Source organism: Lichenostomus cassidix, chromosome 2 (genome assembly GCF_008360975.1).
Source record: "Lichenostomus cassidix isolate B80296 chromosome 2, HeHo_3.0, whole genome shotgun sequence".
Taxonomy (NCBI): domain Eukaryota; kingdom Metazoa; phylum Chordata; class Aves; order Passeriformes; family Meliphagidae; genus Lichenostomus; species Lichenostomus cassidix.
This window is the reverse complement of record NC_139482.1, coordinates 124,993,296-125,065,384: the sequence shown is the minus strand read 5'-3', so window position 1 is coordinate 125,065,384 and position 72,089 is coordinate 124,993,296. Positions and strand designations below refer to the sequence as shown.

The 72,089-nt window shown below is 38.6% G+C and overlaps 2 protein-coding genes and 1 long non-coding RNA gene across 6 annotated transcripts in view; 1 reads left to right on the top strand and 2 right to left on the bottom strand.

Annotated features, from left to right (window-relative positions):
- The window catches only part of LOC146442191 (carbonic anhydrase 3-like), a 15,009-nt gene extending 93 nt beyond the window's left edge, over positions 1-14,916 (bottom strand). The window contains exons 1-7 of the mRNA XM_085053128.1: positions 14,738-14,916; positions 13,645-13,842; positions 7,059-7,177; positions 6,141-6,233; positions 5,147-5,212; positions 4,108-4,263; positions 1-1,097 (exon numbers count right to left, since the gene is read on the bottom strand). The exon at positions 1-1,097 is cut by the window's left edge and continues 93 nt beyond it. Of these exons, the coding sequence (XP_084909254.1) occupies positions 978-1,097; positions 4,108-4,263; positions 5,147-5,212; positions 6,141-6,233; positions 7,059-7,177; positions 13,645-13,842; positions 14,738-14,783 (798 nt within the window). The 5' untranslated portion in view covers positions 14,784-14,916 and the 3' untranslated portion in view covers positions 1-977. The remainder of the gene's footprint in view (positions 1,098-4,107; positions 4,264-5,146; positions 5,213-6,140; positions 6,234-7,058; positions 7,178-13,644; positions 13,843-14,737) is intronic.
- Positions 14,917-29,146: 14,230 nt separating this feature from the next.
- LOC146442190 (carbonic anhydrase 3-like) lies at positions 29,147-42,729 on the bottom strand. Of its 2 annotated transcripts, none has more exons than XM_085053126.1 (7): positions 42,507-42,709; positions 42,217-42,414; positions 38,749-38,867; positions 36,791-36,883; positions 35,074-35,139; positions 32,634-32,789; positions 29,147-31,412 (listed from the first exon to the last, which is right to left on the bottom strand). In XM_085053126.1, the coding sequence occupies exons 1-7, from the start codon at positions 42,541-42,543 to the stop codon at positions 31,293-31,295; spliced, it is 789 nt and encodes a 262-aa protein (XP_084909252.1). In that variant the 5' UTR covers positions 42,544-42,709; the 3' UTR covers positions 29,147-31,292. The 2 variants fall into 2 exon arrangements, with proteins under 2 accessions (XP_084909252.1, XP_084909253.1); XM_085053127.1 differs by lacking the exon at positions 29,147-31,412 and adding an exon at positions 32,322-32,526 and having other exon boundaries at positions 42,507-42,729.
- Positions 42,730-61,575: 18,846 nt separating this feature from the next.
- On the top strand, positions 61,576-71,252 carry LOC146442189 (uncharacterized). Of its 3 annotated transcripts, none has more exons than XR_014849567.1 (3): positions 61,576-61,698; positions 65,174-65,292; positions 70,489-71,252. It is a non-coding gene; the product is annotated as an uncharacterized LOC146442189 (long non-coding RNA). The 3 variants fall into 3 exon arrangements; XR_014849566.1 differs by lacking the exon at positions 61,576-61,698 and adding an exon at positions 63,464-63,610 and having other exon boundaries at positions 70,489-71,251; XR_014849568.1 differs by lacking the exon at positions 61,576-61,698 and adding an exon at positions 63,920-64,006.
- The last annotated feature ends 837 nt before the right edge of the window (positions 71,253-72,089 follow it).

Below are 72,089 nucleotides of genomic sequence, written 5' to 3'. Positions count from 1 at the left end.
TACCAAAATAAGAGACAAGAACAAACTCACTGGTCAATTGTATTTTGATTGAGTCAAACTGTGGTTTCAGATGTTTATGCAAAAATTTCAATGATCACAGGATTGATTACATTTGTACATGAAATGACAATTTGTCTCAAAAAAAATTAAAAATATTAGGGACTCTTCTTATTTTAACACGCTTTTACACAGAAAAGCCTTTTGCATACACGAAGAAAATATATACGAAGGATACAAAGACCAACTTCACAAAATTCATGTCACCTTGACTGCTACAACATTAAAATGGAAATTAGTCTTTTAATAAAGGCAACCAGTTGTGACACAAACAGAAATAGCTCCTCCCCCTTCCCACAGTTTTAACTACATATAACTTGGTGAATGCAGTTTTCAGAACAGATCTCTGTTTCACCTATCCCTTGTTTTAAGAAAGTAAAAGTTTAGCTCTTTATCAGTGATTATAACAAAATTTTCTATCCTTTCATATTTTATGTATCAAAGACCAAAACATTTTATAATTTCCAAGAATGCCTTTTGGATTAACTGGTGCAGCTCAGAGCTGGATATGGGTAATGCTGAAAACAATTACTGAAAAATGTCTTTAATGGTGAAAATAATTACTTCTCATAACTGAAACCTCTTTAGCATGCAATCAGACAAGCATCAAGAGATATGCACAATAAGAAATTTTCTTGCAATTGTTAGTAGCATCTTCTTTCTTCCTTTGTACTATTAACAAAAGCTAATGTTAAAGCAGTAATGAAGAGCCAGACAGGTTCTCTACCTCCATTTTAACAACAGAATTGGCCTAAATAAATGTTAATCCTCTGAAAGTGAAATTCTCATTTCACAACTCAAGTTTCAGCCTCCAGACCTACAGCTGGAGTTCTGTGTAAATGCAGCAAAGGAGACAAAACAAAACCACCTCTTAGTTCTAGAGGCTGCTTTACTCAGAGGCACCCAACAGGAGCCAGGTCCTAGAGGAATGATGCGCTCACCATCCTGAAATACCGCGGCTGAGTCGGGCGCCAGTTGTCAACCAAGGGGTGATCAGGTTCATTCTCAGCATTCTTGGAGAGGCTGCGGAGCTTCGCCATCTGCAGAAGAGCAAAAATTGAAATGTCCTAATGGAAATCCTTTGGGATCAAATCCACAGCCCAACCATTAAACTAAGGAGGTTGGTCCAGCTGCGGAAAAAGTCTCCTTCAAAGTTGTGAAGATGTCCTTCACCCCACCACCACCAGGACTGTACTCATGTTCTTTTCCTAGCAGTGCTACTCTTAGGAGTAGCAGTGTCATTTAGGTACTGTCTAGGGAGCTGTGTACAGCCACAGAAACTGCGTGAAGTACTCAGAAAATGCGGATACAGTAGTGTGTACTCTAACAAACTTCTCCTACTCTAACCCTGTCTTAGTACCTGATTGCTAAGAATCCTTTAGAATTGCAAGGTTTTAAAATAAATAAATTTTTGAATTATAAACTAATTGTTCATTTCCATGATAGGTCCATAGCAGAAGATATGTTCTGTTGCAGTGACACAAGAAGTTCATTATTAATAACAGGAATATAAATCTGGATAAAGACTTGGTCAATGTTTCAAATGGCTTGTAAACAAGGTCTGCAGCTTGACTCTGCTTGGCCTTTTCTTTTAACCAAGGTATGTTGGTTTTTTTGAGGGATGCTATAAGAAGAATTCTGCCCATACTCTTCAAAACTGTCTAACAATCTTCTTTCTACTGCTTTGTGATTTTCAAAGGATGTAACACATAACAGATACCCTATATTCATCTGCTGTCACTACCATGCTCAACACTAGACCCAAAGCACATCAGCTGCAATTCAGACACTTGAACCTGTACTTGTTTGAATGTCTTACCATGAAAAGCACACACACATTTCCCCTGTAAACCTGAAAATGTAGCCCCATGCAGGGCACATCACCTTCATTTGCCAGGAGCTTCAATACACTGATGTTTCTACTTTTCAGTACAGACTTCAAGGCCAATGCAAGCAGAACTTTGGTCTGGATTGTAAAACCTCAGTTCACCGTGATTAAACTAGTTCCAGTTTATGGACTGAGCTACATCAGGCATGTCAACATTGCTCTTCACAGAACAGCTCAGAAACGCCAGCCATCTCAGTTTGCCTGAACAATGATGAGGCCACATTTTTAACCAGCATAATATACATCCAATGGATTATTAGTCTGAAATTAAATTTCACATTTCAGATGAGGAATAATTTGTATGGGAAGAGATGAAAACAGTTCATCAGTTTTGTTAATACTGATAAATTACTGTTGGAGAAGAATGCTGAGGTTTATTATTATTTGTGGAAGATCTGCTCTACTCAGTAAAAAACCAACATGTATTCAGGCTATGAATACATAAAGATGAAAAAATTAGTCTTCAATTAGACAGTCATTCCACAGTTAAATTTCTGTTCTTTCATTAAAAGTAATCTGAGCAGCTAGGCCACCCACACTCTATCTCGCTGGGATTTCTGGTGAATTGATTTTTCCTGCAGAGCACTGATTTGCAGTGACTGCACTTCTCCTTGTGGCTAATATACAGTTACCATCTGGCTGCAAAAGCATCCAAGAAATCCACCGCAAATGCACACACACTTAAAATAATCACTATTAATGAGGCTGCCATGGTAGTACACTGTCTAGGATTAGAAATAATTGGCAACACAATCCTCTTATGAATACATTATTTAGAGTGCAGGCACTCTGGCGTGAGGGAAGTATTTATATTGTATTTCTATACAATAACTCACATGCTGCCAATTCTGCCTGAAAAGCAGTTACTTCAGGATAAGAGCCAATTTCTTATCTTTATGTAGTAATTTCATCTTTACCTTAAATGCTCCAGTTTTTCTACAGGAGGGATAGTTAAAGAACAGTCTGTATGTTTCCGAAAACTCACTAATTTTAGAACAGCTGAGAAAAAGACCATGACCCCAACACAAGAGTAATCAAAAATTTTTTTTCATGAAGCTGGATCAATGATGTGATTAGTTATTTCTTACAAAATGCATTTTAAATCAGAAATGCTCAATAATGACAGCACTTTTCCCAATAAAATCTGTAGTTGATCTTCTGTAATATAAACATCTAAGATGATTGATTTTGTGGAAACCAGTCAGACCATTTTTCACACTAGTACCCACTTCAAAATAGCCCCCATATTTTAATTTTCAGATGGGCAAGGAATCAGGAGGCAGAGCAATTCAGTAAGGTCTGAAAATTAAGCTGTAAGTTATAGGAATAAATTACTACATTTCATCTATTTCCACATAATGTTCTCATCATACCTGAGCTGTATTACTTAAAAGATAAAGAGTCACATAATTACAAAGTACTAGAAAATAAAAGTGTTTTCTTTTTGTGGTAAAACGCACATCAATCAATTCACTAAACACCTTATCATCTTGAAAAACTAAAATGTAAAGTTATGTGTCTAAATATAGCATCTACATAATATGTCAGTCCCTTGATTAAAATTCACGTGCTTGCGGCCTTGAAATTTCTGATATCATATCTTACAGTCTGTTGACTAGAGGAATAGCCTCAGATGACAAAACTGACTTGAGTGGTAAGAAATGTGCTGAGAGCAGGCATTCAAACTCCTTTGAGCAGACTGGGGGGAAATTAGGATTAACAAGAAATACTTCTTTACAGTAAGTGACCAAAGAAGTTTTTAACATTAACAGCAAAATCTCTTTGTCCGATGTTGCTCCAGTTTGTGAAAATTTAGCTGATCTGCCTTCCAGAAACACAGGTATCAAACATGTGATTCAATGTTTCCAACTTCCACTCCCAACTGCAATACAGGGCAGATAGAATCACCAATACCATTACATTTGTATTCCGATAAATTATGGTTTTGAAAGAAAACTTTATCATCTACACTGTCTTATGTTTTTACAGATTTAAAAAGCTCTCTGATCTCTGTGGACTTGAACTACCATGGTGTCAGATGTGGGCAAGTTCTCCACTCCCCTTTTAATTGTTTAATCACTCACAAATCCAATGAGTGTTTTCCTTGTCGAAAGAATAAAATCAGGTTATAGCATGTAAGTAAAAAGAAGTGGGAAGTTTACCTGGTCAGAACTGACTATGATAGGCTCTCTAAGAATAATCCAGGTGACACACTCTTCACAAGGTGGAGTAGTGATAGATCCATGGTATGTCCAGTAGTCATGAGATTTAGGGAAAAGAATTGAAGGATCGAAGTTTGGAAAAGGAGCGTTTTTCCCCTTTAAAATAAACACAAAAACACAACAAAACCAAACAGAAAACTCTTCAACAAATCTAGTCAAGATTAGTTTGCAGCTCTGTTATTTTAAGAAACAGGGAGTGACAGATACTTCAAATATATGAACTAGGAAAGTAAGCACAGATCTGCATGAGACATAATGATGCAGTGTGAAGATAAGTGGACTGAATGACCCTCACAGATGGGCCCAGAGAAGCATGACACAACACAAACTCCAAGATGCTACTTCCTGTACCTGAACTAACTCATGTGAAGCAGTGTCCAGTACCAATGTGTTTCACCCATTTCTGTGCAGAAATACTCCTCCTCTTGGCCTCCTTTCTTATGGAAATTCTTTCTATCTATTAAATATTGGATCAGGTCACCTAATAACAAACTGAGACAGGTTATACTTTTATAATATTTGTGCTAATAACAAGCAAGACAGGCTATGGAATGTGAGATTTATCACATAATGTTACCTAAGACACAAATATCTAGTCAGTGGCATTTTCAGAGATCCATTAGGGAGGCTACATTAAGATTAAATGGACCAATTTCCAAAGACGACTTTTATTTGGCACTGCTTTCTGAGGAAATAATATTCCATGCCTAGTTTTTAGGTGAGTAAAGATTGGGGAAATTATTAATTTTCCTAAATGCATAAGCACCACAAAAGCCAAAGAAGGGTCATATGTAAATGGAAGAAAGTACTTTTCATGTTAAGGAAAGTCTTATTAGTTTTCCAGTGGTTTTATTCCCAAATGAAATCTGGAAATGTTGCAGAGCAGAATCTGAAAACTAGAAAGTCAGACACCATGGGGTTTTTTTATGTCCTGAGACTTTGAGCAATCTTCCTATAATCAAAAGCCCAGTATCATTACCTTTGTTTTGATAGCATTTATTTCTTCAAGAATTCTCTTCATCTCTGGTTTGGGAGTTTCCCCTACCTGTAAAGAAGAAAGTAAGGAGTTCTGCTTGACCTGCTTTCTTCTTTCTCCTATTTTTCTATATGAGCACCTAAATGTATATCAACAATAAAATTATAATGCATTAATCTATTCATTATAATGCCAACCTATCACCCCTACCAGCTTGGTAAGCTATGTATTGTTACCTCTTTCTGTACCCCAACAGATATTATGATACAAAGGGGGAAATTTTATCAGTATAGAAATTTAGCATAACAAGTAATTTCACAACACAGTTATTCCTGTTGACATTAAATTTTAGCCTAACAAAGATGACACCTCTTCAGACTCATGAGAAGAATTTGGAAAAAAAATTTTATTCTAGTTTAAAAAGTAGACTTCAAGGTCAGATCCATTGTTTGCAATTGCTGACCTCAAAAAAGACATCCAGCTTTCTATCTCTAGTGAACATGAATTAAACAAGAGAGCAACAGCTAATATTTCAGGCAAAGGCTGCATGCCCCAAAAGGATTTAAAAAAAAAAAAAATTAGTAATATGTATTGTCTGTGAGGTAGTTTTTTTTTTGGAGAAAGTTCATGAAAAGCGTAGAAGAGATGTGTCCTTGAAATCTGTTTTTTGCTAAGGACAAATCTGCTAAATTTGTCTTTAGCAAAAAAGACAGCTGACTGCTGTTGGTCAGAGGGCCACTTCTGACATGTGCCCCCATTCCATGAGCCACATAGTGACACAATAGCTGCAGGGACAAGTGTGTGTAGTATTGGATACCACTTGAGGTAATATGAGTCATGGTCTATAACTTGAAAAGGATACATTACTGAAAGTCAACCCCTTCAATGTGGTAGGGTCCCTAGAAAATATACTCAGAGGGTTTTTCTTTTTTCTAACACACTAAGAATAGAAACTCCATATTAATAGTGCAAAGAAGGGTTGCATGCTTCTACTTACTTGCAAAAATATGGCCAAAACAGCTATCCCATCAGTTCTTCTCTTAGCATCAAGGTAATTACTGTATTTGGGATTCCAGTGTATCAAATGTAGCTTGAAACAAAGAAAAACATGTAAAAAAACCCCATTATTCAACCGCAAGCCATCACAGGCTGAATTTACAGTTCTTCATATAACTGTGTGAGTTTGAGGCAACAAAGAATGATAATAAGGCCTTCCAAAGAAAGAGAAAAAAAAAGGGACAGCAAATTCATATATTAGTTATATCTGTCATACATTATTAATTATACTACTAATTGCTTTAAAATAAACTATACATATCTTAATAAGAAATAGAAAAAAATTAACTGAAATCTCATCTTAAAGCTGAAGAAAAGCGGTGTAAGTAAGCAGGTAGAACATGCAGTTAATACATCATCTACTGCTATGTGTTTCATTTCCATTTGGCATTCAAATTACAGTAATTCTAGCATAGAATCCATATGCATGTCATTCAAGTATATTAGTCTAATTTCTCATTTTCTTTACAATCCTAAAGTGGCAAAGGTAACACATTCTTCCCCCTTTCTATCACTGCAATTTTGCACTTTTACTATATTTCTGTATTTTTAGAATATTGTTTTAGTAAGTTTGGATTCCTTCTGAGTAATTCAGTCTTGCTGTGCTGTTTCACACCACATTGGTTTGAGAACATGGAAACCTTTGTTTCACACAGTATTTTTCTTTTCTCATGCTGTGAGAATTACTTCAACCTGATTCACATTTTTAAGAATCAATGGGAGTAAGAATAAAAAAGAACAGATAAAAAAATAGAAAGAACTCACTGAAAAACATAAATGACAAATTTTGTCCCACCAGAACAATAGTGACAAATTTTATTTTACACCCCATTTCAGAGTAAAAAGTGGTGAGTCTTACCTCTCCTGCATACCTCACTCCATTCACAACATGCTCCGAGCCGTGGTCATCAGAGGAGCCCCAGTGAAAGTGCAGCTGCCGTAGCCTGAAGACTCCTGGGAGTGGCCCACCTCTCAGCACTGCAAGTGATAATCTGCAACAGCATCAGACTCAAGGATCTCCCAATTCTTTCAAATTAAATACATGTGTATGTACAATATTTACACACATATTTACTGAGCAGATGCTCTATGTTCTGAAATTCTGCACTGATTTTAGCCACACTTCAGGCGACCATCTTCAGCTATACTCACAGGCAGATGAGAACTTTTGCATCTAGACTTCCACTACAGTCACTACAGATCACTGATTTAATTCAGCTGCATAAATGTGCACCTAGTACTTTCTGGAAAATCCTCCTGAACTGAAATAGTATCTATAATCCAGTACCTATACAACAGCACACAAACATAACCGTGATTAAAATCCACTACTGAAGTGTTGGACGATAAACAAATTCCCACAAAATGCTACAGAATTGTGTATCTTACTGCAGGCTATGACTTATTTGTTTAAAAAGTAATGAAATTACTGATGTTGCTTCTGCTCTAATGGCTGCTTCCTCTGGTTATGGAAGAGGAAAAAGCAGAAAATAAACCAGAAAAGCAATCACTAAGAATGCAAGCTATTTTCCTACAAAAAAGTTCAATCTGTGATGAATGATATCTAGTATTCTAAACAATATTACAATTGTTAAATAATATTGTAAACAAAGGTGGTCTATTTGAAAGGATCACTGAAACAGAAAGAACATCTTTACATTCACCAATACTAAAAAATACTCAATTCTCATTCACTTTTTTTGAGGATAGAAGTTACAGCATTTAGCAGTTCTCAAGAACAGGTCTTTAAGTGCCAGTGAAAAATATCCTTCCATCTGAAAAGAAAATAATTAAATCCATTATCATCTCAAGAAATACAGCCCTAAAAGTAGAGCAAGCTGTTATTCTCAACAAATTCATTTTACTTCTTCCAACAGACATTCAGAATAGTGGTCAACACAGACAGGGTAACAGTAGTAGCTGACAAGCCCATCAATTCTCCATTAAAATAGATCCGTAAGGCCAAATAATCCTCTTTAAGGTAAAAACTTGTCATTATTTCCACTGCTGGGCCATCAGCAGACATTTTTGTTTGGGCGTTAGGTGAAGCTCTGCATCGTCTCCTGCCAACACTTCCAGCTTCACTCCTCTATAAATAGACAGTTAGTTTTACCTAGCACAATTTAAGCAGACAGAATGATGCAAACAACATCTTCTAAAGGACAAAAAGGTGTTTCCTTTCTTTTAATTACAAGTGTGAAGTATTAAACATATTAATACGTGAAATGGCAATATAAGTAAATGGAATTTTCCTGCATTTAAAAAAGGGGAAGTAAACAAAACCATTACAAGAATTAAGTTCTCCAGTATTTAAAACATAAAAAATCCCAAACTATGTCTGCATAGCTCAAAATAGTAAGATAAGTATTTTTTTTTAATAAGCATGTGCTTTGGAACCTAAATTCTAAACATATCTTTATCCTCTTGGGCTTTTGTTTTTGATACTACACAAATAAAAATCTTTACATTATCTTTCAGCAATGTTAGTATATAATATTTACATGTAACAGGGAATTTTTCTGACAATTACTACATAGAAAATGTTCACCTTAAATATCTGAGAGTCACAGGAGAATTACCAAAATGTAACTCCCTTAAACCTGCTGCCATTAAAGTAACATGGCCCAGGTGGAGGAACATACAATCCAGCTCAGGAACACAAGGGAGGAAAGTATTCACTCCTTTTTGGTGCCTAATTGTTGCAAACTCTCATCCCATTGCTCAGTGACTGACTCTAAATGGGTTTGCACATCACCCTCAGTGACCCATCAGTGCCTGATACCAGACATAAAAATGTCATGTACGTCTTGCCCAAATCCTCTCCTCCCCACATCCACGTTGAGGAATAATCTCTTACAGAACAATCCTGCATGGACATCTGGAAAAAAGCTCACCTTTTATTTGATCTGTCATCAGCTGAGCAGCATGAGATGAAACATGCTAATAAAAGAATGGGCTTTTTTTTCCCTTTCAATGTAATTTCTAGGGCAAGTGTTTCACAGAAAGATGTAGCTAAGGCAAGAAAACCCTCTGTCTCTCACTCTGTGACAGCAAAATAAAAGTGTGATGCAGCTGAGTGGAGATGGCTGTTCCAGTCACTTTATCTTAGCTAGCTGGGTGTCCTTGAGAACAGAAAAGTGACAAGAAGCTTTTTAAATATGTACATCCACTTGCTGAGCAGCTTCAGCAGGGCTCTGGTTGTTAATCTGTGCTAGTGTCAATTGTCATTTGCCCTCACTAAGGTAAAACTGGCAAGGTTATGCCTACACAAATGCCTTCCCTGTTTGCTGTAAAGGCATATCATGAAAGCCAGATGGAAAAACCCAAGGAGAATAAAACAGACTCATGAGATGAGCTGTGCTTATAAACATGAGAAGAAATGACTGTTCTAGGAAGATTTATGATCCCGCATCCTGCCAAATCCATAAAATGAACTGGTAAACCACAATGAAATTAAATTAGTAATGTACTGCTGTGTGACAATTGAAAAGACACATTACCTTTGTTACGCTGCTCTATAATAGAATCTAACAGTGCAGTACAGAAACCACAGATGTTTCACATCAGTGTCACATTTTAAAAGTCAGAAAAATGCCTCTGCTCAGAAGAGGATCTCTGTGCTGAAACTGTCTGGCTAACTGCTGGGATAAAATGTGTTTCCTAAAAGCTTCTGAAACTCAAATTTAAGTTCTCACTGAATTTTTCTTTAAGCAAGCAGCACACAGACATGCAGAAGGATTATTTTTGTTTCTAGTTGAACTCTGTACTCTTATAAGGACAGACTGGGAAAGAAAAGTGTCAGACAGAAGCCTGTCAGCCTGCCACCCACCCTCACCTACACTCTAACACATCTTTGCCAGTTTTGTGACCCTTGATCACAGCCTGTTCATCTGTGAGCTCCCAAATCATCTTTCTTTGTGATCTACATAGGGCTGAATAGGTGGTTGCCCCATTCCAGGGGCAGAAAACAGACAGTGCTCTGTGTAACTATAGCCTCAGCAGGTCCTTGACTGTTCAAGCACTTTTAATTCTAACATTGGAAATTTAAAGTTAACAGAAACTCAAATCCTAAATTCCCTGTACCCAAGAACAGGAGAGATCAATGCCTTCATGCAGACACTACAAATGACAGATGTATTGTCACATTGAAGGAAGAATTTAACTTTGCTGCCTTTTGCCTTATGCAGTAGTGCCATTGAGTGGTATGCATGTACCACAGCCACAAAAGTACTGGGATTTAGTGGTGCTATTCTTGTAACAGCTACTGGTTTTCTCCAGAGTAAATTCAGCAGACAAAATAAGTAATATTTTGTAGGAATCAACCAAAACTGGAATGTCTATGGACAGACTTCCCCCTGACTTAATTAAAGTTACTGCGGTTTTTCCTCATGCTATGATAACCAGTCAACAAATGAATGTTTTATTCACCAGAAGATATTAATCAAAATTTCATTTGCAAAAATAAATGAGGTTTCCCACAAAGTAGTATTTGAGGAAATGCTGGCCACAAGCCCTTGTCATGCTAAAAGAGTTGATTAGCAACAAGCTCTGGCTTCTTATAGCAACTATCTCTAATTTTTTTTCCTTGCATAATCCACTTTCAAAGCCACGCATTTCTTTGATAGGAAAGATTCTGAAAAAAGCATCAAGATAACCCTATAAGAATGTGTGTCTACACTGTAGCACTCCAAGCCCTTAAATGACATCCATCTGAAAGCCAGTAAAAAAAGAAGTAGGAATCTGGTTGATGAACTCCCCTAGAAAGCGCCAACAAAAACAACAGACAAAGAGAGAAGATGAAAGAAGGCATCCATTTGACATAGCCTTAGTGTATCTCTCCTCACCTGCTCTGTCTGGGTTCCATTACCAGACTTTTGTATCTTTACTCCTTCTCAAACAATCTAACACCTTGGTGTAACCATCTAACCAAGGCATTACAACGAAAGCCAAAGAGTCATTAATTGTAAGGAAGTTAAAAATCTCACACAGCATCATGACTATAGTCCACTCAGTTAGAAGCTCTCAGGAGCTCTTTGGCATGAATATTTTTGGAATTTTAGAAATAAATGGATTCTGCTAGTGGAAATAGATTTCAGCCCTAATTCAAACCAAAATTGGGTCACTGCTCGGTCTAAAAGGATATCTCAGTTGCCAGTCATGCCAAAAAATACAGCAGTGGTAGGCTGCCAAAGTAGCCAAGTTCTGTTGTGTGTTTTACTGGGCCCAGCCACCTAGGAGGTTTGATTTCAGCCCCCAGGTCTTTCCTGAATTTTGATACTCCAGCCTCCACCTGCAATCATTTTACAGTGCATAAGGTCCTCCTACATTGGTGTGGTAGGACAGGAAAGTGAGTCAATAAGAATCCATTAACTTGTATGGACAGTCAGCAGAGGCATAATACTGCTCCTACTGCTCTCAGCAAAGTCAGAAAAGCTTTCAATTGCATAGCAGATTCTCAAAGTCAACCAGACTTTATAAATAGTTGGAAATAAATTCTCAAATTCCTTCCACTACACTAACTCCAAAAATAACAGTAATAAGGCTTTTTTCAACATAATACCTGAATTACATTGGATGGCACTCTGTCTAATTGTTTGAATTTAAGAAACTGTTCCCAATTGTGAATACTCCAAGTGTTCTTGGCAGAAGACACTACGGATGTAAAACTTGGAGACATTTAAAGTAATTAATTTTATCACTCACCTTGGCAATTTATGCAGCAATCTATTTTATCTAAACTAATGAAAATCTAGACAGAAGTACAGATATGGGTATGACCACTGTAACTAAAAAAAGTTAGGAAAATAAATGAAGCTCTTAATTTTCTGGTTAACTCAGAAATAATTCAGATAGACAGAGTGATAGACACATAGACAGACAAAGACAAAATTAATGTCTTTGTTGCAAAGGAATAAAAGCTTCATTCCCATATGATTGCTATTGCATATGTATATTTTGTGCAGCTGGTGGTCCTTTGACGTAAAAAATAAGCCAGTGCACATATTTAAAGCTAAAAAGCTTTAAATGTGTTCAAGTCAGTAGGAGTATGCACAGTGGAATTCGTCCTGCAATTAGCATTATATTAGAGAAGGAACACCACCTACAGACTCTGCAGGCAATGGTATAACAAAGGAGACATAACAACAAACACTGAATGTTTCTTGACTTCAAAGAGTTGAGATATACACCTACTTTTTTTTTTTTTTTGCAGTGAGTCACTTTTTATTTCTGAAATCAAAACACAACAGTTACTGAGCACTTCATCAGAAAAATACTCAGAACATTCCAAAACTTTCTGCTCTTTGTGGCAAGTGTTGTATCCATGCTGTAGATTGCTGTGCCTGCATACTCTATCCCATTCAAAATCTGAGTTGTTGTAACAATAATGATTTTTATTTTTATGCAGAAGATGAAACCATTGGCATATCTGATGCTGTTCTACCAAATACAACAGATGGATGGTAAAAAATCATAAGTAATAGTCATGGAGACCTCATAGGGCAGAGCTGCATCTCTTTACTTGTCTATCATTTTATCTAATATTAATATTTTTCTTAAAATAGCATTCAAGATTCATACTTTGCTAGAAAAGTAACAAAAATCTTGACTGCATAATAATTAGTGAGTTTTGATAGGATATTAACTAGTCCAGTTTACAGACATTCTGATACCCAGTTTTCATGAAACCCAAGTAATTTGTTAAAATTCCATTAAACTAAATCCATGTCCACATATACTTAACATGAAACAATCTATTAGCAGAATTTCTTCTAGTATTCACAGCTTTCAATTCTAGTTGTAATAGAAAGTAGAACTTTTAATGCAGGTAAGAAATAAGTCTGTACACTGTATGCTCTCACAGCTGTATGCAAGAGGATTAAAGATTTTGGACATTAAATCTGAAACACTGAAATTTATCAGCTCTATAATCTTCATTAAGACAAAACCTCATGAATGCCAAAAAGAGTTTTAACTGATTAAATACTGTGACATTGTGGCAACATCTGGTTCATTACTTCACTTATCTGAAATTACATGGATAGAGTTTTTAAAGATTGTAACTTAAGATGTTCTGCTGGGCATCTCAAATCACTAAAATGGAATTCAGTTCTCACAGATAAATCCTGAACTCCTTAGTCCTGGAAAGCAACCACAACTGCAATGGCTTTTTGAAACCCCAGAAATTTATCTTACACCTTAATTCATCCTGTACCAAGTTTCTTTGCAGCTCTTTCCATTCCCTAGGATTTTTACTTATGAACTTTAAAAGGAATCTCAGGTCTTTCCCAGCAGTAGCACAGGGTACCAGAGTCACAGAAACCTGTACATCACACACAGGCACTACACTGAGACCTTCTCACAGCCTGAACATTCATAGCAGGTTCTTCCATGCAAATTGAGAAACAGTCACTTATATATGAGTTAGAGATGAAAACAAAACCGACCTGATCTATCGAATGAATCATCAAATACAACTCTGCACGTTTTCCCATTATTGAGGATGGTCTTAGCTGAACCAGGATCATAGCTAGCAAACCATGGTAGCAGAGAACTATCATAATGAACCTCTTTATTATTGATTTCAATCGGTGACTGATGGCGTCCATTCGCAAAAGGGTAATTTTTGTGCCACTGATCTGGTCCTAGAAAAAGTAGAGAAGTATCATTAAAACCTTTTCCAGACAGGCGTGACTTACACTTGTTACAATTAACACAAGCTTGGCTTTGCTTAAGTATAGAACATCAATTAAGTGCATTAACAAGCAGGTTACTAATTGCCTGGTTGTTATTCATGCCGTATCAAGAGTTTCACTGTATAAAAAGCAATCAGATGGATTTCTAGCTGGAAAACTGGATACTTCAAGTCATTTAACTGAACCTAAACTGTCATAGCAACTTCAAGACTTATCAGCAGACTGACTACTAAGACACTGATGATATGCCAAAGAAGAAAACTAGAGGTGTATACTTCAAGTCCAGCAGTGGCTAGAAATATGTTGAGATATGCCTAAACGACTCAAACAGGGCACCATGTACCCATCTGGAACGAGAAAAGGCCACTGATCCCTGCACATGTCAGATATTTGAACCATGGATTTAATTATCATCGTGGTTTTACCAAGAAGTTCACGTGGAAAAAGCCTGACCAACACTGAGCTGGTTTTCCACAGCAGAGGAGAGAGCAGAAACAAGGAACCACCAATATCCCCAACCTCTGCAGGCAGAAATTACCTAAAGCCCAGCACGGCTCTTCCTGCATTAGGGCCAGCCTAAAGCCGGATTTTAACGCTACGTCGAATTTTAATTTACACTAGCAGTAGGAAAACTGATTTTATTTAACTTAGAGACCCCCTGCCATTGACCTCTCCTCGCACCAGCTTCGCCTCTTCCGCGCCTGCGAGCGCCAAGCGAGCGGCCTCGGCCACGGCACCCTCAGAGCGAGCCCCGGGCCGCACGGAGCCGCACCCCGGCCGTGCTCCCTCAGCAAGCCAGGCTCGTTCCGCCCGGCTCTCGGGCCGGCAGGAGCCCCGCGCTCACCGTTGTCGCTGTCGTAGCCCCAGGGGTAGTAGTTGGGGTTGATCATGGTGCGGTGCCGCGCCGCGCCCCAGCCTCTGCCCGCGGCTCTGGCAGGACGGCGGCCTCGCCTCACGGCGGCTTTTTATAGACTCCCGCCAAATCCGTGCCCGTCCCGCCGCCCGTGGGCCGGGAGGGCTCGGGAGGGCTCGGGAGGGCCCGGGGAGCCGGGGGCGGGGAGAGCCGCAATGCTCGCACCGCCCGCCCGGCTCCCGCTGTCCCCCCAGGGAATGCGGGAAGGAGCCGGCCCGGGACAGTGCCGGGATTGCCCAGCCAGGGCACAGGGAATGCGGGAAGGAGCCGGCCCGGGACAGTGCCGGGATTGCCCAGCCAGGGCACAGGGATGCCACCGCCTGCCCAGCGCCCAGGAGGTGGGAATATAGCAAAGCACGCTTGTCCAGCGCTAGACACAGGCAGTGTGGCAATAGTTTTCAAATTCAAGTGAGATATGTACGCACACATGCGCGGACACACGGGCACATCAACCAGGGCTGGGTCCCTCCCCAGCAGACCGCGTTGGAGAGGTTTCCGTGCTGGGTGTGAGGCACAGCCCTGATCCAGGGGCCAGCAGGGGTGACAGGATGAGTCCAACAGCTTGTGTGTGCAAATGGCTCTCACAGGTTCACACCCTTCCCCATGGAATTCCCGTGTATTCGCTTGGGTTCCAGCGCTGCTCCCTGCTGTGCGGGCTCTCGTTGCCTTCATAAACAGCTTCCCTGCAAAAATTCAGAGGCATTAATTGCTCGAGCCTGTAAAAAGGCGCCGCTTCCTCTACTACAAGGTTTCTTGGAAAGTGGAAATCATTAAACTCGTTAAAGATCCAGTTCGTGCCAGCTCCAGATAAAATCTTTATTATCAAATTAAACAGGATTTGTTTGTTTTGCTTCGGCTCTAATTCCCCTTTCATTTAGCAGGGTGTTATGCATCAGATTGCACTTAAAATTGTAAGCATACTTGCTAGCAGGCATGTGTTCCTTATGTGACACGCAGAAATCAAATGACTTCTAAAAATATTTGTTATTCTGACACATAGGGAATTGCCAGATGAGTTACAGAAGACGAAGGTTAGCACTAGTGGTGTAAAGTGGATGAGGGACTGATTAAGCAGAAGACAAGACACTGGATTGAAAGGTGAATTAGTAGTATTAAAATTTTCGAAGACTTTCTGTATAAGAAGGAGCGAACTTATTTTACTTGCTAGCAATGAAGTAGGGGAGAAAAGTACAAGTTGGTTGAAGAAAAATGCAAATGGCACAGGATAGAAAAAGTTCAGTACCCCTGAAAGTTGTGTAAACTACAGTGGGTGAAATTTAGTAGCAGAAAGTGCAACACAGTGGCCTTGAATCATAGTCCTGGCTAATAGATTTTTTTCTGATATGAAGGGGAATTCAAAGAGAAGGAAGAAGAGTGGGTCTGTTGGTGGTAACATGTCAGTAAGCATTACCAGGCAGGAACTGCTCCAGAAAAACCCAGGAACAAACCAAGGACATGTCACTGGAGCTGGAGAGACCCTGGTATGACCTCCTCTGAGACAGGTCTGTTGGCCTCATGAAGCTGAATTACGATGAATTGCAACAGGTGCAGGGGAGACAAGGCCATTAAAGAGCCTCTTTTATAAGATGAGACTATAAAAGCTTAGTGTGCTTTGCATAACAAACAAATGGTAAGAGGGTAAGTGACAGCTGTCTTTATATACACTTCATCAGAGATGTAAACAGCAACAAACTGTAAGAGTTACTGAAGCTAAAGAGCAGCATTAGCCAATGTTCAATTACGTATACCTTTGTCATGAATGATTTGAGGCAAGATCAAGGTTTGGAACCACCCAAGGTATTCCAGTGACTTTGCAATATTAAAAGTGGAGCCATGTACAAGGTACACAGGAGCTTTGTATTTATGCCTGACAGAGCACATACTGTTTCCCACCTCTTCCTCAATTTTCGCTTCCATTTCCCAGTGTCATCTCAGTACCATGACCCACAGACAAATCTCCAGATCCTGAGCATGTGAGATAAAAGCACTGTGTCTTTTTAAACCTACTGTATTGCACAAATTTGAGGTTGCATTTTACTGCCTGGATAGAAAGACTCAGTATCATGAATCATCCCATAGACAAAAATCCTTAGACTTCCCTTGAATTTCAACAAGTTTTGTTGTTCTTTTTTATTGATGAGATACAGGAAGTTTTTTTGGGGCATACCACAGGTCACAATTTGGTGGGTCCCTTCTCTGTGTTGTAACTAATAGATCTACTGCTGCTTTAGATAATGTTAAAGTCAGATTTATCAAAAGAAAAGTAAGACAGTCTTGGTGTCTAATTTAAAATTGATTTAAAGGATAGTAGCTGAGTTCAGAGATGAAAAACATTCAAGAAGTGAGATTATAGTTCACCAGACAGCATCTATCCATGGAAAAATAGACAGGCATATTCAATACACAGAATCCTAGGAACTTTCTAGTTAGTTAATCATTATAGTGTTGCTGTCAGCATTACCCAGATGGCATATATGCTGAAATGTAAGCCTCTGTTTAAGAGTGGATCAATCTGCTTGTGTGTGCTCTGGCGCTGAGGTTTAGAACAGTAAGAACAATGTCATCACTTCATAAAACCAAAGTCTGCATGTCTGCTGTGAAAATCCCACAATTTGGTTGCTTTTGTTCACCTAGGTATAGTTTATATAAATTTGCGTTGAGTTTAAACTGTAAGTCAGAAGTGAAAAGGACTAGTCCAATGTTAAACAGGTGATTAAGTTAACCAGGATAATTTTCTAAAGCTTATATAAACCATTTATTCTCAATCTTTGGTAGTAACTGATGTGATAGAATTCTTAGTCTTAAGATCCAAACACACATAAGGAAGGTATGGAAGAGAAACCCACAGTCTTTATAAACTGAAACAGCAGTCCTACTTCCCAGTCTAAAATGCCCCAGCTCTTGCTCTTCCTCTGACCATGTTCACTGTAGCATGTCTTTATCAGGAGATGTTTATGGTTCAAATGCCTTTAAATATTCCATGAAATGGCTTAGATGTAAGGAGAACCTACGCACTTTTAGATTATAGTCCAAATCCTGCACCTTACCTACCTTTATAGAAGGGATGAAATATATCAGAACTTAAATAGTCCTGCAGTATAGCTAATGAGAGGCAAAGTCCTAGGACAGAAAGTGCAGCATGAATCCACATTCCTTACATGTAATGGAGAAGCACTCACAAAAGCTTCTTCTGTCTCAGCAAACTAAAAACTCTGAGGAACATGGTGGGAGGGTAGATCTGCAATTGTGAGGCTCCATCAGCCAAAGCCTTGATACTACTGAAGGTTCTGGGGACAAAGATACAAAAACTGCTTCCAGAAATAGATGAAGAGGTTGTGTTTGCTCATGTTTCATAACTCACTTCCAGAGAGTGGAGGAGGTTGCTATTTCTAGCAATCCTGACATAGCGATTCCTCCCAAATGACTTTATTTAGGCTTTGCTCAAGGGACCAGGAATTAGTGCAAGATCCTTGACTGATTAACAGACTATCACCTCTTTATATTGTTTGCATCCCTCATGACTATTCCCTTCTCCTTTCAGATGCATAAGACAAAAGATCATTAACCCAAAAGCCTGTAGTCTCATTTAGAACAAGTACAAGGATAATTCCTGTTCAAAGAGGCAAAGGCACATAGTTGGCCAAGAGATTTAGGCTGGGCAGTTATATTTACTTCTCAGACATATGCTTGGACTTTACACTTCAGATAGATATTTTTCCACATAATACTAATCACCTTTAAAACTAGGGATTTGTCAGTGGGGATGGAGAAATGTTTTGAAGCTTTTTCTGAATTTAGGTACCAGGCATAGACAAATGTTTTAATAAAAGGCTGTTCATTCAAATCAGATTGATACATTCATCAAAGAATGACTGTATTTCTCTGTAGTGTAATTATGTCATCATTCCTGGATTTAGACATGTGCAATTCCAAAACTCATCAGATCAGAATATATAAATTTTTCATTTATTATAAATATAAACGTAAATTTATTCTTTCAAGTTATGTCTGTATCTCCCAGAGATCCGAGCAACTATGATGCTTTCCACATACTATAATTTTGCTGAGAAAATGAGAAAGAAGTTACAAAGCCCTGGCACAAGCCAGAGGCAACACAGAGGGTCAAGTTGTTGAGTCAGTGAAAAGACTTTTCATGTCTAACCATAGAAGTGAATGCAATTGCCAGCCACCTTCTTGCATAACAAAAGAGTAAAGTTTAGGAAAGTTCTGTGGTACTTTTGTAATTTCTGTTATGAGGTCTAGAAAGAATCATCCCCTGCTGCACTAAGTTATTACAGGATTCTCATCCAAAGAATTTTGTTCCTTCTGTGTTTTTTGTTTAGAACTAAGAGAAGAAATACAGTGATTGAGAAAGTCCACTATTAAAACAGAAAAATTCCGTATTCCATCACAAGGCAGATCAATAGCAATTGCAAGTAAGATCAGACTTATTTTTCATCACATGCTGCCACTTATGTAGCATTTCCCAACCCCAGTTTTGGCTTATGCATAAAAACAGTGATACAAACTGTGTCATTAATTCAAGCATTTTCTCCCAGACAGTATTTTTTTCCTTTTTTCTTTGCCTCTTCCTCCTCATCCTACATTGTTTGACAAGGGAGAACAGGGCAATGGAAAAGCATTGATCTCAGGAGCTGAGCCTTCACTAAAAGGCTGTGCTTACTAGGGCCATGATTCTACAGAGTTATTTCTGCAAAAAACAGAGAATGCCAACTCACCCTTTTATATCTGCTTTACTCTCAAAATATGCTTTTCATACAGTATTTACAAAATGGAACACAGAGTAGAAGGAACAGAGAAGAGATCTGTGGGAAAATTATCCAACCTATCTGTGGTTCCTAAATTGCAAGTAATGAGGCTACAGCAGGTATTTCACACTATCTTCAGAGATTGCATCCAGAGCTCTTAAATGTTACATTTGATGATGAATATACATAACAGCTTAAGTAGAGGGAATTTGCAAGCCGAAAGTCCTCTGGATATTTTGTGAATCACCAGGAGAGAGCAATAAAGTCATACTTAATGTATCATCAGGAGAGAGTAATAAAGTCATATTTCACAAGAATGGCTATCAGCTGCTTCTAAAGGAAGCTGCCAAAGTTATCTATAGTTTTACCTGAAGAAAGGAATATGCAGAAATACTTCAGTTGTTTGACCATTATTGAATATAAACACACAAAATTTAAAAAAAGCCAGAAGAGCAATTGGCTTACAGTATTAAGCAATCATTTGTCATTTCCTTCTTATGAATCAACACCGTGGAACATTGCTGCTGACAATGACATGATCTTTTAAGGAAATGAATGAAACACCGCTTTTCAAAAGGATGTACTCAGAAAGTGACATTTTAGTCTTGTATCTGTATGTGAAAGACAACCAATTGGAATAAAATCCTAGTATTGTTAGTTCTTACTGAACTGGTGGTCAGTTGCAGTGCTACAGTAGGTATGCTACTCAATCTGAAAAACATGCATGCAATAGAATAAAAATACAAGGGAAATGTTGTGCTGACAAATGAGAGGTATTTTAGAACATGTGATATATATATAAGCTTGCTTAAAACTAACCTAGAAAGATCCAACCTCAGAACCGCGGCATATTTCAAAAATGTGTTGGGATCAGCATCACAAATGGTATGACATCATGTTGATGACATTTCTCTCTGCTTGGAAGTAACGTGATAATAATGGAATGGACAGCACCACAGCACTCCGGTAGCCTAAATAACTCTGCAGTTTTCTGCAGATCAAATAAACAGCCAGCTGGTCACAGTAGTTAATATTGTTCTGCTCAGCTATAAACTGAGTGTCTTCCCTATTCATCTTCCCAATCAGGCATATTTACTGATAAATCACAGAGTGATTTATTGGCCAAGCAGCAAAACAGAAGGAAATAAAGGGAAGAAGAGGGATATGAAGCCTCTATTGTGTCATAAGGAGAATAGCCTGGACTAGGGACATATGGAGCTCTTGCTGTAAGGAGAATGGGAACTAAGCATAGTAAATGGATTACTGGGGCTGGTATAAATCCTTGGGGCAGGCAGAAAAGAGAAAGGGAGCCAAGTGGTAAGGAGCAGCAGTTAAGAAAGAAAATAGAAAAAGATTTGTGGTACAAGAATTATTTGCATGATAGAAGACAGACTGGTTGCCAAGAGTCCATAAAACAGAGAAGAGAAAAAGAAGGCAGATTACAATGTTTGTGAGTGGAGAAGTCAAGAAATACAGCAAGGTCAAGAAATATGTCCTGCAAAAGCAGTGATGCACTGGTAAAATGATCCAGTATACACAGAGTCCCCATCCTTGAAATTTTGTACACCTATGATGCAAAAGAGACCAGTCAAAGAGATAATGATAATTTAGATTAACTTTTTTCAGATATGATGAACAATATTTCAGAGTATCCATTATTGTTCTGGAATGAAATTTCATTTGTCATATTACTGGCAAAACTTTAGACCTGAACAATGGTACAAAAAACACCCTCAGCAAGTTCAAGGATGAAATCACGAGGTGCTATCCAGAGGAGCCTAGACAAGCTGAAGAAATGGTCTGACAGGAACCTGAAGCTGTTCAAAAAAGGCAGTGCAAAGTCCTGCACCTGGGGAGGACGGGCTGGGACCAATTGGCCATCAGGCACCTTTGCACAAAAAGATGTGGAGATTCTAGTGGACAACAAATGAGTTGAGTCAGCAGTGTGCCCTTGCTGTGGTGCACACAGAGCTGCACTAACAAGAGCATAGCCAGCAGGTTGGCAGGAATGATGATTTCCATCTTGAACACTTGTGCAAGTGGTCTCAGAATCCAATTTTGCACCTGCTATTGCAAGAAAGACATTGAATAAGCATTGCAAATGCAGTGGAGGGCCAGGAAGACAGTGGGCAGGAGCACTACAGGCAAGGAGAAGCAGAGCTTATTAGATTTGCTCAGTCAGTAGAATGGGCTGAGATATACCTGCTTTATCTGTGTTTCAATGCAGTGCCAGACTGCAGAGCAATTGCACCAAATTACAGAACTGTTTTGGAATTATTTTTTTGTGCCTAGTGCAAGTATTAATATAATCTACCTTGTATTTTAATAATAAATTTGTGGAAAATAATAAAGCAAAAAAAAAGCCTGCAGAAAGCACCATACTGTTTTGCAGCGGGTTGCGCATAGCATGCCTGGCACTGTGCAAAAGACATTCAGACAGTGCTTTTCATTGGGCATGCCATAGTTGGTGTGGCATGTTACAGCCAAGAAGCCAGTTTGTCATATGCCTTCCACTTCACTGAAATTTGTGCCAGGCTATGGAAAACATGGTAGGCATGAATGGAAACCTATCAACAACGAGATCTTTGTCTGCCAAAATAAGAAAAACAACATACTGAGTTGAATTATTTTGCTATTTTGTCACAATCCCCATTTTTCTCCTGCAGTTTCTGTTGTGAAGGAGCTGATACTTACAGACTAGGAGTAGATAGGTCTATAAAATATCTTTCTGCCAGGATTTATTATGCTTTTATTGCTACTCATCTACAAAATCAAAGAACTGCTATGGCATACTCTGCACCACCACTTACTTTATTTGAAAGTCCACAGGGACAAAAATCTGTACTGAAACAAGAAAAAAAAGAGGGCATATTTTGTTAGTATCAGTAATTTTGTCACATTTGTAGGTAAAAATTTTTCAATATGGATAAGCTAGAAAAAAAGCTCAAGTAAACCTATCTAGGTGAATGTTAAAAATGTGTTGGCACTCTTGGCTGGAACGCGGGTAAAACACTTGGCCTATTTCAGCATCTGCTCCCATCTACCCACTTTGCAATGCAGTGCAGCTACAACACATAATTGTGAGCTCATTTGGATACTTTCTGAATGCCATCCAGGCGTTTCTGTCAACTGCATTGTTTTGCCTGCTACCTTTCAATTCCTTTCAAAGCCCTGGAAAATACTTGCTTCTGCACGCACACACACACACACACACACATCACCCATGTTTAATTGTGGGAACCAACAGGCTTACTGCACTGACTGTACAGCAGTTTAGGTGGAACAACTGCAACATGCTCAGGAAGCATATTACTGGATGGGTTGGGAACCACCTTAGGAGTAACAGCTTGTGCTATTGGTACAGTGGAGATGGCAATGCAGGATAAACCAGAAACATGCATTTCTGTAGAAAGATTGCACCTGCAAAACTCTACTTGGTGCTCACAAGATGGGTCAACCAGACAGCTGCCTAGTGCAGGGAACTCATAAAGAATGCCAGGAAGTTTTGCAACTCTGTCAGCCTGATAGGACAAAAAAATCCAACAAGTCTACATTGGCTATGCCAGTTCAGTTTGCAGCCTGCAGTAATCATCTCCCCTGCAAAGAGAAGCAGCCTGTTGTGGACCAGACATGGGTAAGAAAGAAAGCATCACCAGGAGAAAGGTGGAAGAGCCCTCCCAAAATCCTGCATCCATGAGGCAAACTCTAGAACAGACCCTGCTGCTAGAGTCAGCCCTGGCACAAGTTAAGCTGTGAGACAGCCATTGAGACAGGCTGGCAAAATACTCTGTAGGTCTTACCAAGTAGATGTAAGAGAAGCACGGGAAGGGAGCATGTCCACAGCAGGACCTGGTGCTTGATGTATAACACTGATCCATAGACTATTTTGGAAGCATAAGCAAGAGGGATTTCTGAGCTGTGGCCAGTGTAATCATGTATATGGAGAAAGGTTTAGCTTAATGGTGAAGACTGCCATTGCCTTCCCCAGCTGCAGCCAGGGGTGTTTTCCAAGTGAACTAAGTGTACATAAGTAATTTGCATGCTTTAATTAAGCATCCATGCAGTGATGGAAAAATTACAACCAGGTCGTAAATTCCAAGCAAGCTCTACCAGGATAGATGGATTATACAGAGATTCCCTGTGACAAGCCACAGACGGGAAAGCTTCTGCAGGTAATAATGCCTTGTGCCCTCTCCATCTGGGCTGTTTGGCAAAACTCCACATCCCAGTTTAAGATTATGTGAATGTTCTCACACTTTCCCTTCACCAGTTCCATCTAGGGAAGCTTGACATTTTTGTGCATCAGATAGACCACACAGTGAATCAGAAGCTGGGGAAAGGAGATGTTCAACAGCTTGTCTTCTTCTGGCTGGTTATAACCATGCACTGCTACGGTGCTTATTTACTGGTCACAAATGCTTCTCCAGGCAGGCATAAATGGAATTCATCTACTCCTTGAGTTCTCTTGCTGACATGGAAATATGTGCACCCACATTCATGAAGTCTATCCAGGCAACAAATTTTAGTGCATGTCTTTTATTCAACAGCTCAGTCACAGTCAATATTGCCAAGAGAAGAGATCACTCACTTGAACAGGTGCATCAGGAACTGGACCCTACATCCTGTGATATGAAGACAGAAATAAAAGTAATGGATTCACTGTTTAACTTGAAGTTTTATGGTTCTATGCATATTGTTGTCTAGATGCTATTGTGAAGTTGTTCCAGGCAGATCTTTTCCAAATCATGGGACTTCATTTCCTAATTAAAGACATTTCAATACAATAAGGAAAAAAAAAAGAGCTCTAATCTAGTGTCCCTCTTGGTTCAGCATTTAGAGCAAGTGAATACCAAAAACTTATGTAAAAATGGCAAACCCTTCAGTCAGATCCTGTAAAAAGGGAACACTGTGCTTCCAGCAAGGATGACAGAGACTAACTAGGACAGCCAAGTCCAGCAAAGTAGCATAAACAGCAGATTTTGTCAGGATTCCAAAACTGACTACTAATCGCAATGCTTGCTTTTATGAAATTAATACAACTTTAGTTGTTGTATACTATTAAATATTAACCATTAAAAGATCAAATTGATTGGAACATACACCAGAAGGCAAGCTTCACTAAAACCCAGATCGTATCCAGGGTAAAAGGTCACAATCAGAGTCCAGCAAGGAGTTGCTTTTTATAGAGAACTGCCATTCAAGATTGTCTGCAGTGGACTTTTACTCCCCTTCACCTGCAGATGAGGAGAAGATACCTGTATACACAGCAAATTTTATAAATTGTGGGTTCTGAGGCTATGGGAAGAATATGTAGGAAATCTGGTTGGAAATGTTCAAAACATTTTATGTGATTTGTTACAGTGGTATTAAAATAGTCTGATGATGGACACCAGTATAAGAGCATAATTATTTTCACTATTAATTCTATATCATATTTATGGTATATAATTTAATTTAAGTCCTGGCACAATTACTACTTTAAAGGCAGAAGAAATGTTCCATAGCCTCAGTTTTATTTAGATTACACTGAATCTATGCCTTTTGCAGAATTTCTTCAGTGGTGGAAGTTGCAGCAAAATGCTCTAAGACATTAGGTGTGAAAAGTATTGCTTCTAAACTTGCATTCCCTACCTTTCCCTACAGAGACAATGAAATCAGTGTTTCAATTATAGGTCTTACACACTATCGGGTAACAAATCAACTTTCATTTGTTTATTCAAGGGTCAGTAGCATTTGTTTAGCTGTAAATTTAGATAGGCTGCTGACACTGTTGCCATTTGTTGCTCAATGATGTCTGACAAGCAAAAATATTTCATGATTATACTCTTTCTCCAGCAGAGATTTATTACACAGACAATTTAGAACATTGTGGGAGCTCTTCAATTAGGGCTTAATGGCTGGAAGCCTGCAGTGTTAAGAAAAAAAGTCACTGTTCTCTGAAAGAAGCAAACTTTAATGGAAATGTCTTTGTTTTTTAATTCAGTGTAGAAGTTATCATAACCATGAAGGATGACTGAAACGTGCAGAGAGAAAAGGACTATGTGGACTGAAATTGCTATTCAGGCAGGGTATTGCTAGTTTGCAGGGTAATATGTCCTGCAGTCCTGGTCTCACAATTACTCAAATCAGCAACCCGTTCAGTACATAACAGTGGGAAATTTTCACCTGTAACTCCTCTTATCTTGTGACAGGGCTCTTTGGGACTTTAGGAATGGAATTATCTGAACTATTCATAGCCTACAGAAGCAAAAGTGTTTATATACATAGACTTTGCATGAATAAATACGCTGATAAAATATAAAAGTTTTAGATAGAAATTAATAGCAGTCCATTACTATCAATATTTATTTAAACACCAGATCCTGTAGCTCAAGAATAACTTGAATAAACTGCATTTGTTTCAATGCCTACTTGTGCAGGACCAGGGGAATCTGCACAGCTGAGGCCTCCTGTTAGCTGGAAGTGGTGTCAGGAATGTGACTGTTGAAGAACTGGCTCCACCGTGTGGGCTCTGGAAAATGACCATTGCAAGCCAAGCATGAAGCAGCATCCTTCTCTTTAGTTTTCAGCAACGATGTTCGTGTTGTCCATGGGATGATGATAAGATGAATAGATGGAATGCCAGTTAAAAAAAAAAAAAAAAGAAAAAAGAAAAAAAAAGGAATTCTTGGGAATTGGAAGAATTAAAAATCTTAGTCTAGTGAAGATCTATTATCTCCACCATGAAGGTCTGAGACAACTGGCCCATGGTCTTGCTGGTCTAATGCAGTGAGGAGCTGGTCTAACTCCAGGAAGGCGTTTCAAGTTCTTCAACTGTTTTCTGACAGATCTTCTGCAAGATGTTAACAGTAAAAGAGTGACAGTGTGCTACTCAAATTTACCAAAGGCATATTTTTTCCTAACACCTACTGCATATTCTGCTTCCTGATGGCATGACAGAACTGCAAAAGCATGAGTTAACGTCAGCCTCTGACTTAAAGAATTAGTGGCAGAATCAGTGGGACTTTAAGAATTCCCACGCAGATAACATTCTGTGTCCATGCTCCTGCTTGTGCTAAGTAGAGGTGTGGTTCAGTAGTGACTGAAACCCTTCTGAGTACCTGATGGCATCATTGTTTCCAACATTCCAGTTGGATTTTCCCCTAGAGAGGCAGGATGCTATCTCCAGGGAGATCTTGTTAAATAGAGTTCTCAACAGAAGTGTTGCAATTTATTATGCCAATCTTTTTGTTTTACAAAGCAGAGACAACTCCATCTGTATGAAGTTTGCTCTACTGTCCTACTCAGTTTACAATCTCAGTGGTAATTTTCATTCTCATATATATATTCCTATTAATCCTTCTTCATTTGCACTCATGTCCTTCACAGTCATCCTTATTGAAAGTGAGGTATTAATTTAGACTGAGGACTTGTACCTTTGCTTCACGGCTTTGCAATACAAGCTGCATTTCTTTCTTCTCCATCCTGTTTCATAGAAAATTTTCCACTATGTATTTTTTTTCCCAAATAATGGTCTAGTGGAAGTTGTCCCCACCATGGCATGGAAGTTGGAACTAGATGATCTTTAAGGTCCCTTCCAACTCAGGCCTATGGTTCTATCAGTGTTTTACTCATTTAAGTGCATGGACATTCTTGCATGTATTGTGCTATCCAGTCCAAGCATAAAAAGTTAAAATTTTCTGTAATAGCAATACTCTGTTGGCGTTTATTTTCACAAGTTGGTGTTTATTATCACAAGTTCTCCATCTGTATTCAAATCTGTTTGTGTGTTTTAAGGAACACAAAACTCTACAGCTCTTCTGTCTTTCTCTCACAAATAACTCTATGTTAATTTAATTTTATTGCGCTTTTTGAAAATCAACATGTGCAGCAGCCATAAACTGAAAAGAAGATGCTTTGAAAAATATGTTCTTAAAAAAAAAAAAAGTGAGTCTGATTTGATCTCTAATTCATCACTGACTGTACATTATCTTTGGGGGAGTGAAGAATGTTACAAAAAGTTTTATTAAATTCTTGCGTTTGGAAATAAAATAATGCCTGAATACGTGCTTTGTGCTCCAATAATGACAAAGATAAATTCCAGATTGAGATGAAATAAATGCCATTGAGATGAAAGGCAGATAGACAAGGTGGAGTACACACCATACAGCTGCTCCCTTTTCTGAGGCATGGGACAAAATGCCTCATGAAGAAATAGATACTGTTCTATTTTGTTCAACTCCCTGACTATATGAACGTTCTTCTTCAACTCTGATTATTCAGCAGAAAAACATCAGCAAGGAGATCCAGGAGCATCTTTCTTTGAGATACAGTAAAAAAAAAGACATTCTTTTCATTCTGAAGTAGAAATGCAGAATCATAGCTGGTTTTATACTGACGGTCATACCGGAATTCACAGTTCAGTTATGAATTTACACAACTGAAAGATGGTGATACCTTATTTCAGTTAATTTTTAAAAAAAGCTTCAAAACTATTAGGAATACGCTTTTAATTTTTCTAGTAATTTCTCATGTGAGGTGTGGGAAACTGGGAAAATTTAAGGATTTGTCAAAACCTAATAGGTGGTAATTCATTTGAATCACTTGGCTGCCCTACTGTAATTAATATATACATTATAAGCACTAAATTCGTAAGGATTTAATGCCCCTGAATTATTACAGTGATTTTTACTGGGTTGTGGGTTTTTTTTTGTTCTGTAAGATACATGAGACAGCAGGATTAGAATTCACATAACATATTCTCAGTTTGTTACCAAGGTAATCAATACTGAGCTACACTATCCATCAAAAGAGGAAAGGCAATGGGAACAAAACTGTGAGCTTTAGTCTTCAAGGTATAAACAAAACTTTAAAGCATATTTGCAATGAGGCTGATGCTTTTGTGTAATAGTAGTTCAAAGACAGAATGGAATTAGAGGAGATGCATGAGGGAGCAATACAAATTTCAGACTCTATTTTCCTTTTTGCCAACATAGACACCATGTGTTTGGTGTTGGAACCAAAACATCTGTTTCAGTAATTCATAAATTTCTGCCTATTCTACTTTTCAAAAGCAGAAGAGAAAACATGCAAACAAAGCAAAAGTGCACTCATTGTCGGATTTTCAGGCAATTATTCTTTAACTAGTTTGTGTGCTTCAAAAGTATAAACTACTCAGGAATTTTCAGAATTATGTAACATTTCAGTTGACTTATCCATGTGCTTCTTTCAGGAAAAGGAAATTCATATCCAAATCAGTGATACTCAAGATCAGATATGGAATATATGAATTTTGGGAAGATGTAAGAGAATGTTTGTGTGCAGGCAAGAAATGAACTCTTTTTTTTTCTACCTGAAAACAGTGAGTAAGTAATACTATATGATCCTCATATTTTTGAAAATCTTTTTGACTGGATGAACAGAAACCTGGATGAGCTATTAAACTGAACTCCAACAGCTAGAAAGTACTCTAGTATCTGTCCCACTTTTATTACAGGCATATGTATCAAAGAAAGGAGCAGCAAGGCTTTCTAGCAAGTTCTTGCTGCTTTCAATCATCACTTTATCATTAGAAATAAAAACAGCCATCAGGTTTTTTTTTTAAGTCAATTTATTTGTTCTCTGAAGACATATAGGCAGTTAGTTGAAGTGCAGGCAACTGATCTTGTTTTATTGCCCCAAAACCAAGATATTAAAATATCACACTCAGCGGCTTTTAGGTAGAAAGACTCAAAACTCCTGTCTCAGTTACTTGTGTTAAAATTTTCTCATCATCAGGATCAACTGCATATGGACATGAGAAGAAATTTTACACGTAAGACATAGTACAGTAGAAAAAAATTGTTGCTTATGAGCTTTCTGTAGTAACATTTTTATGTGTTGGGAAGATGTACAGATTCAGGAGTTTAAAGATCTAAGGGACTCCTAAAATCAATACCCTTGGCAAGAGCTGCACTTATAATATCAAAAGCTGATCTTCTAGTAAGATAAAGCCAGTGCCGAAACATTTGTAAACAGGATTCAATCAATACTTTAGCTTCTACTCACATGAGCTTCGTTTTTAAAAAGAAACTGCTTTATACTAAGCAAAAGACACTCCTAGTAAACCGAAATGTTGACTTTCAATGGGAATTCAGCAATTCTTAGAACATTTCTAAATGAACAAAAAGGATCGAAATCTGCCTTCAGTTTGATTTCTGAATTCTCACTGAATTGTGCTGGTAGTAACAGCAGAATTTGTCCAATGTTGCCCATTCATTACTTTCCTGTTGGAGCAACATTTTTCTAGTAAAGGTGGAAAGTGAAATAGTTAAGGAGAACTGCGAAATGCCTATTCCAGCCATTTTAAACCCTGCTTTTTTCAGACTTTGACATATCCCTTATAAATGTTGCTGTGAACATATTTGTGGCAACATCTGTAGAAGAACACTCACTGCTACCTACTGATGAGTTGCAGGAGCTCAGAGAACCTAGAAGCTTCCTGTGCAGCAGGATTTACACACCACCTTTGACCATCCAATCTCCTGTATGTCCAATAGTAAATAATCACTTGGGTGGTGCATATAAGGCAGCAGATCTTAATTCACATGATCTGTATGTGGTTTCAACCTAGCTGGTACTTGTGTTACACTGAAATGATGAAGTTTAACATGATGAAGGACAGAGACAGTTGATTTAGAAGTTTCTGTCTGCCAGTGATTCCTTGCTTGGATCATATGTGCAAGCTGACGTGTCCCCAGAAAGGAAGAGAGCCAAACAGAGCCCACTTATATTTTCCAGCTACAAAGTAAAATAAACACTGGGGTGACTTAACCTGGATTCTTCAGTAGTGGGAATGACAAATGACACATATGAATCATCCACAAAGATCCTTTCCATATGCAACAAAATCCCTAATAGGTGAAACCATTAAGTTGTCAAAAATAAGAAGGAGGCAGAGCCTCAAAAATCCATCATTCTGGGAGATAATATAGTCAGAGCAGCAGAGGAAAGGCACTTCCCCCTCAGCAATACTAAAGCTGCTATACTAAATACAAGGCACTATGATACCAGCAGGACTCTACACTGGATGGGTCAAGTAACAGCAGCAGTGGAAGAAGAAAAATATCAACAATGGTAGCAGCAGGTTATGGCAAAGACAGAAAATACTGAAATGACAGCCAAGTGTCTTTACTTCTTCACACAGAAACTGAGTATGCCTGATTTTACCCTCAGAAGACTAATCTAATCTTGCATAACAAACTACGAACAAGAAAGGGAAGGGAAAATCTGGTATGTTAATGGGATACTTATTCTTTGCATGTCTCCTCTGAGGGTGGGGCATCTGAGCAACATCACAGTGTAGAGAAAGGCATTTTCCTCCTGTTCATCCACTGTTACGTGTGCTTTCCTGAACTACTGGCTCATTTTTTTGCCTTACTATATTTCCTTTGAAATTAATTTTAAATATTGAAACTGAGCCTGTTCCTCTTACAAGACCACAATACAGAGAAGTGATCATAAATGGTGAGGCATTTGTGGTCAAGAATCAGTATATCTTACATTTGCTTATTATGCTTAATATTTGCATCCAGTATTTTTTCTGCCCTTAAAAAACAGATTCACTTTTACCACTCAAAATTTCAAGCTGAGAAACACAGACCTGGATCCAGAGGAAAAGCAGCAGACAGCAAAAACTAACTACACTTTGGGATGCAGGAGTTTTCTCACTCAGGTTCAGTGGAGTGAGAGTTGAGATTTCACTTGAATGAGGCTCTCACTATCCTGCCCTTCAGAGGCTGAGGTGGGCGCCAGTTGTCAACAAGAGGAGCCACAGGGTCATTCTCATTGTTCTTGGAAAGGCTACGGAGCTTGGCCATCTGCAAGAAAGAAAAATTAAAGTGTCCATGTGGAAGCACTGTGGACCTTGCTGCTTAGAACAAACTGTGAGATGAAAAAATACAATGACAAGCACACAATGACAATCTCTAATGATACTGGTAGAGATTACTGATAAAGATCACTGCAGCCCGGCAGCTAGCACTGTTCCTGTGCATCTTCACACTCTTCATCCACAGAACAGAGCATTATCTGACCCTTGCCTGGGCTTCTTTTGGATTTTTCTCTGATCCATGCTCACAGTGTGGGAAAAGAATAGAGCCCTGCTGGAGCTGGACTGCAGGCAAATGACTTGAGAAAACACAGCTATCTGTGAAGGAGGATGCACATTTGCATCTGTGCAAGGCAGTCTGATAGAAAAACCTGGTCCAGGTGTTTGTATTTTGTTCTGTAAGGCAGAGATATGCCAACTGGATTATTGAGTTGAATCATGAATTCAGCACTCAGCTGCTGTTCCTCTAATTAACTTAATATCAGTGTTGCTTTGTTAATTGTTACTCTTTCATCCGAATGCAAAATAAATCTATTCTGCAAACAGCCAGTAAAAAGGATATACCATGACTTGTACTACTGAAGCAGAAAGTGGTATAAATAACCAAAATTTTTGACACAAGAACTAAAAAGGTCACCTTACCCACCTTACCCAGACTGTTTTTTGGTTTTGGTTGGTTTTTTTTTTAATCCTCTGTAAATGCACATTTGTGCTAAGTGAATACAAGTAGTACATTAATTTGTATAAACATTCAGGTTTGTGGGTTCTAGGTAGTTTGATCCTTCCCACTGAAAGCTTTTAGGAAGTCAAGATCTGGACCAGCAATTTCTTAAACCTGGAAACCAGCAAAATATTAGTCTCACTTGCCACTTAATGGTGAAACACATAGAATGAACTGAGGCTGCTGTGATGGCTGAATTCTGAATTTTGTGGCTCGGGGGCACTTCTGGCTTAGCAGGTTTTCAGGATCCTAAGAACACCACTGCTGAGGCTGCTCCAGGAAGTGTCTTGCAAGAGGGCCTGATTCCCAGGGTCAGTTTTACAGTGCGTTTGAACAGTCCATTCTGCAGGCAGTTCCTCACTGTCCACAGTTAAAGTTTTCCCTACCAAGAAGTGCAGAGTAACACAGGGCTTGCAATTCATCACACACTGACATACTGAGACACAGCTGAGAACTGTTAAAGGAGTAGCAGAAGTGGCTGCAGTTTACCTGGTCTGAACTGACTTCAATGGGCTCCCTCAGGAGAATCCAAGTGATGCACTCCTCACAGGGGGGTGTGGTGAATGACCCCTGGTAGGTCCAGTAGTCCCGAGATTTGGGGAAAAGAATTGAAGGATCAAAGTGCTGAAAAGGAGCCTCTTTGCCCTTAGGGAAACAAACAAAAAAATCACTGCAGTAACTCTAGAGATATGCATCTTAAAAGACATCAGTATCTATGTTATTATAAAGGAAGTAATTAAATACCAAGATTCATGAAAGAAATCAATCTCCTTTTCTTCCTGTCAAGCACTTTTCCAGCAATTAATAATAACTGACATTTTGATTACATTAATAAATTAAAAGAAATTACAAACTGAATTGTGTGTGATCAATGCAAATTCCTTTTTATATTTTTCTATTCTGGAATTATCAAAATTGTGTTTTAATTGGGCCACTTGAGATAAGAGTTAAAGCCTGTGGCACTTCTGGTACTGTTACTCTTTTTATCCAACAGAATAGTAGCCAGGCATTTATCCCAGATTCATTACAGTCTTCTATGGAATTTAAATCTGCACCTCTCTCCTCCCAAGACTGTGTTCAAATTATATATTCATGGTGACACTCTCAGTCTATTTGGCACTATTACACATAGTGTAAAAAATGAAAATATTTCCTGTAAGAGTACTGGGCCCTAAATATCTCACAATTAAAGTTGATTACCACCAGAAATGGGGGAAAGCAGACACCAGACAACATTTCCTGATAAGTCTGTCACCAAATAGGACAGCATCTCTACAGGACTCTGGTAAGTATTCCTTGTTTCCCCGGGCAACAAAAACTAACCAAGGAAATTCAGTTCACTTCTCCATTGGTATTTTGGATGAAGTTCTGAAAAGCAAGATGTATTTTTCCTATTTCCTTCTTCTATCATGAGAATCTTCTCTAGATTAGAACAAAGTGAGTGGCAGGAGCTGAAATAGTTTCCATGCATCCCTGCACAAATTAAGAGTAGAAAGAGAAACATCAAGACTCCAATTTTATCTTCCAGAAAATACTATTCTGCAAGTTCAATATGATTTTGCAAGTAACTTTACAAAATTGTGCATTTCCAGTAAATACAATACAGTGTCCAAGAAACTCCTCTGCCTGTAATGGATCAGAGCAATTGAAACTGCATGTATGATAAATACACCAGTGATACCATCCATTAATCTTTCCAAAAAGTAAGTAATCTTGGGAAAATATATGTGATGACAGAAAAGAAAGTAAGAGATAAAATACAACGTGTGGTTCTTTGCATATGCACTTATCTTCCTCTGCTTTACTTCAACTGTGGCTTTTCCCAGAACTGCTACATGCAAATGACCAAAAAATTATGTAGGCATCATGAGAGAAAGCCATCAAAACAGACAGCATTGACACGGCCAGGGGAGCCATGGATAGGGTGAAAAAAATAACCTTCAGTTCCCTCAGCAGAAAGAACTTAATTGCAGTTAAGTTAAGACTGAGTTGAAAAAATAAATGAATATGACTCTTACTAATGGTAGAGGAGCTTGCAGGCTCAGACCTACACATCAGTGGCAGTACACATATACATACATTAAATGCAAGGAATTCTGCTAAATTTGCAAAAAAAGGCCAACAAATTTGGTGATCTGGTGGCATACTCAAGGTGAAATATAAAAAGGAATTTTAAGCATTATTAGAATCATAAAGTTTATAGTGAAGTAGAATTACTAAAGTATACCTACAAATTAAGTTTATGTTAAATAATAATGCTAAATAACAATAGAAGCAATATTGCAATTCTCTCCAAGTAACTTTCTTCAGCAGCTGTATCTATGCAATAGCTATGGACTGGTTCCTTGGATCATTAATTAAACTGAAAAACTGTTCAGAATATATTTGCAATGCTATTTCTGCTAGCATCATAGGAAGAGAGAACTTAGGACTGCTGCAGAAACTGCACCACGTAATCCCTTTTATAAATAAATACAGTTCCTTCTTAAAACTAATAACATTTTTAATCTTCCTTACACTGACTGGGAGCCTGCTCCATCATTCTTACTAGTTTCTTCTCATTTTAGGCTAACTAAATTTCTGACTCTGCTACATGCATTTGTTTTGGCCACTATTGTCCTCAAATTCAAAAAGCTTTTCATTTCTTCTTGGTATTGGCACACTAGCAGTTTTTACAGAGCAGTACCAATAAGACTATCAATTGTGTATGCAAGGCTTGATAAAAAAATCATGTTCAACAAAAATACTTGCAGCAGCAAGGAGTTAAATATTTAATTAAGCAAAAGAAAGTATCCTGCTTCACAGTCCAATGTATCATCTCTGGTACTACTGTTTGGCATCAAAACGATGCCAAAATATGAATCTGAACGACTGATTCCTGCTTCTGCAGCTTTCCAGCTACATTATATCACAAAAATTGTTTTGATACCTTGGTCTTAATGTTTTCGATTTCTTCAAGAATTCTTTTCATCTCTGGTTTGGGAGTTTTTCCAACCTGTAATGAAATGCACAAATTACTGTATCTTTCTCATCATGTTCCACAGTATTTGAAAGAAATTCAGCATATCCCATATGTCACATTAGGCAACAGCAGTCTTGGAGAATCCAGTAGAGACTGACAGAACATTATGTGAGTTTAAAGAACATGCAGAACAGCAGACTTCAGTAACTGGCTTTGCGATTTGAACATGTTGAAGGACCCTAGAGGGCATCATGACTGTCTGAGAAATGAACTGCACACTCAGACAGTGTCACCTGCACTACTCAGGAGCTAACCTGTGGCTCCTGCTTCAAAAGCAACCCAGAGCCACCGTGAGACATCTGAGCACTTGGCAAAGTCTTGATGGCCTGAAGGGCTGTAGTTGCTGCAGATGCTTCATTCTGCAGCTCATATGCAGTCAGATCAGACTTGAGGTAAGGCATGTGATGAATTCCTGGCTAGATGACTTCAGGCTATGGGGTCACTTTATTGGTTGTGTTCATGACATTTAGCACTTCCAAAAGCTTTGACATGGCTCTGCATCCCAGAAGAGTAAAGGCAGTATGCCTAAGATGTACTGTTATTGCCATGTCTCATTCCAAAATTAACTTCAATTTGTCAGAAGATAATTCAATCCTGTTTTAGCAGCATCCCAAAACTCAGTAATGGAACATGACAAATTCAGAGAAAAACATCAGCTCCTTTTACCAAAGAGCAAGAATGAAACAGGGAAAGAGGGCCAGAGAAGATATAGTGATACTACTTACTTTTCTGGACCTTTTAGCTGACCATAGCATGGTTAATAGGGACACTGTGGTATGCTTTGCAAGTTGTATTTTACAACATAAAACTTTGGACTAAAATAGACCAAAAGGAATGACAAAGGAAGAATAACTGAAGGACATAGTCATAGGGGAGAATCTGGACAGGTGTTGACCTTCAGTTTAAACTAACCACAAGAGAAAAGGTCAGGTTGGCTCAGTGTAATAGAATTAAAATGACACTGGATCTAGTCTGTCCAGGGACACTGTAGCAAAATTAATTACATCCACTTGCTCTTGCTTGTACAAATGCCACTTACTAGTGATAAAACAATAAAAGGATACCTATTCCCTGATGATGTGTTCAAGCTGAAATGCCCACCTGCAGCTAAAAGGACTGAAGTTGGTATAATTTATCACTATTAGGCTGTGTGCCTGGTAGCATTTCTCAATGTCCTAGACCACATACAGATTTGATACTAGGATCACTTTCTTTCTGTTAAGTTTTTGGGTTTTTTTTAATCAAGCAGAAAATACTGGTAGAATATTATTTGGTTTAAAAGTTTCTGTATTTCAAGGTTAGAATGTTGAGTGATCATCTTTAACCATCAATTCTTTTTGGAGTAGGTTCATTGAACTCATTTTGATTCCCAGCTTGTGTGGGAATCAGCAAGAGACTAGAGAAGGGAATCAGTCAACATAACCTTGCTGACAGGCAGATACACCACCTGCTAGCAGACAAAAGGCAAGAGGAAACACTCAGCCTAACCCGACCCTCCTCCTCACCCAGTGCAGACTACAGCAAAGGGCTGCAGTGCAGGAGAAAACAATGGCAACTCCTCCCCTAGCATTAGAGAAAGATGAAAAATACAGAAAATTATAAAGATGGACTATTTGCCACTTACTTTCAGAAAAATGCCCACAACAGCTACACCATCAGGTTGTTTCAAAGCTCCAGCAAAATTACCGTGTTTTGGATTCCAGTGCACCATATGTAACTAAAAATCAATTAAACCTCAGTTATAAATACAAGAAATTGCCAACAGCACAATCTTCACTTTAAATTAAATTAAGAAAATATTCCAGTACACAATAAGTAAAGGAATGGACATGAAAAAGAAAACGGTAAGTATTTCTTACTGCTGTTCCCATGCTTGTATATGCTCACACTTCCATAAAGCATTGCTTTGCATTTAATTGAAGCATAGGACAAAGAAAATGTAGTTTACCACACAATATCAGACAATGCAACTATAAATAGTTTAATCCAAGCACATGATGTGCACACATGCAGTGCATAAAACACCTACTGACATGCACTTCATCTCAAGTACATGTTTAGATCTTCAGGTTATGCAGATGTCAGCTCAAGGATTTACACTGGGTTGTATGAAGTACATACATTATTGGTTTATATCTCTTATTACTCTCAGCACATTTAATTGTAAGGGAGTGGGGCTATAATGTGACATTTCTTTCTCATATCTACTTTCAACATTGCTGTATTTTCAAGACATATTTCAAATTTTTGCATCTCTGTCCAGAAAATATCTAGCTCATGCGCATAGATACAAAGGCTGCAACCAGTAGTGTGCAATCTCAGATTAAGTAGCATCTGGAACACGGTCATTCAGAGGGAAAAAAGGTCCTTTTTTTTAAAGTTTATTTAAAATAACAACAACATAATTTGTCCCGAATATAAATTAACCTATTGTTCTCTGTTTCTTTTCTCTTGAGGATAAAGATTTTATTGCTAAAGTTGGAGCAACAATATACCTTTGGTTGCAATGTAGCAAAAGTACATATATTCCAGGCTTTCTTCTCCTGTCCATGAGCTATGCTAACAAAAGTAACACAAAAACTCTGTGGTTGGACTAGCCAAGAAATAGTTTGAGGAAGCAGATTTCTTCTGTTTAGTGGGCCACAGAAAGCAGAACACTAGCAAAAATTGTTTGTGCTTAGGGAACAGGAAAAAATTCTTAAGCCATCACCCACAGTCATCTCCACAATGTTTGTGCACATTGACCCTGAAAATACCTGCCTCAGCTTTGTTCTGTCATAGGCAGGCAAAGCTCCTCTAAGCTCTGTGCCTTGAGAATATTGGTGGAAGGCAGGAAAACTCTACTGTGGGATTTTTGTGGGCATAGGTATGTATTTTGAGCCTATTCTCAAATCAGATGGAGGAAGGAGGTAACATTCGCTAGCAATTCTCCAACATCAGTAGTTAATTCACATATATTTAGGACCTGAAGAAGTCTTCAGGGCTTAAAGCACTTATCAACTTTAGCAAACTTGGACAACAGTCCTGCAGTAGTTTACATTAAAAAAACAAACAAACAAACAAAACCCAAGCATCTATTTACCATGGTTTCTGAAAATAAACTCAGCTATTTCAAAGCAGTGATATTCAGAAACTAAAACATACTCTGAATACATTTTAAAATTGATGTAATTTTGAATGTCAGCATATCAAATGTGTTCTTAGCGAATTCTTCTATTCTTCTGAAACTAACATAGTAACTCAAGCTATACCAGAAATGACTAAAAGCCAAAAAACATCAGCAGGTCTTCCTATTTGGAAATAACAGATTGCTTTGTCGCAAATATTTTTAAAACATTCTAAGATACCAGCAAAAACTCTGGCTTGAGGAAAAGAAATCTGTGTTACTATACACTTGCAGGCATACATTTGTTGGCAGATGCAACTTATCCCACTGCATGTTAACCAACATTCACAAGTTTGACAGGCAGAGAAAAATCAATAGCTAAATACTTTCAAGAGGGAGAACGGTTAATCTGTTCAGATCCTGAATCAGTCAAATTCCAGTCAGCACTGAATACTACTGTCAAAGATCCGTCCTACCTCTGCTGCGTATTTCACGCCGTCTATGACGTGCTCGGAGCCGTGGTCGTCGGAGGAGCCCCAGTGCAGGTGCAGCTGGCGCAGGCGGTAGGCGTCGGTGAGTGGCCCCCCTCGCAGCACTGCAAGGACACCCCACACTGCATCAGCACCCCACAGCACACACACACACCTTCACCCCATGGGAAACACCACTGCTCCTCTCCTCAAGTCAGCTCACTGCAAGGGGCCCACAGCTCTCGCCAGTTTACATGGCTGGGGCTGAATTCTGTTACCAGGAGCTCTGTTTGATGTGGAAACTGTGGAAGCTGCCATGAGTCAAGCACAGAATCAAACCCCAGCTGCCCAACAAGCCCCTTTTTTCTTGGCAAGTGGACACACTACAGCTCCTGGTATAGAGAGAGAAGGGAGGTGTTCACAGGTGATTCTTGTCAAGGGTCTGTTTTAAAAAGATTGGAGTTAGGGTGCTCCAAAACGTACATCCATGACTGGCATACCTTTTACAGGACAGACAATTAAACAATGGTTACAGATATTTAGCTGCTTCTAAAAAAAAAATTTAAAAAAAGTAATCTATTTCTGGGAAGAGAGCGAAGACAATAAAGTTTAGGTCAAATGAGTTAAAAATTGTTCTTGAGCTACTACTGAAAGAAATTAAGAAGCTGTTACTTTTGCTGTGCTTAGCCAAATAATGCTGACCATGCACCAGTCTGACAGTTGACATCAACTCTTGACTTTCAAAACATCACACCTGCTCTTTCAGCCTGGAGATTCTTTTGAGCAGGGACTGCTTAAGGGATAAGCTCTCAAATGTATTTTTCATTCATTACCTAAGGTTGGAATGAGTCGTGTTTCCTTACACAGAAAGCTGATAATGTAGTTCACAACTACAGTGCCAGAAGACCTTGTTTAAATAGCATTCAAGTTTGAACTTCTACCAATAGCTTTGAAGTTCAAAGTTAACACTGAAATAATAAATCCTCTTTTGCCCAATGGCCTCAAATGAATTCTTGATATCCTATGCATTGGAATACCTACACAGAGCAAGGGGTTTAACTTTGCAGTTTCTCTTTTTAGTTGGTAGGTGTCACAACCATCGAGAGGAGGGCAAGGAAAAAAACCACCGTCGAGATTTATGTAGGTAGGTCCTCTTACTTTTTTACTTTATTCACACATAAATAAGCATAACTCAGTATAGTATTGAGTAATATTGACTTAACCTTCTGTAGAAGCCTTCAGTGGGAAATATTTCATATTATTATTATTATTATTATTTCACTTTCAAATACAGGGCAGAAAAGGCATAGACTCTAAGGACCAACTCCTTAAAATATTTGCTTGCCATTTCACGCTGGAAACACTGGGAGGCAGGGACTTGCAGGAGCTGAATTTATGTGATCTACCTACATATTTACAAGCTAGATCAGTGTCAGAGGTGGAGGCTCATTTACCACTTGTTTCTTACAGGTGGCCCTTTCCAGAGCTCAAATACTGTGAAGCACTTGGAAACAGCATTTCATAACAATATACAAATCTCTTCAGCTCAAAAAGCAAATCTTTTTAACATTCAAAATTTTCCATGTGATTGGAAGAGAAAAAGCCTATCTATATTTCTTTTTCCAACTAAAATGAGATTTGTGAGTTCTACTTAACTTCATCTCTTACCACAGCAGAAGCCAAAAAATGGAGGTAATAAAATGTTTACAAAATACTTTCTCATGTGGTCTTTCAGAGCTGTCAAACATTGTATTTGATTCTGATCAGACACATGCCCATGAAACAGCTGAGTCCAAAATTACTGTCCAACAACCTGCAGAAAGTAGTGGCAGCCAGGAGTTAATGTACACACTGGATGCCCAAAGAAACAATGGAGATGATGGGGAGAGGAGAGACAGGGAGGGAATGGAGGGAAGATGATTTAGAGGTGTGGCTGCACCAAGGGCTGTATTTTGCTTGGACAAATTGGGGTCTTTCTCCAACAACATTCCCTGGGCAGACAGCTTCTTGAGCAGCCTGTCTAAAACATTTCAGCCTTTAGGAAGCTGTAAAAAATACAGTACAGAACAACCACATGAAAATGTTCATTACCAATTTACTTCCCGTGCTTTCAGTCACGGCACTGATTTTATGTAATGCTTGTGGAAGAGCATTCTGGCTTATAAACAGGACCTGTTACAAGAGCAGGTAGTGATAGGGCAAGGGAGAACATCTTCAAACTGAAAGAGAGTGTAACCACACTGGGTATTAGGAGAAATATTTTACTGTGAGGTTGGTGAGGCATTGGAACAGGTTGGCTGGAGAAGCTGTGGATGCTCCATCCCTGTAAGTGTTCAAGGCCAGGCTGGATGCAGTTTTAGTAACTTGGTCTAGTGAAAGGTGGTGATGCAGATATGGTTGGAACTAGATGATCTTTAAGGTTGCTTCCAATCCAGACCATTCTGTGTTTCTATGGTAATACAAGTGCAATTTATGATTTGTTGAGACCACTGTGTAGAAACTGTGGTAATAAATACTAAAGGACCATACAAATACGTAACTTAGAGACAGTCCTGGTCCTAAATAGTTTAGATTCCATCTGAGAGACGTGGAACAATAACAAGTAGCTGTAATGGTAAATAAAGAAATCCAAGGAAACAATGGGCTCATCAAGGTAAACAAGCAAGGTAGTGATCTTTCAATGTATTGTGGATATATTTCATTAATTATATAGCTTACTAAGAACAAAACTCAGTACCAATGCCATCAAAGGAGATGCAGAAAAATAAGAAAGGAAAATAACTGTTTTCCATTAATTAGACTGCTTTCCTTCTTGATAAAGGACCAAGCAATACTGCATGCTCTTGACATGTCTTTGCTTTACTGTCAATTTACTACTCATTTTGACAGTTGTTACCTATCTGCATTCAGAGCTACACAGATACAGCTCTGCAACCAAGTTTTGAACAATTTAACTCAGAGATATGACACTCCTTGCTTTAAATTAAATAACAAAGCCATTTCATGGCTTTCCAGAAACTATAAAATGCTATTTTCATAAGTGCTACTTTCATAGCTTTTTCAGGCTGTGAAGTACCTGAAGAATTATCATGCAGAAGAAATCAAGATCACTGTCAGTAGAGATGTACATACAAGTTTTTTGTTCACAAAGCGCCTCAGAGCGCTCTCAACCCCTCTGGGCACTGCTCTCTTCCCTTACACAACACCTGAAGATGTGGTGTCTGTGTTGAAGGAGGTGACATAGGGAAAAGTCCACCATCCAGGTGACTGTGTCAGGGGTGCCCCTGCAGCTACAGCCCTGCTGTCCCACCTCATATCCAGCAGAATAACTCCAGGAGCACCTTATTTACCTTCCCGAGTGACTTTTCTCTGCTGGCCTGCACGGGCTGGATACTAAAGGATGGTTTTCGATACCCTGCGCTTTGCAAACCTTGATTCCTAACAACCCCCAGAAAAGCCAGACCAGAAACCGACCTGATCGATCGAAAGTGTCATCGAACACGACGCGGCAGGTGCGCCCGTTGTTCAGGATGGTTTTGGCTGCCCCGGGGTCATAGCTGGCGTGCCAGGCGCCCAGAGAGGAGTCGTACTGCACCTCCTTGCTGTTGATCTCAATGGGCGACTGCTTGTCGCCCTTGGCCAGGGGGTAGTTTTCGTGCCAGCGCTCGGGTCCTGAGGGGCAGAGACAAGGAAACGTGGCCGCAGCTCAGCCGGGCTCACCCCGGGCTCACCGCGGCCCGCCCGGAGGCCCCGAGCCCGCTCACCGTTGTCGCTGTCGTAGCCCCACACGGACTGGGCCATGGCGCCGCCGCCCCTTCCCGCTGCCGGCTCCGCGCTGCTCCCCTCACTGCTGCCCCGGGGGGCTTTATATAGAGCGCCGCGGCTTCGCGCCCTCCCCGCAGGGTGGGCAGGGCAGGGCAGGGCAGGGCTGGGGGCGTTCGCCGGGCAGAGCCGTGCTCTCCCCCGGAGGAGGGAGAGGGATGCCGGCGGGGCCCCGCGGCTCCCTTCGTGCCCGTCCCGCAGGCGCGGCCCAGCCCGGGCACAGAGGGTCCCATGCTGCGGGAATGGAGGGACACCCCTCAGCCCACAGGGCCCTGGGACCCGGCTCGGGTGAGGAGCGGCTGCCCGGAGCGCTCAGCGGCTGCACCAGCGCCGGCAGCGGACGGAGGGAACGCAGTTGTCCCCTGTGCGGGCACTGCCGCGGGCGGGAAGCACGCCTCGGGACTCCGGACGAGCTCCCAGGGCGGGCAGGCTTCCCCATTCCCGCTTCCCTGCTTTCACAAATGCTCCCATGAACCTGCTCAGAAAGCCCTATGTCTGCCCGAAAGGATGTCTCATATCCTGTAAAACCCTTCTGCAAAGGAGACTCTGCCAGCCCAAAGGAGGCCATTCCTGACCATTGGCTCAAATCCTGGTTTGATGTTGCCCAGTCAGTTCTCCTTCATGCAGGGAGCTTTACACCAAATACATTTCTCATGTTAGGCAATTTAGCAGTGGGTATTTCAGTCAGGAAAGCATTTGTTTTCAGAGCATGGGGAGTTAGTGACGGTATGGTTACATTAGTTGGCTTTGCACATCTGTGTTTAACGCTCAGAGCTTTTTTCTCACATTCCAGCTTTGCTGCTATCTCCAGTAGCTTTGTCAGTCCATGCTAGCTCTGCTGCAACTGTATCTGCCTTGAGCTAAGCACTACCTCGAACTGCATAACTCGAACCAAATACTATTCCAAGACAAATATCTGGGAGTCAGTCAAGAAGCTTCAAAAACCATGGAGATTTCCAACACAGTTGCAGCAAACTTGCTCAAATGCTTCTTGTACCCATCAGCACTGTAAGACAGCATGGAAATATACCTGCAGCTTTGAGAGGTTCTACCCCTTGTGTTGGTGAGGTACAGGAAAAAGGTTGAGAAGCTGCAATATACGGAGCATAGTACTGATTTGCTCCTATTTGATGTCCCAAAACCAGATAAAGGTTCCCCTTCTAGTTGGCCTGTGTAGCTAGGACAATAAAGATCTAAATACAAACTTTGTTTAGAGTAACTAAAATTACTTTATTAAACTTGTTTAGTAAATTCTAATTGCTCCGAGTATAACCATAAGTAGACATCCCAAATCCTTTGAGACAAAGGTAGGACAAGACCTCTCATGTAGGAATCCTCATTTGAGAAAATTTCTGTCACGATGTAGATAGTATTTTTACATAGAGAAGATACATAAAATTGAAATTCAATAAACCTTAGCAACTTGCACAGTATTGTATAAGGCATCCTTTTGCTATCTTTAAAGGAACAGAGACATTCATCATCAAAACATGTAGTGCCTCGTATCTTCTTTAAGCAGAATTCAATTAAGAATATACTAGGAGGTGATTTAGGCACAATGGTATGAAAAGTTACATCTTTTAATTTTCAAAAGAGAACTCTGAGACAAAAGAAAAACTTTTTTACTCTGTCATCAATCAAATTGATAATGTCACATTTGTTGCAAGGGCAGCCATGTAGAATTGACACCTGTTGCGATTTTAATTCAGAAAGCTTAGGCATTAATCCTTTTGAATAGGTTTCTACCTTATCTGTCGAAAGAGAAACATTTGTGAGCTCATGAAATTCTAATTGGAGCAACTCGTTTTTGGTCTGTATAAACAGACAGCTTCCTTGTTCATGGAAGTCTCAGAGAGACTTTTAATCAATTTCACACATAGAAAAAATGATTATTGGAGCCATTTGTGGAGTTAAGGAACATGATCTGTATTACACAGAAAAAGGTGCAAGTCAATTCTTCCCCTCAGTATTTAAATTCATTGCTCTATGTGAGAATTTGTAAACTTCCCTATTAAAGAGCCCCATCCAACAGCAAAAGTCTTCATATTTTAGCTTTCCAGTAAGCAGGTCCTGTTGCACCCAGAGGAGCATCTTCTTGTCAGCTTCTGCACATTGTGGGTTCCAGGCAGTGACTTACACACAAGTGACAAATGTAGGAACTTGGAGTCAGCCCCAGGCACTGAGTCATCCCACAGTGTCTCACTGACTACTTTCTTTCCCTGTTGCTTTCTTCATCAAAGGCAGAGCAAAAGGCAGCTGTAGTAGATCTGCACTAAGAGATAATCAGAATAACATTATTTTTGCATTCCCTAGGACCTACCTTTATCCTTTTCTTCTGATATTGGCTCAGAAATTCGTTATCGTCTAACTTGTATAACATTGCATTTTCTAGGAAGAAAACATTTCTGTCATGGAAATGCCATTGCAATTAAGAAAAGGTCACAGCTTCAAACATTTAAGAAGAGTGGTGTTAGTGCATTCTCATCTTCATTACAGTGATTTCTTTCTATTTTGTAAACCTCGGTCATGTTTTGAAAGCCATCAGCCATCTGAAATAGCAAAGGCAAAAGCATAACAAGATCAATCTATACCATTAATGAAAAAGTTCAGGATTTCAGTAACTGCAGACATGCTCTTGCCCAAAAGTGGCACCAAATCACAGAATCAGAGTTGTGCACCTGATGACAACAGTTTATTCGAAAGATTATCAAAATAAATAAAACACGGCTGTCCTGTTGGATATCTAATACATAAGGTGCTCTTCATCCAGAAGAGGGATTTGTACATTTGTCACCTAAATGAAAGGTAGAAACAGAGCCACCAGTACTAAATAACATGCTGTAGCTATGGAACACTGTATGTTGGATGTGCAGTTCAGAAGCTGCATTTGCTTCTGCTAAACAAGGAAAAATCATAATCATGCTCATTTCACTTACGAAAATACCTTACCTGAAGTCATAGAGACTTTCTTTTTTGAGAATGGAAAGCAGGAATAAGCAGTCTGGAAAATGGCTCAGGGCCATGGCTTTACCCAGAGCAGACAAAACACGTACAGGACAATGATGCATGGAAAAGTGACTGGCTGCAGTTTTGAACTCTGCCAGCCATGACTGACTTGGCTAATACCTTGAAATAACTAGAACAACCAAAATACTGCTGCACCTCAGCATGCCAATTTCCAGCTGTCTCCAGGAGCCAGTAGGACAGCCAGGAATGGCTGACTGTGAGGGGACACATAGAGGTAAATATGCCAGTAGGGTGTAATTCAAGAATGCCTCTGCTCAAAGCTAAGTTTTCCAGGTTCACCATGCTCAGGGACATTTCCCATGGGTGATTTCATGCAAAGGGCTTTGCTGGAGCATAGAGTGTGCCCACATTGAGCACACTGTTAAATGAGCAAAAAGCCTTTACTCAGTGCCTGTGGCCAATCTAAATATAAAATATATGCTGCTATATTTAATAGCTTGTGGAAGAAAACAGTACAACAGAGAGGAATCTGATAATACACAATATGGAAGGGGCAGCAATGTTTTTTGACATATTGTACATTGCATGCCAGGCAGTGCAAGAAAGGTATGTCACTCAGTGCTTTTGATTGAGGGATGCCATGGTGGCATGCCATAGCCAAAAAGCCAAATTGTCATATGCCTTCACTGAGATGCCAGGCTATGGAAAACATTGTAGGAATGAATGGAAACCCCCACTGACAGCCAGATCTTATTGAAAGATCTGCCAAAGGAAAATAAGAAGCATATTGGGTTAATTTTGCTGGTTTTATACACAATGAGTTTTTAGCTACATCGATACCTTTATTTGTTTAGCATATCTATACAAATATTCAGCAAACTTTTTATGCATCTTTTCTGTTCAGAAGGTGTGTAACTCAGCAGTCTGTAGTTCAGACTCTAGAATCTTGCTTACAAAATCCCTTCATCTTCCTATTGTGGTTCAGAACCTACATTATCATTTGCAAAACTTAATATTTAGTGGGTGAGATACAATAAGCATGGAAACAATAAGCCAAGCTTTAGATTTAGCAAAACGAACAAAAAGGTGAACAACCTTTCCTTGCAGCAGTCTACTAAAATCAGCATAGATTTGAAGGATTTGTACTAGAATTAAAAAAAAATTAAAAATATCACATTCAGATATGATACAACAAAAATACTCTGCCTATTGCAGACACCTTTTCCAGATCTGAAAAACTAAACAGATAAACTCTGCAGGAATATGACTCTCCTCCTTATTCCCCTAGGGCTTTGCTTGTATGGCACTCACACTGAAACCCAAATCTGAGCTGGGCTGTCTACTTTTATATACGCTGGCACAGTCTGACTTGAAATAATCCAAGTACAAGAATTTGACCTGTAGTGTTTGCTTTTATAAGGTCTGTATGTTCCTGTTTGGAAATTCTGGCAGATTGGCAACTCTTCTATATTGAGGTAGAGTTTTATGTATGACCTTTATCTTGTGGGATACTCTGGCAGTAATAACTATCTGGGAACAGTCCTAACCAGACCACAGAAATGCTAACATGGCTGGAGGACTTCATAAGAGTTCTATAAGAGGCATCTCAATGAAATATATAATTAATGATGCAGCAAATCAAAAATACTTCTCACATATTTTTCAGTGAGATACATCCTCCTAGAAGAGAATTTTATAATTCTGTGTTTCCAGCCCTTGATATATGGTCTCTGAAGGCAGAATAGTTTTCATCTCGTAGACATTTTCTAGAAATCCCTTAAGATGTGTGTTTCCCAAAATTCTAAGAAAGTCACTCCTGAATCCATGCCACTTGCGCACTTTGAAAGGTCAAAGCATAACAGACCGTTTCTATCCATATCTGTGCTTCACTTCAATGCAGTAAAAATTTCACTCTGAGACCACAAAGCAACTTTGAAAGAAACATCTGTAGATAGCATAAAGGTAACTGGATGTATAAACATTTATATGTGCATTGCAAGTGCAAGTTGCATAAATAAAAATATTTTTTGTAATAAAAAGTGTGTGGATTTTAGGAATCCCGTGCTTGTCATGCATATTGAAGAGCAGATATTACCAGAAGAGAGGGGAGACAAAAATGTAAAAAAAAGCCTTTAGTAACTTAGAAACAATATTGGCTGAGAATGTTAATGCTCTTCTCAGAGCAGTTTAAGAAATTAACAGTCTATCATAACTTGGTGTTTTTATAATAAATCCTGCAGAAGGAGACTGAAAGACTGATATGCAGTGACCCTAATATCTAATCTTTAAAAATCTGTGTGGGGACACAGTAGTAGAGCAGTACTTCATTTTGCAGTCTTATGGACAAAATCCTCAGATTCCATCTTCTGCTTTCTAAATCTCATTTATCTGAATTTATACTGATGCATCTTGATGGGCTCCAATGCAATATTCAGCTTTCTCTAATATGACCATATACAGGCTTGGGCTATGGATTCTAAGACACATCTGCACATTAAAGATGCCAGTGCATCACAGAAGTGCTGTTGGAGTCACAGTTTACCGTGACTTGGCACAGTGGTTTGTCTAGTGCAAAAAAAAAAGTTTTGTTAGTTTGTCTTTGGTATTCCCACCTTTTTGTGTCTTCATATTCCTTAGTCTCTTTTTAAAAATTTCTCTGACTTCCTCTGTGGCGTTACTCTCCATTCTGTACAAATGCATTGGTTGCTTAATGAATCTTTACATTATGTATTTTGAAAAGAAAAACACAACCCTACTCTTTTTTTTTCCTCCCCTCCTGTAAGGATGCCAAGATTTCGTGATTGGTTTTATGATTGATGCTAGACATATTTTAAGTGATCCAATTAAACCCTTTGATTCAACTCTCATAGTAGTTTCAGTGAATTTACATACCCAGAGTAGTGCTAAGGTACAGAAATATGTTTGAAGTATGAGGACAAAGTACTGAGACCTTTTCAAAACTTAGCTCATTACACCTGACCTTAAGGATGCTTCAGGGCTATCTATAAAAGCTGTAAAATGTATCAGTGTAACACATCAGTTTGAGTATTCTGTTTGGGGTTTTTTTTATTAGCAAATCTTTTATGTCATTGTGGAACTGTTCCTCCTAATCAAGGACAGAATGTTTTCCAGTATGAATTTTCCAGTCTTACTGACTTGTCTGGAAAGAAGATTAATAAGGACTTTGATATGACAAGCTAGAGGTAAATAAGGAAATTATGCTTCATCCTTGTAATGAAGACAATGACTTCAGTTGCACTGTGCTGCACTTCAGGCTTTTTTGGAAGCACTATCTGAGTCATACCAAGGAGTGACACTGAGAGGTGCCCTCTGATATGTGCTGTTTCTGACCATTGTAATGCAGCATGTGAAGAGTTCAGTAATAGTGAACAATGACGTACTTTTTATTATCCTAACTCAGAGCATGCTGGTAGCCATCTGGAACTGCAGACTTTGGCCCTCCCAATAGTGGTGATTGCACATCTTCCCCAGATTGTCACAGGCACAGATCCTAGTCACTGTCATCAGAGGAGAGCACCTTTTTTACTGTGGAAAGCAGTTGAGAAGATAAATAATTCTCTTTGATTATTCACATTTGCTTGGTGCTGGATTGATGTCTTTCTCTTGATTCTTGTGATGCCAAGAAACTCTGTACGCAGTCAACTAATCATTCTGGACTTGTGAAATGCTTTTGGTTTGCTCAGAGTTGAGATCAATGAAACCTTTATGTTCAGGATTCACACAGGTGCATTCTCTGAGGACATGAATATGCATCAGTTCTCTCCTGCACAGCCCAGATACAAAATGAAACAGAACTAATCCCTTAGTAGATCATATTGTGTAGTTTTAAGAAATATGCTGCCCTGAAATGGAGAAATTAGGATTAAATATATGATAATGAAGAACCACAGATCAGGAAATGCTCGTAAGGAGTCTCAAGCCAGTCAATATTGGCAGCTTTTATCAGCATCTGCCAATTTCTCAAACATTCCACATGGACAGAGCAAAGATTTCCTAGCTATTGAAAAACCAAATTCCTCCAGGACAGCATAACTGTAATGAAAAGGATATGACAAAAAGTGAGAAGCCATTAAATCTAGTCTCATCTCAAACAGTGATGTCCTCTGAGCAGCTGTGGTGTCACTCCCTGGCCAGTGTTCACATCGCTGTAGCCATGCAGAGAGTACAGCACCCTATTCTCTACCTAACAAGACTGTTTCGAAGATGAATACCACAATTCGTGCAAACTCTGCTATTCATCAAAACAGCCACACAAATGTTAGCTTACTACTCGTTACAGGGACACCTTTACTGAAGGGGTAAATCTGGCCTGTTCTGGGTGTCCCCACTGCAGAACATCACTAATGTATTTCATTATTTTCTTGTAGAGTTATAGTCTGCAAGCAGCATGCTGCATGGGACGAACAGCAGATCAAGCACCCACAACAACCTGAAATTCATGTTAATACTTCTCAGTTTGCGTCACTTAACACTGATGTTTGTAAAGTTAGTTTCACTATTCAGTCTTCTTCCACAGGCTTCTGGCTGGGCATTCCAGCTTTAACCTTGTGCTTTTTACAAAGGTTCTCTACAGAAATTATAGCAAAGTATTTTAAGGCATTAGACACGGAAAATATTTTTCTAACCTTGCATCACCATACCTTTTTTGAGAGAGGCAATGAACCTCGTGTTTCAATTATAGGTCTTACACACACAATTGGGAAACAGGCCAACAATTTTCATCTGTGTATTCCAAGACCAATACCATTTGTTTAGCTATAAATTCAGAGATACTGAATGCATTGTATTTCTACTTCCCTGAGTTTATTAAAGGTCTGTCTTTGACAACATCTTTGAGTATAATAAAATAAAATTTAATCTTGTAAAAAAATCTCCAACAATTATTTAGTGTGGTAAAATGTGGTAGGATAGGATAAGGCTGCAGGCAGCCTAAATCTAAATAAGTTACAGCTGTGCCCCTAAACAAGAGAGATAAACACCTTTGTTAGAAAATGAAGCAGAGAATGGGGACGTGTAGGACTAATTAGAAAAGGCATCTGTGGGTAGTTTACTGACCAACAGTAATGTAATAAGGAACACCTGTTATGTGTGTGAGGAAAGAGCATAAAAAGGGGTAGCAGGGATGATAAATAGCTGATGCCTAAGACCATCTTGTGTGTTAGTATTTGAGTCCACTGTCAGTAAAATAACAGATAATCTACCCAAATCACAAGCAAAGAATTTAACTTCAATGGCTGGATGCATAGTCCATGAAGGCAAGTAATCCTTACTCAACAACATTTCTGATATCTTAAGCAATATCATGTGGACTAGAAATTATCTAATCCCCAACTTTTTTAAAAAAAGTATCTTAAGTCTCCTTGTTTCATCACAGACAAGACAATACCTTCATTAAGCCCTTCTGGATTTATCAGCTTTCACAGGAGCCTTTTGCTTTTGGCAATGACTTTCCTTTTCTAGGTGGTAGTCAGCAGACTAACATCTAATAACACTGGTTACTAAGCATCTTGTAATACTAAAAAACAGACATTCTGGATGTGTTTTTCCACAAAAGGTTTATATTTTAATAGTCAGTCATGCTAATATCCAGAACCCAACTGCAAGTGTGATGACAAATATGAGTCATTTGGTATTTACATGAGTTCTGCTGGCTTTCAGAGAAAAGATGCATTAGAAGCTGATGTCTTTCTTTCAACAGTCACCACTATGGCTTTAGTACCTCAGTGAAGGCAAGACATCTTCCATGTAGAGAAAAAGTCCTTATGGATCACAGATACAAGCTATATTTTTCTAGCATTCAAGCAGATCCTAACTCTTAGCATTGACTCAGAAAGACTAAGATTTGCTCTTACTAGACAGCAAATATTCAGAGTAGTCATTTGTTTCTATGGCATAATACTTAAAGCTTTCATTTATTTAGTCCAATGAGGGAGAAAAGAGGAGTTCAATGGATCACTAATACACTGCAACAGAGAAAGATTTGTGCTATGTAGGACAAAATGATTCCTCAAGAGCTTTCTCTGCTTCCCAAATTAGAGAAAAGCACTGCAGCTGGACAGCTAAGTCATCTAGCGCACAAGCCCAACCTTGCAGAGAATTTAAGCACATGAAGAATTTAAAGTTCACAACCAATTCCTTTGTTTTCAGCTGGAGTGTTCACACTTGTGCACTTCAGAGACACATTTCAGGTAAATAACACTTTTTATTACTCTAGATATTGGAGTTTTTTCTTAAATAGCAGTCATCTGATTTTAAAGTCACATAGAATTTTGCATTTGAAGAAAGTATGAATTTATTTTAAAAATTAATTTAACTTGATCTTGGTACTCAATTAGCTTACCAGATATTCTTTGGGTGTTCTGGGGGGAACTTGGGAGAATCAAGCCTAAACTTCCCTATTTAGTCAATGTATGTCTCAGCAAGGCACTTTTTGTTCTCTTGCATCTCTAGCAGATTGTACAAACTGCCTGTCCTTTGTAAGACAGTATTAACTACACTTCTGAAAAGCTTTGGAATTGCTGGCAGTCCTCCTTCTTCTCTGGTGCTTTCCTCTGTTACCCGTGTGTTGACAGTGAAGGGCAAGCCATATTTGCTGGTCCTCTGTGAAAAGAAAGATCTGTGCCCCTTCACTGATTCTCAGTCAGAGTTTGACAGTTGCACATTTGCACACTTTGAAAACTCTCTGCAGACAGAGAATAAGATTCATGCAGAACAGACACAGCCATTCTTCATCAGGTTTGTTATGCCATATTAATACTAAAAAATAAAATAAAAAATACATAAAGCAGCACTAAAACCACTCCTAAGAAAAGTGAGCTTGCTTTTACAAGACAAGGGATTCTGTTTTCTTCACCAACCCATCTGCTTTCTTCAGAATTTACAGCACAAATTAGAGACTAAAGCATCATCTATAAATATGTAAATAAAATTAACATAATTTGTTTACATTTAATTGTAATGTGTATGTTATGTTCCAATATAATAAGTAAACAGTCCTTCAGCAATCACAGCATCATTAAAGGAAAAGTATATATTCCAGAAAGTTTAAAAGATTACCCTGAAATAGTGGAAGACAGTACAGTTTGTATAAGATTTGTTTTTCTTTCTGCACTTACTACATGAGATGTGATCTCTTTATGGTATTGCACTTTGGAATGGAAAAAACTCAACAGTTTAGGTTAGGATTTTAGGAAGCATTAGCTAATTATAGCTTTTATAATCCCCTTAATTTAGATCTAGTCCCTTGTTTGTAATATCTGAGATCATCTCCATCTCACAGCATCCCACACTGTCACTTACTGGATACTCTGTTTTTCTTACAAATACACATATCTGAACTCTCAATTTTATTAGTTTATCCTAACAAAGTGATAAGTTCTGGACTGTTGACTGTTTTAATTTATTCATGTTATTGTTTTCACCACAGACAAAAATTCAGAGAACAGCCATTATCTATATATGTCCTAATCCAAATGTAATGAATTATAAAAGTCTTTGCACAACCATGTTCAAAATCCCCAAGGCAATGCCCACATCTCTGACTAATTCTTCTTGTCTTTAATTCTGGACATATTCTCTATACAGCACAATCCATTATTCCTGTATCTGTTCATAGAAAATAAATAGAATAAGCCAGGAACTTAATATTCTTATCTAATATTCCAATATTTTTTATAGGTATAGAGAAATGTTTTATAACATTCCAGTCACAGAACCATAAAAAGACTCAGGTTGGAAGGGACCTGAGAGAGTCATCAAGTCCAGCCTCCTACAGAAATAACAACCTCAAAATATCTCACATTTATTTAATAAACTATATTAAAATAACATATATTAATTTTCGATTAGCATATTAGCTGCTTTTGTAATTAATTCTTAAAATGGTTGCTAAAATTTAACTTCACTTACTGGTACAAATTTGGGAAAGAAGTGGAAGAACTAGTGTTTCAGTAGCCTCTGGATGAAATACACTTTCAGAATATTTGGCCATGTAACAAGAAATGTGTAGGTTTAATGTATATGAACCATTAATGTACACCATATGCTGATGTTCAAAAAGATAATAGTAAAACAATACGGGAAAATAACATATCTGAAGTCCAAAGTGTTGCATTAGATGAAATCAACCTTCCTACAAGGACACCAATTTTATATGCAAAGGCAACAATAGAATAACATGGCCAAATAAAAAAACATCCAGAGCAATGCCTCTGTAGGAAAAATAGTGAACTGAAATTCAGTGGTTGCTGTATGTGGCAGAGAGCAATACAAATATGAGAAAAAGAAGGACCATCCTTCACTGAAAATTACTATCTTCATCCAAGTACAGAATTATTATTGTGAAGGACAGAAACACTTTATTTCTACCATCAAGAGAAGCTAAGATAGCCTTGTTCTGTGTATCTGCATTACAGGAACTCAAGGTGTGCAAGTAAGGCAGCCGTGACCTGGAACTCTTATGCCACCAGGCTGTCCTGACATACATTTTGTTTCCATCTTCCCACATCTTCAGATCCAGTCTGGTCCCATATTATTCTACACATCTTAGATATTTTTCTGTGGATCCTCCATTTCTTGTTTGTGTCTTACAGCCTCCTCTTCACATTTTTTTTGTTCAGTTTCTAAAACACAGAAGCCCAAATATCTTTATTTAGAACTGTTTTCTTGTCACTTCAAGAAGCTGTCAAAGGCTGATGTTACTGGGATCATCTGAGTGGTTTTAATCTTCCACTAAAGACATACAAGGGTATAGTCCTTTCAAATAAGAGTAGGCATTTTTCAAAACACTGTTACTGGGAAGCATGAGATTGGGGTAAACTGCAAAGAAACAGACAGAATGTGAATTCTTCACGAAAGTAATAATTCCCTTTTTTTTTACTATCTGTCCTGCCAGGTAAGGATGTTCTTCAGAGCTGAAGTGAAATAGCTGGGAGAGTCCTTCATGGTCTCCCACATCCCTACTCTGTCAGCCTGCAATGGGATGGACAATGACCAGGGAGATGGTAAGAGATAAGAAGATTTTTTCAAGATTTCTTCTTTTCTGAAGAGGTAGGAGCATGAATGCGTGGGTGTGGCATCATGCACTTATCTCCGTTCAGCAGCACTCTTGCTTTCTGCCTGTTGTCAAGCTGAGATCAACTCATTGGCTCCTTGCCTCCATCTCAGTCTGTTTACATGGCTTCAGGTTTTCAAGGCCATCTCTGGGCAGAAAAGGGATGAAAAAACTTATTTTAAACTGAAAGGAGACCTGCAGCCTTCTCTACTGACCTGGGACTCACACAATTCTCTCTGATGCTTTGGCAATATTCCAGAGTTTATTTTTCTGTAGGTTTTGTGAGAGGAGTAGGATAGCTAGGTAGTACAAAGTGTGATTTCATGGTAGCAGGGAGCATGGGATGTGCTAAACTGCAACAGGAACTAATAGAAACAGGGCAAGCAAGCCATATTTTTGACATTTTGAGGCTCATTATACTTTTAGCAGAAATTTTCGAAAGCAGATGTTAATTTAAGAATAGAAAAGATATCAAGATTTATCTACTAAAAATAACTGATTCCCCCTCCTGTTTGGCATCACAAAGCTTGCTCACATCCCAGTGGTATGCCCACTATTGAGCATAGTTATGGAATATGTATGAATTCTTGCAAAAACCTTGCTCAATTTCTCTACAATTCACATTAAATCTTGATCATTCTTCACATTCCCATACTTCAGCTTACACACCAGAATTTCCTAATTGGGATGCTTGTTAGTTTCCCATCATAAGAACTCTCCAAGGGGCTAAGGTGTTTTTTTAGTGCAAATACAGAAATGTAGAGTCTGTAGGTGACAGAGTTGGTCTAATGGCACTGGGGCACTTGTGAATTCTGTGGCGTTCCTGAAACTGTTTCTGGTTCTGGTTCTTAACAAATATGATTCTTAGGTTGCATATACAGTAGGTTTCAAGCATGCTCTGGTGAAAAAGGAAAGATACCAACAAGTCACACTGTGCCAGGCCGTCCATGCACCATCAAACATGTGGGTACACTTATCATAGAATCATTAAATCATAGAGTGGTTTGGGTTGGAAGGAAACCTTAAAGATAATCTAGTTCCAACCTCTGTGCAATGAGCAGGGATGTTTTCTACCAGATCATGTTTCTCAGAGCTCTGTCCAACCTTAAGTTGAACGTTTCCAGGGATGGGGTATCCACCACCTCTCTGGGCAATCTGTGCCAATGTTTTAACACTCTCATTGTAACAAACTACCTTTTATCTAATTGGAATCTACCCTCTTTTAAGTACAACCATTACCCCTTCTCCTGTTGCTACATACCCTACTAAAAAGTTTATCCCATTCTTTCTTATGGGCCTTAATAATGTATTGAATAGCCGTGGTGAGGTGTCACTGGAGCCATCTCTTCTCCAGGCTGAAAAAGCATAACTCAGCCTTTCCTCACAGGAGAGGTGCTCCAGCCCTCTACTCATTTTTGTGGCTCCCCTTTGTTAGAGTCACTCCCACAGGTCTCTGTCCTCCCTGTGCTGGGGACCCTAGAGCTGGTTGCAGTACTCCAGGTGGGATGTCATGAGAATGGAGGGATAGAATCACCTCTCTCGATCTGCTGGCCACTCTTTTGATGCGGCACAGGATATGGTTGGTTTTCTGGGATGTGAGCACATGTTGCAGGGACAGTCCCATCTTCTCAGCCACCAGCAGCCCCAAGTCTTTCTTGGGAAGGCTGCTCTTGATCCCTTCATACCCCAGTTTATATAATACCAGGGTTTGCCCTGACCCAGGTACAGGACCTTGCACTTGGCCTTGTTGAACCTCATGAGCTTCTCATGAGCTGGCTTCTCAGGCTTGTCCTGCCCTCTCTGAATGGCATCCCATCATTCAGGTGTGTCAGCCCCACCACTCAGCTTGGTGTCATTTGCAAACTTGCTGAGGCTGCACTTGATCCCTTAGTCTATGTCACTGATAAAAAACATTAAATTGTACTTGTCTCAATACAGACCCCTGAGGGACACCTCCTGTCCCGGCGTTGAACTGTTGACCACTGACCTCTAGCATGGTCCAACCAATTCTTCATTCTTCTTTCACCAAACAGTCCACCCATCAAATCCAGCTCTCCAATTAAGAGAGAAGGATGTAGTGGGGGGACTGTGTCAAGGACCCTACAGAAGTCCAGATAGATGAGATCCATGGATCTTCCCTTGTCCACTGATGTTGTCAACCCATCACAGAAGGCCACTAGGTTTGTCACGCAGGGATTGCCCTTGGCACAGCCATGCTGGCTGTTCTGGATCACATCTCTGTCCTCCATGTGCCTTACCATAGCTTCCATGAAGATCTGTTCCATTAAATTCCCAGACGGTAAGGCTGAAAGGACAGTAATTCCCAGGATCCTCCTTTATACCCTTCAGAAAATGGGTGCAATGTTCCATTTTTCCAGTCACTTGGGACTTCACCTGTGCCATGATTTTTCAAATGTCATGGAGAGTGGCTGGGCAGCTACATTGGATAATTTGCTCAGAACTCTGGGATTTAATTCAACATCCCATAGACTACTGTATGTTCAGGTTCCTCAAATGGTCACAAGCCTGCTCCCTTACCATGAGAGAGATTTTGCTCCCCTAGTCCCCATCTTGCAGTTTGGATGCTTCTACAACTTGCACTAGGCTTGTGGAGTTTAATGTGGAACAAGAAGAGAGAGAACACTACCTGTGTAATAAAATCTTTAGAATGGAAATCAGCTAAACTACCACTGTGGTGCATAAATATGCTTATTTGCATAGCTACATAGCTGCATTTTACATTTGTAATAAAACTTTAGTGTGTTGCTTGTGCAGGTGTGTTTTCAGCAGCTCAGTAGCTCAAACAGAAAAATAGTTTAGAATAGCTGCAAAACAGTTGACACTGAAATTATGATTTTTTTTTTTTTCCTCCCATCCCTTTGTTATTAAGAACGCTATTTGAGAAATTGTGAGAGAAGCACTGTATCCCTCACTGGCTCATAGGAATTATTCTTTGTGCCTATCACCAATGTGGACAATAAAATTAAAAGGTATGGCAAAGTACAAGCAGAATAGCCAGCCAGTAATATAGAAAGATAAGCTTTGAATTATTTTTTACACAGTATTTGATTAAAAGAGGTTCAACAATAATAAAAAGAATAATATCCTTTCCAGTAACCATAAACTGTTTGGTTTTGTACTACTGTTTTGATAGAAGAGTTAGGGCTTTTTTACCCATTGTTTCAGAAGAAAGAATGAATTTTAATGCTTCATCACTGAGAAAAGAAAAAAAAAAATCCATCTCAAAAGTTCTGTTGCTCCTGTATTCTTAGCCACCAGATGCAACTTACAATGAAACTTGAATTAAATATTCTGTAGCATTTTGACAAAAATCCTAATGTTGCCGGTAGGTTTTGGACAACAACCTTACTCTATAAATGCAGCTATGTTAGAAGATGTCTTTGAACGGTCCCATTTTGCCCATGTTTTGGGTCCAAAGTATTCAGGCTCCTTCTCATTGCTATTCCTTCACTGTGCTCAAGCCAACAGCAGAGGGCACAGCTTCCTGCTGAAAGCCTCCGAGCAGGCAGTTGTGTGACTGTGCCTCATTGTGATTAAAATATTTTCTGTCACGAGCAACTTTTTGATTAAAACAATGCAGTTTCAACAGTCAGTGACACATCTGAAACAAGGAATTTCTCTTGTGCTATTTATTTAGCAGTCAAATCCGTGCAAAATCTTGAGATTTAGTTGTGCCTAATGCAACTTCCAGAATAAAGGTGCTATCACAGATCACTGAAGTATCATAGAATCATGGAAAGGTTTGGAAAGAACTTTAAAGATCATCCCATTCCAACCCCCTTGCCATGGGCGTGGGCAGGGAATCTTTCACTAGACCAGGTTGCTCAAGCCCACATCCAACCTGGCCTTGAACACTTCCAGATATGGGGCATTCACAGCCTTTTTGGACAATGTGTTCCAGTGCCTCACTATCCTCAAAGTAAAGAATTTCTTCCTAATATCTAACCTAAACCTGCCCTCTTTTAATTTAAAGCCATTTCCCTTTGTGCTATCACCACACGCTCTTGTAAAAAAGAACTAAAATTTTTGGAACTCCAAAAATTGATTACATTTGGTTACCTTGGGCAAACATCTGCTCTATACATACAGCTCCACAGATACAGCTCAAATTGATTCTCAAGCAATAGCAGTGAGATATATATGTATATATAGAGAGAGATATAGATAGATATAGATGTATCTATAGATATAGATATATGTAAATATATACCTGGCAAAGCTGTATCATGTACAAAAATATATCATTCAAATAACAATTTTCAGCAATCTCCTGACACACAAATGTGATTTTCAACTTCTGGTCCCAAACTCTGAGCTCTGTGGATTCTTTTAAACGTGAAAGACAAGCAAGAAGAGAAAGGCTGCTTGCTGAAAACCCCTAATGCAGGGCAAGTAAAATGTACCAACACAGTAGTCTGTCTTTCTCTTTCATATGTTATATCTGTAAATCTGTAAGTCTGTTGCTGATATATATGCTGTTTTCATACTAAGATACAGAGCTGAAAAGACAAAAACATAGAAGTACCCCATCATTTCTAATACCAATTGTGTGAAGTTGTGTCAGTATAACTGCAAAAATTAAAATTTGTTTTTATTATCATGCCATGTCCACCTACAAGTTTTTTCTGGTATCTAATGATATTATTTGCTATTTAATATATTCCCTGAATACGAGGTGCATAATAACAGTTATAGAGGTTTTTTTTCTTGTATTTGAGAGAAAATACTGTATATTCCTACTACCCAGGTACAAGAAAAGATTATGAATAATTCATTATTTGGACTCAAGTTTTTTTCTTGTTTCAGACCTTGCCTGTTCTTGTAACTGGGACATGGAGTTATAGGACAGACAGTTCTATGTTTTTTGCATAGACTGATGTACTGTATTTCTCAACTTAAAGTAAATGCTCAGTTAGTATTAAAAGCCAAAAACTGTAGGCCATAGCAGATAAAATTCCCCTGTCAAGATGACACTTTTTCTGTCACACAGAGGAGCCAATAACCACAATATCCACAATAACCAGCTGTGCGCACACAATCTGAGCTGTATCTCTGACATTAGCAAAGCCCAGTTCATGACGCAGATGTGAGGTAATATGAGACAAAGGCTCTTTCACAACCATTGGGGTCCTACTGTCTCACACCTTTATGCCATAGGCCAATGTTTACTGTGCCACATTTTATTTTTGAGATGATCCTTATCTCTTGCGCCCTGTGGAATACTTTGCACAAAGATGTCCAGGGCTTCCTCAGATCAAGCAAAGCCTGGTGGCTTGGAAGCACCATTCTATTTCACTCCAGAACTTTCATGACTTTGCAACTTTCCCCCCACTGGTTTACTTACAATAGCTATGTGGGAAGATTATCTGATACAGATCATTTAATTTTGACCAGACCATTACAAATAACAGGATCTTGATTCTCTGTAAATATTAAACAAAAAGGGTCACTGTGAGAGCTAGTGAAATATTTAGTAAGAATATTTGTAGACTTTTTGTCGCAAATCAATTCACTATTGAGATATGTAGTATTTGGAACTTACAAAATGAAAACAAGAATTATTTCAGTGTTTTTAGAATATAATATTTTTCAGAAGAGCTTTCTGTGTTTTTTTCTGACTAGTGTCCTTAAAATAAGACTATTTTACATTCATTCCTATACTATGTTAATTTTTAACTTCATACTCCCAAATAAGGTCAGTAGGTGTCCTGCTATGCATAAACACATTTATAGTGTTTTGTAGGTTCAGAACTTTAGACATTAAAATTTTGAACACATTCATCCAGAAAGCCAGGGATCCACTTCTATTTATACCGTGAAGGTTTTGCCAAGGATATCACATTTCATTAATCCCAGTTTCCTGGAAAGGTGCTAACACTTTCCCTGCAGAGTGGGGTAGCCTAAAATGCGTAGACAATAATCAGTGTCTGATGGAATACAGGGTTGTGTTTTAAGAAGTGTATGACCATCCATGATCCTCAGCCTTCCTGTTCCCTGTGCTGCTGGGACATTTTTTGTGGTTGCTGTCTCAGCAATTTAGTCCCATAGTTCTAAACATTGGGAAAGCATGACAACATCTGGACTACAAGTACAGTGGAGGAGTGCACAAGAGTCACAAAAATAATTAGAAACTGCTTTAAATCATATTATTTTAACTTAAATTTGTAAGTAATTTACTTCCATCCCTACTGCAATTTGCAAAAAGCTCTTATTTTGGGAAAAAAAATTCTGTGCTCTTTGAGTTCAGGTAGTTCCTCCTAGCATGAAGTTGTTGTACAAAAAGCCTAAAGTGGATTCTGTCTGCTAGATAAGGGACTGAAAGAAGTTGCCCAAATGGAAAGATCTGTGCAACAAGCAATAAGCTTTCAGCCACTCTTTCTAAGCTGCATTTCCTAGGATTTATTTAAAGTCAAAACTAATTTCTTTGCCATCTGGAGAAAGGTTGATTGCACAGCCACGCTGTAATTTCAATAATTAAAAAAATGGGGAAGTCTATTAAAAAAACCACTGGACTCTTTTCCTTTGAATCCTGGTTCATGGACTTCTCAGGAGCTCAAGAACTCCTTCATAACATTAACCTTCCACCCTGCATGCATGCAGAAGGAAGAAAAAAAGGGGGTTGACAGGTTTTTATTTAAAGTTGTAAGAACTAGCAGGTTAGACTTTAATTAAGAAATGCTAGTTATTACATATTTTAACAACAGTGATAGGATCATAGCTAAAAGCTGAAGTACACTTAGGGATGTAGAAACAGCAGTAATGGGAGGAATCATAAGCCAGTTGTGTTGGGTTTCAAGCAGCAAACCACTTGTTGTGTCAGTCAGACACAGTTTGCTGCATTAAACCAGAGTCTAGAATTACTTTATAGCCAGGCTGATGAGACAGTGAAAAGGTCACAGTTCTGAAATCTTGGCTCCTCTTCCAAGAGATCATTTTACCAAATCTCTGCCATGCTCACCTCGCACAGAAGGAATATTTTTCATAGTCATAAAATTGACATTTGTTATCTGATCAAGCAAAAGAAACTGTGGTAATGTTTGCAAATTATATTCCCATTGCATCTGTATAACAAGGTAAGATTTATATTTCCTCTGTTATTTTTCCCAAAACTTCATTCCTTTCTTAGAAAATTCAAAATTGCCTTGCCCCACTCTTCTGTATTCTTTGTCACTGAATTTCTTCATAATTGAATATAATATATTGTCCCTATATCACACTGTAATGCACCATCTGTTTCACACAAACCTTAAATATATTTTCAGATCTCTCTGGATCAGCCCCATCTAACTAGTCACTTTCTTTTTCAGTGGTTCAGCTGATAGTTCTTGACTGCAGACAGAAGGTCTTTGATATTATCTATATAACTAATTCACAGTAACCAACACAGTCTACAGGTAACTGATGGCAGACAAGGAACTGAGGGGTCTGTGTCTTTTTCACCCTGCTGTGAGTGTGAACAACTGCAGATGATTTGGTGCTCTGGCACTCATAGGAGTGAAGGAATTTATCTCCTACATTATTCCAAAGGAGCAGTGATAATTGATATCAGATCTGGTCCAAAGTCAGAATTTCTGATCTGCAACAAGCACATTCTGTTTCAGAAGGGCTGATATAATTTTAGTAATCTGACTTGGATCAGAGACTAAGCAGGTGAAGCTGTCTCTCTGCAGAAGTTTGTGGTGGTAATTTTCCTTTGAACACTTTCGAGTCTGATAAAACATAATTTCTGTACAACCAAAAAAAAAAAAAAGAACATAAAATTGCAATCCACCTATAATTGAGATGTGCCTAAAAGCTGTCATATCCCTAGTCATCAATGCAACAAGTTTTGCAGGTTAGAAGGCTACTTGCACAATGGTGTCTGAAATTCCTGACGTCAGCTGCGGACATCTGCAAAGGCAGATATCAGTAGTTTCCTATTACTGAGAATAGCCTGTAAGAAAAACAGGAAAATGTCAACAGGTTCCAGTTTTGCAACGCATGATGACAAGGCAAGACTTACATAATCTATGATAGACCTTATTTTATATAGAAATAATTGCTCTGTGCACTCAGTTCAAATGGTTACAAATATAGATAATACCTCAACTATTTAACTGTGCTGCAGTATTTGTCAAGCATAAGGTCCTAAAAATGCAATTCTGCTTTTAAGTGTGTATGACACAGAGTTTAAACCAGACAAAATCCCATACGTGTTAGCAGAACTTAGTTTTAAATCAGTCAGGTATTAATCCCCAAAAGATTGCCTTGAAGATTCCCAGCAGTACAAAAATGGCTTGAGATCATTTCCAAAGCATCTGAAGCTGGTAGAACTGAGCAGGTTTTGGATCTCCTTTCTTACTGAGAGCATTGTGAGTGGTATTAATGTAGTATTTAATAATATATTGACCATTTTGTTGAACACTGATGTTTTCCACCACTAACAGTCACTGAGATCGACTATTTTTAGGTGATTGTCAAAATCAGTGTTTTAAAATCCACATATAAATTTCTTAAATCACTGACATGGATTTTAAAAAAGGCTGAGCAGCCATTGCTTTCTGTGTAGTCTTCAGTTTTATACCATAATTACCATTTGGGTTATTTAGTGTAAAGGTCTTTGGACAACATTTGAACAGTTAGAATGATTTATATTTTAATTTGCCATCCAATTCACATCTGTCTTAGTATATGTACTGAATCAAAAGGTAAGCAGATTGCAAACCACACTGTTTCCTTATTACAACCCTTTCTCTTATCACAGTTTCTCATGCCATTCTGGAGTCATATGGAATGAATAAAGGTTCGTTAGAAATCATTAATGTCTTTGCTGTTCAAGCAGGTCTATAAAAGCCCACACATAAGTTAGAAATTCAGAAGAAATTCAAATCAGAGATGTTTTCCTAACAGTTTTCTTTAGCACTAGTACGGTTTTTTAAAAGAAGACAGCACCTTGCAAGGAGGAAAAAAAGGCAAGTTTGAACTGCAGTTATCAAGGCAACAATGGTAAAAAAAATCTTTAACAGAAAACCAGATTTTTTATAATATATTTTAATTTGAAAAATAACCAGTTACATGGATTGTTAACATTTCAAGTCTCTTTATTATGTATACAATTTCAAGAGAAAGTGACCTCAATTTAGTACTGGTACAGAATAAGAAGTAGAAAACTTAAAGTATTTGTTTTGCCTGGGACCTGACCACTGGCACAAGTTTTACTCTATTGCCAATGGAGACCTTCAGTCTCTCATAGATACTAAAATTAAGTATGTCAAAAAAGATACTAAAACTAAATATGTCTTCTCTGAATCATTTGGAAACCTTCCAGATGCAAAGAGATCATCAATGTTGAACTTTCATTCCACATGAAATTTAAGAATAAGGATAAAAACAACCCTTGAGGTTAGTAAACAGGGGGCCTGAAGAGGGGGATGTGAGACTTTTTTTTCATTCTCTTTTTAAAAAATTTATATTGAAAGACTACTTGCTTGGCAGGAGTATTTATATAGATTAGGATATGCTTACTAATTCTGTTACACTGGTTGGCAACACCCTTTAAATGTCAAAGGAGATCCAAATTATATTCTTTAAAATTAGGACTTGTTGGCAAGTGTACTTGTGTCAATGGTAAAAGGTAATTCCCCAGTAGGAAACCTCCAGGATAGTCACTGATTTGGGGAGGGGAACATAGGAGGAGACTTTGTAAACACAGTCACTCAATTGGGCTTTTTTTTTATTTTATTTTTTTTTTATCTATAGTGTGAGATTTATGCATATGCAAAAGTTCCTCTGTTAACTCCATATGAAATCACTCTGGACTAGGGATTTTTTTTTTCCTTTTGGAGAGTCTTATTTCCTTGATAGCAAAGGAGATTTCTTTCTGCTGATGTATAATGTTGAATATGCTGTAAGAACTCCAGGCACATATTTCTAAGTAGCATGCACAATTACAGGTAACTGTCACTACAGTGGAAATCAATACACTTCTATGTGCTTGTAAGCAAGGAATTAATGATAGTGACCAATAAACAGCATCAATAACACCGGGGTACACCTGGGGCAGCTCATACTCTAAATTCAGAAAACATCAAATGCCTATAACTGTTACTTCTGTGAAGAAATAGACCTTTAAAATACTGTCATAAATAATGCAGGTGTTAGTGGGAATTGCATTCCTTGAGTAGGACTGTTTGTTCTGCAGTTTTCAAAATTCAGTTACTGCTCCTGGCAAACTGCTGGATTTCTGCATTATTTTTGCTGTATCATCTCCGGAGTAGAAGATGTATTCACATATGTTTCACCTGAATTTTGGAACTGTGTCAAAGAGACATGCAGGTTTACTATAATGCACTCATATGCATACCTGGAGTTAAAACCTTCAACGACTTTGGCTTAACTGCATAAACTATCAGCTTTTTTCTCTAGATATTTAAAAACAATCTCATATAAAAATATGTGAATATAGAACAAACTGCTTGCACAGTATAAAAATCTTTGAAATCTGTAACTTGGCTGTCTGAAAGACTTTATTGATTGGTAAAGATTTAACCATACTTCATGTGTTTGCAGGGCTGACTGGAGGAGCCCTCTCTGGAACATAATCATTGCAGCAGTTTCATTTCCATTGGGGCCAAAATAATGAGCAAGGCTCAGAGCACATGGTGGATGGAAGGAAATATGCCTCAGAGGTAAAGTCAATGAAAGAACAGCCAAAGTCAAGTTTTTAAGGTCTGTTCACATATATCATTCCTAGGGGGGACAAAAAGGCATATGGTAGATAAGTTTCATAGTTATTTTATTTTGCAATACCATCCCTGCATGTGCAGAGTTGACTTTGCAAGAGCAAACTGGGTTATGTTGACCATGCTTATTAAGCTAAATTTAGATAATCTAAAACCATATTTAAATAATGAAATATGGCTGTAGGGTACAGGTATGAAAGTAAATAACCTCTGTTAAATGTTTAAAAGGTCAGCTGTACAAGTGCATTGAGCTTGATACTACATCAGCTGCTTTTTAGAGAGCCTGATCACCCGATGCCCCACTATAATTGTAGCTGGAGCTCCTCAAAACTACAAGCATTCTGATCACTGCAAGGTGGTTGGGTTTTTTGGTTTTTTTTCCTGGCTTTTGAAGGACAGCAAATAAGAAAGAAACCCAGAAGAAATTAATGAAGCAAAGAGGAAGAAATGTTATCTAGTTAAGAGTCCCAGCAGCTGTCCAGTACATTAAATATCTTCAGATAATGAAGCAAGGTCTAATTTACAGAGGTTTAAAACCATATTTAAAACAACAGGTTTTATTTGTTTTCCAGTGCCTTAAAGTCCTAGAAGTGCCAATAGTTGTCACCATACTATAAGCTAGTCATGTTCAATCCATGTAATGTTATCTTTGGCAGCCTTTTAGATTTTATGAACATTCCAACATGACAAGCTGGGGAGATGGATTATGCATTTTTAATCCAGGCATTAGGAACACACAAGCAGAACTACCTTCCTGTTCTCTGTCAGAGTGATGAAGTTATCTCACTTGATACAGCCAAGAAGGGGGTGTTCCCTTAGAATTGCTTTTAGTTGTAAAGAGATAGTGCACTTCAGCTGTGTTTAAACAGCACATGATTAAGTGTTTACTAGTTTGCTTTGAATCAACGTTGAAACAGTAAAGATGTTAAGTTGAAAATACAGCAATTCAGATTTAAAATTAAAAGGAATTAGAAAAAAAGGTTTGAAATAATTTTAAAATTATGTGCATTGTATGATAATTTCCATGTTCTGTTTCTGTATTTTAGAATGTCCTTTTTGTATTTTAAGAAGTTTCTATATTTTTTCTTGTGATGTTGCTGAAACATTATACGGGTAACCCAGGACTAGTCTACTGCCATAGGGTTATTTAGGTCCTACAGACTACTAAGCATATTCTTAGGTGAGATGGCATTTAAAGGAAGTCTTATGATTTACAAATTGGAAGTTTATATTTCAAAGAAAAAAAAAGCTCAAGATACAATATGCAACACTGGGCTGAACAAAATTTCCTTAACACTCTGAGACATTCACAGCCATACCATAATGTTTTGCAGTAACTGGCACTGTTGTAGGTAAATATTGTACCATGTGTAACAAAGTGATTACACTCCTCAAAATGCTATTTAATGTACTGCAGTTTTAAAGACATAGAAATAAAGGCATGCACTGGAAACTGTTAGCAACAGAGTTAGAAAATATATTTCCGTTGCAAGCTGTGCTTTTCCACGTCTCTGTGTACTTACCCCTAAATTGCTTTCAGGAATCTGTTCGGTTCTGCCTACCCAAGGTAAAGCCTGAGTGAGTCCTGACAATGCCAGGGCAATTCAGCTGACCACCATAAATCTGTGAGCATTCACAAACACATTCTCAGTTTCTTAGGTCAGACCCTAGGAGTTCAGAGTGTCTTTTCTATTTCTCACTAATTGTGGCATTTCTTTGTAATAGAACCAGCAAAATTGATCCTGTCAATTGGTTTTTAGCTCCATCTCGATCACTGGAAGGGAGACAAGTATTTGGGTGCAGCTGAGGCTTTCAACAAGCTGGGTGTCTTGGCAATTGTCACTGCTTTCCTGGAGTTACTGACATACTGAAAACACATTTTTCTCTTCCCTTTCCTTATCAAAGCTGCAGTGATGAGGACTAGAAAAAATGTACCTTTATGTTAAGTAGGTGGAGATGATTGTATCTTATCCTGATATAGCAAATATTTCCAACTTTGCCCATGCTTCTAGATGGATGTTTTACCCAAATATCCATTTAAACCACAGACCCTTCAAGAAGAGCTGTGCTCTAAAACGAGTACTAGTGAACTTGTGTTGTTACATTCACTTTTGTAACAGGCAATGTTCACATCTTTTATGTTTGTTTTCTACTTAATTTACAGCAATGTGGACTTTCTCAGACTGTTTGAGTCGTGTGTGGCACTCCTGTCTTATCAATCAGAAAATTCTAGATCACAACTCCAAGAAATTTTGAATCCATGCATGACATACTCAGACTTTCAAAACCAGCTGGGGCAGGAAAAAGAATTCCTTATTAGTAATTTTTTATTTTAAGGAAACGTCATAATACTGTACTATACATCATTATATACTGATAAGATATAATTACTCATAGTTAACATTGAAAAAAAGATACTAGCAAAGTGCTTCCAAAGCAAATTCAAAGGATAAGCACATACAATCAGTGCAAGAATATAGTTCTGAATCACAGATTTTTGCACATTGTTTGTATTACTCTGTAAAGCAGAAGGAAAAATTCCTATTGTTTTCTTTAAAGTTCTAAATTTTGTCTTGTTCATAATGAGTTTGCAAAGTTCGACTAATTATTACTTATGAAGCCTATTCTTATTCTTGATTATGTAAAAATAAAACTATCATTGTGTATTTAGGATTTCAAAATACATTTTCAGTTACAGGTTTGCTTATGCAATGAAAACCTCAATGGTATCTTGAAGGTCTTGAATTCAGCAAAGACTAGGGTAAACATAATCACAGCCTGATCTTAATAATATAGAGCATAGTTAAATTAAAATGTATGCTATCTCTCATCTGTCTTTTTGAAGATATCAAAGTAACGCAGGAGTTCATCTGAATGAAGCTATTGAGATTTGAGAGTTCAAAGCATGATCCTGGGCTTTAGTTTATGGGATCTTTTAAGAAATTTTGTATTGTTAGGGCTCCATCCTGTAGGCAGAGATGGGCTTTTTGTGCAGAAGTAAGAGTCCACCATTACTGGTTCACCATTACTACCAACTCCTGCACTTCTATCCATCTGTCTATTTAAAATTAACCTTAGAGTTCATCACCAGCACAGCCTCAAATAACCATACTGGAATTTCACTCCATTAAAGGAAGGAAAAATAACACCAGAATGCACGTTTCTTACATTGTCTTCTAAAGCAGTGACTATTCACACTAAGTCCCTCATAAAGTCACAAGATAATCAGAGGTAGCACTGTTACAATACTGTTTCATTTCTGATTCTATGCTCAGTGTTTTAAAAGGAATTCTGTGATAGTTGCTGTTTTATTTCACCTGCACATCTAATAAATAATTATTTGGCGTATGCCCATGATAAAATAAAGGACCTTGGTCTGGCTGTACATTTAAGTCACACACTTATGGCACCAATATCACTATTTCTCAAGCACAGCAATTCTTAGCTTTACAAATGGCTACTGTCAGGACAACTGAATTATCTAAGAGCCAGCAGTGGCAAAGGTCCAAAGAAGATAAAGTCAGACTCCACAAGGAACAACATAAAGCATTGGAACAGAAATTAGGTTTCCATACCCCACTATGTAATTTATATGGGTTTTGACTGAAATGAAGTACCTGCCTTAAATTCTGTAAGCAAACATTATCTGTTAGGGTTTTGCAGCACATGTTGCTACAGATAGAGCTGCTTCTTTTACATTTGCTTGCCTCTGACTATACAGCAATGCTGTAAACATTTGCAGGTCTTCATGCTTCCACAATAAAATACAAAGAAATTTCAAATTGCTGTTCCAAATATGGTGAAAAGCTGAATTGTTTTAAATACAATATACCACCTCTGCAGAGAAATTTCAAATTGCTGTTCCAAATATGGTGAAAAGCTGAATTGTTTTAAATACAATATACCACCTCTGCTGCAATAAGTTTCATTCAGCAGGACATACTCCCAGGACAACCTTTTCAGCTAACCAATGTATGTATCCAGCAACTGGATCACCAAGGCCTTGGTCAGTGAGTTTCCACCACAATGTAGGAACAAGTATATCAGAAGCTGTGAAATTAATCAATTTACCTTCTATCTGGTTGGCTTGTGTACCTTTGCTGCCTTGTGTCATTAGTCTGGTAAGCATGTTGACAGAAGTCCATAATCTAGTTTAATTCAATGTAGTGCATTTGTAAGAAACACAATGAAATCGTACCAAGACTTGTCTTCATTTCATTCCAAAACAAGTTCTGCATTTCTGCATAATTTTTCATATGAAACAGGTATTGAGAGAGCACTAGCGATTTACACCTGGGAAAAAAAAAAAAAAAAGGAGATCATTTAGTTTTATTCTCCTGGCTTGGAATTAAAGGAAAAAAACTATTAATTGAAAGTGCAGAAGAGAGAGCACAAACTGCAGATAAGCACACAGCAGCTAAAATGCAATACTTCAGCTTAGTCTTAGACCTCCACCTTGATGAAGGAAAATTTCCCTCTTGTAAAAAAAAAAGTGTATTTTCCTCATAATATCAATCTCTGATGCAGAATCATGAACAAAATGGGAGGTCATCCATGAACCAGGGAATGAGGGACTCAGTACTCATAAGCATTCTCCACTTCTATGCTAATTAAAAGGCAGACAAATAACATTCAGTCAGATATTCCTGCCATCCTCATCAGCAATACATGTTCCTATTACCTTGTTAAGCAAAGCTAGTAAAGTACCTCTTTCTGTTCATAAGAATATAAAAACAATTATGAAGAGGCAAACAATTCTCTCAGGTAACTGATATATTCTTAATGAGCAATCCTGAACCACAGCGCTTTCTCCGCCTTAGTTCAGCAACAGCATCATCCCTTCAACTGCCATGAACAGAAGAATAATCACTTTCACTCCTCTGAATTTTTGAGAAAAAAGATAATGGAGCATGTGGGAAAAGTGAGAACAGAGACACAGATACATCACTTTGACTTGTTCCGAAGGAGTTACCTTCCTTGGGATGGCAAAAAAAACCAAACCAAACTTCATAAAGAGATCACAAATGGAACCCCACTGAGAAATGGGGAAAAATATGTTAGGCAGAACAGCTTCTTATACAGAACTGTTTCCCTAAGAATCCCTTTAAAAATCTCTCTAACTGGCTATGTCCTTTATCTTAGGTTTAGAGTGGGCCTGAGCTGCAGAGCTGTGGGTTCAATCAGTTGAAGACCTTTGCATGTGTGCACAAGAGTGACAGAAAGTGGACCACTGCATCTACTGGTTTGTCTCAAGTTCTTTCTGACATAAAGACTTCACCCTTCTTCCTTTAGTGTAACTCCTTCAGAAATAATTTTTAATAAAATACAAGTAAAAACATTAGGTAGAAACAACTTTGAAAATCAAATAGACCTGATTATGACAACCAAGAAAATGAATAAGTGATTCATAGTCTAGGAATTGGTAAGGAAAAGGAAATGTCCTTAACTTGATCAAGGAAAGGTAAGCTCATTTCACAGTATATCTAGACTTTGAATACCAGGGAAGGAGAGTTCTTGTATTTTTATGTCAGAGAAAGATAATGAAATACAAACAGGATTGCAGTTTGGGACATAAAGCTATCACTATATTGACATCTAATAGGACTTACTGACAATATAAAAGAGATGGAAAGGAAAATTACCTAATGTAGTAATTTGAATGGGTGATTTCTTGAGAAGGGGAAGGGGAAAGGGAAGGGGAAGGGGAAGGGAAAAGAGAATTTAGAAAAATACCACCAGGATTCCCAGTATACTGCTGCCTATGTTGTGGTAATGCATTACAGCTTCCTTGCAGGCCTTATTCAAGTTTTTCTGTATTAGCAGAGAGATCAAATAAAATGCATTTATTTTTTTGACTGTTTGAATCTTTTGCAATACTCTGAGGTAACCAAGAGATGACACAATAAAAACTGCAGCTGGAAATGAGCACTTCCCTCACCACCAATCTATCACCACCTAGATGATCCCCTTTTTGATCATCACCTTCACTTCCCATTTTATCTTTGGGGAGCTACTGCTCACATTTTACAGACCTTTGAAATTGAGAACCTGGAATATCTCAGACTCACAGATTCATGGAATGACCAGGGTTGGAAGGGATTTTAAAGACAATCTAGTTCTAATCCCCCTACCCTGGGCAGGGACACCTTCCACCAGACCAGGTTGCCCAGAGCTCCATCCATCATGGCCTTGAACTCTTCCAGGGATATCCATTATGTCCCTGATATTCACTGTATTGGCCGATGTGTAACTTCTGCTTAATTTTCCTCATAAATATACACATACACACACCGGGGTGGAAATCTAGGAGTGAGATGGGAAAAGCCCAAAGCAGATACAGCAGAATCAAAACTCTGCCACAGCCATGAGGACCCAGGCCAGGCCCACACCACTGAATTCAGCCACAGAAGAGCCTGCTGGGCTCACCCTGTGAGGACCAGCACTGATTTTGTCATCACCAGGTGACAGTTTCCTAAGCACTGTTTTTGACCCTTTGGTCACAAAAGCATCAACACTTCACAGAAAACCTGGTGGCACAAGGGGATGCTTTTCTGACGAGACAGATTTGATGTATGGTGGTGATTCAACTTGCTCTTGCTGTCACTGGAGTCTTTAGCAAAATGCTCATTAACTGCAGCTGAACTGGGTAAAGCAGTGAATGGGGTCAAGACTGGAAAAGTTAGTGTCTAGCATAACTAAATCTAATGCAATTAAACCTCACGTGTATCCAGAGGAATGCAATA

Coding starts and splice junctions, on each gene's coding strand:
- LOC146442190 (XM_085053126.1), bottom strand. CDS start 42,543: ATGGCCCAGTCCGTGTGGGGCTACGACAGCGACAACG. Junction 42,415..42,506: donor GGGCTACGACAGCGACAACG/GTGAGCGGGCTC, acceptor TCTGCCCCTCAG/GACCCGAGCGCTGGCACGAA. Junction 32,790..35,073: donor TCGAAAACATTAAGACCAAG/GTATCAAAACAA, acceptor TGTTTCCCTAAG/GGCAAAGAGGCTCCTTTTCA.